Genomic DNA, 64452 nt, shown 5'->3' with positions numbered 1-64452 from the left:
CTTAATCTCTGTGAGCCTCAGTTTCCTCATCTGCAAAATGGGGGAATAATGGTGCCTCCCTCAAAGGGTTATAGAAATGATTAAGTGAGATAATGGATGTTCAGGATTTAGCAGTAGTGCCTGGCATACAGTATGTGTCTTAGCTCAATATGTGTTAGTTATTGTCCACTGCATGTCTGGTCCATAGGAGGCATGCAATAAATATTTGATCAATCGAGTAGGTGTTATTAACCCCCATTTTACTGATGCCCAAAGTTACATGCCCAGTGAGTGGCAGGGGCAGGTTTAGAATCCAGGCTTATTTGTGGTCAAAATCCCTGCTTCAGGGACTTCCCTGTGGGACAGTGGTTAAGAATCCGCCTGCCAATGCAGGGGACATGGGTTCGAGCCCTCGTCTGGGAAGATCCCACACGCCGTGGAGCAACTAAGCCCGTGCACCACAACTACTGAGCCTGCACTCTAGAGCTCACATGCCACAACTACTGAGCCCACGTGCCACAACTACTGAAGCCCGCGCTCTTAGAGCCTGTGCTCCGCAACAAGAGAAGACACCGCAATGAGAAGCCTACACACTGCAACGAAGCGTGGCCCCCGCTCGTCGCAACTAGAGAAAGCCTGCACGCAGCAACGAAGACCCAATGCAGCCAAATAAATAAAATAAAATATATAAATAAATTTATTTTTTTAAAAATCCCTGCTTCATCCACTGATCCATAATCTACCTTCTGGTGGTAGGTTCTAGGCTCACCTCCAGGGAGTGGAGAGCTCATGTTTCATGTCATGGATGAGATGAGCAGAGACCAGAAGAAGTGAAAATGAGGACTGCCAAGGGAAGTGGATACAAAGAGGGGCTCCACCTCCCCCTTAGGATCGAGCCCATGCTCCTTTGCGTGGCCACAAGCCCCTTCCCCACCTAGCCCCATCTGCCTCTCCAATCCTCTCTCAGGAGAAGAAAACCAACCTCAGTCCAGTTCCTGAGGCTACCTCTCTTCTCATGCACAGCCTGTTCCTTCTGCCTGCATTACTTTCCCAGCTTCTTTGCCTGCTGACCTCCTATTCATTCTCATAACTCAGATGTCACAGATGTCACTGCCTCAGAAAGCCTCCCCTGATGCCCTGAGATGGTTTGGTGCCCTTCCCTTTGGTACCCCTGTGCCTCCTCATCATGTCTCACTTTGTTTCCTTGCTTCCCCCTCACTCCCTGTGTATGAAGACCCACCCCTATCTACCCTTCGCTAGAATGAGAGCTATATGACCCTGTGGCCTCAAGTTGCACAAGATGTCTTCTACCCAAAGATCCCCCAGGAACTGGAAAGTACCCAAGAGCCAAAGGAAGCTACTCTTCAGGGCCAAATGGTCTTTGTTTGCATATCCTCAGTTCAAGCTCAGTTCAGAGACTAATCTCAGAATCTCAACTCTTACATTCCCTTGAGAGAGAGTTGGATGGCCCCAGCCTGCCTCAGAAGAAGCTCCCAAGCCTCCCCGCTGCACACTTGACTGTGAATTGCAGTCTACATCATGGCGCCCCCTAGAGAGGAGCAGTGCACCGCCTGCCCAGCTGGAAGGCTGGGCACAGTAACACTGAGTGTCCTCTAGGGTGGGCCAGGCTCCCTGGGAGCTGTGGGAGCTGCCTACACCATATAGACTACAGGGCACCTATAGGGGCAATTTGCAGAGAAAGGTGTGGACTGATCAGATATACAAAGATCTGTAGTTGTCATCAGAGTCCCAAAGGGTTCACAAACCCATAAGAGTTTTAAAATTCCTAAGGAGATATTTGGTGAACACATAAAAATATTCATATTAAAAGGGTATGTACGTGGGCTTCCCTGGTGGCGCAGTGGTCAAGAATCCGCCTGCCAATGCAGGGGACGCGGGTTCGAGCCCTGGTCTGGGAAGATCCCACATGCTGCGGAGGAACTAAGCCTGTGCGCCACGACTACTGAGACCACGTGCCACAACTACTGAAGCCCACACGCCTAGAGCCCGTGCTCCACAACAAGAGAAGCTACTGCAATGAGAAGCCTGTACACCACAACGAAGAGTAGCCCCTGCTCGCTGCAACTAGAGAAAGCCCGTGCGCAGCAACGAAGACCCAATGAAGCCAAAAATAAATAATTAAAATAAATAAATTTATATATTAAAAAAAAGGGTATGTAGTGAATCCATCTGCACAGCCCGCCACCACCATTGTTTCTGAGAAGGGTGCTTGAGATGAGGTGGGTTTCCCAGGATATGAAATAAAAATGAAAATAATGGGGCTTCCCTGGTGGCGCAGTGGTTGGGGGTCCGCCTGCCGATGCAGGGGACACGGGTTCGTGCCCCGGTCCTGGAGGATCCTACATGCCGCGGAGCGGCTGGGCCCGTGAGCCATGGCCGCTGAGCCTGCATGTCCGGAGCCTGTGCTCCGCAACGGGAGAGGCCATGACGGTGAGAGGCCCGCGTACCGCAAAAAAAAAAAAAAAAAAAAAAAAAAATGATATCAGTTATCAGATTTACTCAAGTGTAGGTACTTTTCTAAGCCCATTACATACAATAACTCATAGAATGATCTCATAGGTAGGTACTGTTATTATCCCCATTTTGTAGAATAGGAAACTAAGATAGGAGCAGTAAGGAACTTACCCAAGGTTATCAGTACTCAAATGATGGAACCAGGGGACAAACACAGGGAATGTGGCTATAAACCGGTGTCCAGTGCCTGCGCGTCTATCTCCCGGCCTAGATGAAAGCAGATTCAAGCCGGGGTGGATAACTAAGTCTAAGTTGTCTTCACCAACTTCCTCACTGGAGGGGGAGGATAGCCAGTCTTCCAACCCTCTGCCCCTGCTCCAGTCCGAAGGGCCCCCAGCACTTTTGGCTGAAGCCCATCCAGGCAACTTGGAGTAGAGACTATCATGTAAAGTCTTTTCTCAAGCCTAGTGGGGACAACCTTTGGAGACAGGCCTGCGTTTCCATCCTGGCTGTGCTCCTTATTAGCGTGGGCAAGGCTCCATTTCTCCAATGGAAAATGGAGAGAATAGTGCCTGTCTCATGGGGTTGTTGTGAGGATTAAAGGAGAGCATATGCTCATAAAGTACACAACGCTGTAAGCACTCAGAGAGCAGTCGCTGCTCTTTTCATTCACCTCCGGTTGAAGAAAAGAAAATGCCTTACAATTTTTTGGAGGTCTGTCTTACAGCTCTGGAGGTTGGAAGTCTGAAATGGATTACTGGGCTACAATCAAGATGTTGGACGGACTGTGTTCCTTCTGGAAGCTCTAGGGAAAAATCCATTTCCTTGCTTTTCCAGCTTCTAGAGGCTGTCTACATTCCTGGTCGTGGCCCCTTCCTCCATCTTCAAAGCCAGCAGTTTAGCACCTTGAAGCCTCTCACTGACTCTGACACTGACTCTCCTTCCTTTTTCACGTATAACGAATCTTGTGATTCCATTGGGCCCACCTAGATAATCCAGGATACTCTCTCCATCCCAAGGTCAGCTGATTAGCAACCTTAATTCCACCTGCGATTATAAATTCCCCTTGCTATGTAATATAACCTATTCATAGGCTCTGGATTAGAGCATGGACACCTTTGGAAGGCCATTATTCTGTCTACCACAGTGGTAAGTAAGAAAACAGTGTTGTTGGGCAATGACATACTGGGACTTTGAGCCATGAGCACACCTGTGCTCAAAAACCTACATGGCTCCCACTGCCTCCAGGAAAAGGGCCAGACTTCTCAGCCTGGCAGGCAAGGCCTTTCATGAACTGGCCTCCATCCCATCTATGAACAGGCACTTTCTGGTCTCCTTGCCTCTGCTCTACCTGAAAGGCCTTTTCTTCCAGTTATGATCATTCAAGTCCTTCCATTCATCATCGCCAAGTTCAAATCTCATCTTTTCCATGAAACCTCTTCAGAACCCCCAGAACGACTCTCCCTCCTCTGACACTATTACAGAATGTCTGGACTGGAGTTATTTGTGTATGTCCCGGTTTGGGTTGGTCCCCATCTGACTGTGGGCAGCTGAAGTACAGAGACTACTGTAGCGACGGCCTGTGGTTCTCACACTTGAGTGTGCATCAGAATCACCTGGAGGGCTTGTTAAAATACAGGCTTCAGGGCCCAACATCAAGAATTTCAGATTCAGCAGATCTTCAGTGGGACCTGGAACTCTGAGTTTCCAACAAGTGCCCAGGTGACCCTGATGCTGTTGGTCTGGGGAACACACTTCAAGGGCCACAAGCATGGAAGTTGAGGTGATGGCATGAGGCTAGACTTGGATCTCAGCTCTGCCTTTCATTGCATGACTTTGGATACATCCCTTGCTCTCTCTGAGCTTCTCGCTCATCTCTAAAAGGACTCCCTGCATTTGGATTCCCTCTCTACCCCAGTGGGTTGATGTAAGGAGTAACAGGCTTAGGACAGTGCTATGCACCTTTCTGGTACTGAGTAAATGGCATAGAGCTCTATGTCTATAATTGCCCTCTCCCTGTATTTTGGCTTCCTAGTGGGTGTTCAATAAAAACTTGTGAGTTGGTTTTAGGGAAGACTACTGACTTGGACCCTGATGAAAAATGTTGGCAAAACGAGAAGAGCTAAAATAGCCAAGTTGCATATGTCTGGGTCAAAGGAATCCTAATTACCTTCACACTGGGGAGCATTTTCCTTCCATGACTGGTGACCACACAGTACAATAACAATCATGTGTATCGTCACAACGGACTTCAGATCAACTGTGTTCTAAGTTCATGGGCGTTTATCCAACAAATGCTTCCCCAGCACCTCCAAGGAGCCAGCCTGGTGCCCACTGGCTTGGCTCAGGGGATGCACTGCCTGGAGAAGAAGACTCCTTGTGGCTGGGACATTGCCTTCGAGCTTCGCCGAGGACCTGTTCCCTTAGGATGCCAAACACACACACACACACACACACACACACACACACACACACACATGCTTCTTTTGCGGCTCCTGGAGCAGAGCATCTTCTCCCGACTTACATTTGTCGGACACAAATCTTGATCTTCATGGGCAAAGGACTGTGTCTGTTTCCCCAGCATCTAGCATTGTACACACAAAGGAAACGTCCAAGGTCAGAATGCAACCCCCACGATGCCAGTCAGGAGACTGGGCACATGATGGTTAAGACCATGAGTCTTGGAGTTCAGTTGACCAGATTCCAGTCCCATCCCATTTTCTCCCTTGCCTCACCCTAGTCACAATCCTGTCTACTACATCTAGCTGTGAGACCTCAGGCAAGTAACTTCATCTCCCTGAGCCTCACTGGGGATAATAATACGTATTCTTTAAGGTTTGGGGGAGATAAAACAAAACGGGTCCTGAATGGTCTCCATAGGGAGAGTTGTTTTCCCAATTTCGGCTTTTGGCAGAGTGGCCACCAGAGGGCAGTGGTCCCCATGCTGGGAAAATAACCTGCCTGGTGATCTGTGATTCCTTTGAAGGAACACACACACACACACACACACACACACACACACACACACCTGCACACGCGTACACAAGGAGGGTATGTGGCCTTGATTGGGTCAACACAGCCACTGGCCAACAGATGAGCATCCTTCTGGTCACTCTCCTCTGTGGTCACTTGAGGATTGGCATGAGCCTGAGACTAGTGAATTGGCATTTACTGGGACATTCTATTCTTTATACCCTAACCATGGGGACACCTGGCCTTTTCCAAAGTGGTTTCTTCTGCTTGCTGTGCAGCCTTTCCCCCCTCTTTGCTTTGGCAAATGTCCTATTCAGGTCCATCCCACCATGCCCTCTCTGAGTTCATTCTTCCATAGATGGGGTCCATCTAGGTTCCCAAAACACTCTATTGCCTCCTTAATGGTAGCATTTAGAACACCCATTAAATCACTTATATGCAGTTTAACTGGAGGTTAAGAGTAAGGACTCTTGGGGACCTGCAGCCTGGGTTCTGTCACTTCCTGTGTAACTGTGTGCACATTACTTAACCTCTCCTAGTCTCAGTTTCCTCATTTGTAAAATGGGGCTAATAACAATATTCAGCACATAGGGTTTTCCTGAAACCTACACAATATTATGAATGCAAAGCCCTGGTTTGATGAACAAATGAATAAGTGAGTGAGTGAATGCCTATTAAAACCCATGGAGTTGTGAAAACTATAAAACATTGATAAGGGATATTGAAGATGATTCAAAGAAATGGAAAGATATCCCATGCTCTTGTGTTGGAATAATTAATATTGATAAATATTAATACTACCCAGAGCAATCTACAGATTTAATGCAATCTCTATCAAAATACCTATGATAGGGCTTCCCTGGTGGCGCAGTGGTTGAGAGTCCGCCTGTCGATGCAGGGGACACGGGTTTGTGCCCCGGTCCGGGAGGATCCCACATGCCGCGGAGTGGCTGGGCCTGTGAGCCATGGCCGCTGAGCCTGCGCGTCCGGAGTCTGTGCTCCGCAACGGGAGAGGCTACAACAGTGAGAGGCCCGCGTACCGCAAAAAAACAAAAAAAACCTATGATATTTTTCACAGAACTAGAACAAATAATCCTAAAATTTATATGGAAACACAAAGGACCCAGAATTGCCAAAGCAACCCTGAGGAAAAAGAACAAAGCTGGAGGCATAACGCTTCCAGACTTCAGACTATACTACAAAGCTACAGTAATCAAAACAGCTTGGTATTATGGCCAAACGCTACATGAAAAGATGCTCAATATATATACATAACTGAATCACTTTTTTGTACACCTGAAACTAACACAACACTGAAAATCAGCTATACTTGAAAAGAAACAAACAAACAAAATAAACCAGCATGGTATTGGCACAAAAACAGACATATAGATCATTGGAACAGAATAGAGAGGCCATAAATAAACCCATACACTTATGATCAATTAATCTACAACAAAGGAGGCAAAAATATACAATGGAGAAAAGACAGTCTCTTCAGCAAGTGGTGTTGGGAAAGCTGGACAGCTACATGTAAATCAATGAAATTAGAACACTCCCTCACACGATATACAAAAATGATCTCAAAATGGTTTAAAGATAAATATGGGACTTCCTTGGTGGTCCAGTGGTAAAGAATCCACCTTCCAATGCAGGGGACACGGGTTCAATCTCTGGTCAGGGAACTAAGACCCCACATGCCATGGGGCAAATAAGCCTGCGCGCCACAACTACTGAGCTCACATGCCTCAACAAGAGAGCCCGCATGTTGCACCCTACAGAGCCCATACGCTCTGGACCCACGCACCACAACTAGAGAGAGAAAAAAACCCTCACACCACAACTAGAGAGAAGCCCACATACCGCACCGAAGAGCACACACTCTGCAACGACAGACCCTGCATGACTCAGCAAAGATCCCACATGCTGCAACTAAGACCCGACGCAGCCAAAAAAAAAAAAAAAAAAAAAAAAAAAAAAATATATATATATATATATATATATATAGAGAGAGAGAGAGAGAGAGAGAGAGAGAGAGACATGATACCATAAAACTCCTAGAAGAGAACATAGGCAAATATTCTTGGACATAAATCATAGCAATATTTTCTTACATCAGTCTCCCAAGGCAAAATAAATAAAAGCAAAAACAAACAAATGGAACCTAATCAAACTTAAAAACTTTTGCACAGCAAAGGAAACTATCAACAAAACAAAAAGACAACCTATGCAATGGGAGAAAATATTTGGAAAAGATGTGACTGACAAGAGGTTAATATCCAAAATATACAAACAGCTCATACAACTCAATATAAAAAAAACCCCCAAACAACCCAATTTAAAAAACAGGCAGAAGACCTAAATAGACTTTTCTCCAAAGAAGACATACAGATGGCCATCCATCAGGCGCATGAAAAGATGCTCAACATCACTAATTAGAGAAATGCAAATCAAAACCACAATGAGATATCACCTCACACTGGTCAGAATGGTCATCATCAAAAAGTCTACAAATAATAAATGCTGGAGAGGGTGTGGAGAAAAGGAAACCCTCCTACACTGTTGGTGGGAATGTGACTTGGTAAAGCCACGATGCAGAACAGTGTGGAGGTTCCTTAAAAAACTAAAAATAGAGCTACCTTATGATCCAGCAATCCCATTCCTCGGTATATATTTTGAAAAGATGAAAACTCTAATTCAAAAAGATACATGCACCCCAATGTTCATAGCAGCACTATTCACAATAGCCAAGACATGGAAACAACCCAAGTGCCCATCAAGAGATGATTGGTTTAAGAAGATGTGGTGTATATGCACAATGGAATATTACACGGCCATAAGAAAGAATGAAATATTGCCATTTGCAGCAACATGGATGGACCTAGAGAATATTATACTTAGTGAAGTAAGTCAGACAAAGACAAATATTATATGATATCACTTATATGTGGAATCTAAAAAATAGTACAAATGAATCTATATACAAAACAGAAACAGACTCACAGATAAAGAAGACAAACTTATGGTTACCAAAGGGGAAAGGGCAGTGGGGAGGGATAAATTAGAAGTAAACAAACAAACAAACCCCATGGAACTGTAACCTTCTCAGGGGTAGGAAGTTTTCTTTCTTTTTTATATCGTGTAATGCCTGAAACCCAGTGTGGGCACGTTACTAGTGCAATGGTTCTCAAAGTAGGGTCCCCCCTGACCAGCAGCCTCAGCATTACCTTGGAGCTTGTCAGAAATGCACATTTTTAGGTCCCACCCCTGACCTACTGACTCAGAAACTCTGGAGACGGGGCCCAGTAATTTGTGCTTTAATTAGCCCTCCAGGTGATTATGATGTGTGCTAAAGTTTGTGATCCACTGGCCTAGAACATAGAGGCTCAGAAGTGTTTCTGTAAATGGATGTACCAACCTGTAAAATATGTGATTTGAATTAGAATAGGCTGTAAGCTCCATGAAGGCAGCAGGGACCATGGTTTCCCTAGCACCTAGCAGATGCAGGTACATAGTAGGTGCTCAAAAAATGTTTGTAAAACAAATAAGTGAAAATCCCTTCCAGTTCTTTATGTGGTTCTAAGTATCTTAAACTTTCCAAATTTCAGTTTTATTACCTGTTCTCTCTCCCAGGATTGACGGAAGGATCAAGAGGCAAATGAAATATATGAATATACATAACAAAATAGTATTGTCATACTGCTAAGCCCCATCAGAAATTCTCCTTTACAACCTCCTGAGAGGTCTGGGCTTCTATCCATGCTCTAATCTAGAACTTCAGGCACCTTAAGAGTTCTGTGTGCAGACGCACACCTGCCAGGCCTTGTCCATTCATGGAAACAGGAAGCCAGCTCCTAAAGCAGGTCAACACTCTTGACAAGGAAGTAGCAGTAGTTATGACCCTACCTTGGCACCCCGGCAGAGTACACTGTAGTTAATTGCATGGGTTTTGAGCCGTCAGATCTGGGCTTTTTTCTTCCTCTTGTCCTATTGCTTTGTCCAGGATCACCAGGATGATGTTGAGTTGTAGGTGTCCTGGTCTTGTTTCTAAGGTTTTACTCTTAAGTATGATATTTGCTGTGGAATAGTAATTACTGTGTATTCTGATTTACCTATCGGGTTTCTAAAAACCATAAATGAGTGTTGAATTTTTCCAGTGTTTTTCCTGTATCTATGGAGATGATTACATGGGTTTTTCCTTTAGTTTGTTAACGTGGGGATTGCATAGATTGCTTTCTTCCCATTTTTGAGGGCAGGAGTTTGTGTTATGCGTGGTGTCAGAACAGCACCCAGCACTTAATAGGCACCTAAATATGTTTGCTGAATGAATAAACGAGGAACAGATTCCTAGGAAAACGTCCCAAAAAAGCATTTCTAGCTCATATTCTACACATAAGAAAAGCTTGGAGTTTTGCAGCAAATGTGCTGACATGTTTGCATGCCTAGGGTCAATCCAAGTTGGCTGTGATTTATTTTTATTTTGCAAGGCTATATTTAACAGGGTAATATGTATTTAGGATTTGTGTCTCTACGTTTGAGAGAATTCCTCTGGCATTTTCTTTTCTTGCATTGTCCTTGTCTGGCTTGGGGATCAAGGTTATCCTAGCCTCATGAAGCACATTAAATGACCTTTGTTTCTCATTCTCTGAAAAATGTGTAAGTTCAAGATTAAGGTTTAATAAAACTTGTAAACTCCATCTGGCTCTGGTATCATTTGGAGTCAGAAATTCCTGAGTGCCCATTCAAGCTAGTTAACGATTTGTATTTCTTCTTGAGCCAGTTTGGGTAAATTTATTATTTTCTAGAAAATTTTCCCTTTCACATACATTTTCAACTCTGCCTCTCATTGGCTGTGTTATCTGGGAACTCTTTTTTTTTTAAACAACTTTATTGAGGTATATATATATATATATACACATATATATATATATATATATATATATATATTTTTTTTTTTTGCGGTACGTGGGCCTCTCACTGTTGTGGCCTCTCCCGTTGCGGAGCACAGGCTCCGGACACGCAGGCTCAGCGGCCGTGGCTCACGGGCCCAGCCGCTCCGCGGCATGCAGGATCCTCCCGGACCGGGGCACGAACCCGCGTCCCCTGCATCGGCAGGCGGACTCTCAACCACTGCACCACCAGGAAAGCCCTATTGAGGTATATTTTACATAATCTAAATTTCACCTATTTCGGGTGTACAGTGCATTGATATCTAGAAATTGTATCAAGTAACTACAACTATTACCATAAATTTTCCTGTCCCTATGTCCACTTGTAAAACAATAACTTTGTTGAGATATAATTCATATACCATACGATTCAACTACTTAAAGTATACAATTCAGCGGCTTTTAGGGCATTCGTGGAGTTGTGCAATCATCACCACACCGATTTTCGAATATTTCCATTGCCCCCTCTCAGTAAATCCCTGTACATTAGCAGTCATTCCTCTTCCTCCTTCCTCCAAAGCCTTAAGCAACCACGAGTCTACTTTCAGTCTCTAGATAGGCCTACTCTGGACATTTCATATAAATGAAATAATATCCTGTGCTGTCATTTGTGTCTGGCTTCTTTCATTTAGCATGTTTTCAAGGTTCATGCATGTTGTAGCATATATCAGTAGTTCATGTCTTTTTATTTGCTAAATAATGTTCCATTACTATATGAATATACTATATTTTATTTATCCATTCATCAATTGATAGACATTTGAGTTGTTCCACTCTTGGATTATTATGAATAATGCTGCAATGAACATTTGTGCACAAGTTTTTGTGTGAATATGTTTTCAATTCTCTTGGGTATATATGGGGTGGAATAACTTCGGTTGCATCGTGGTTTTATGTTTAAACTTTTGAGGGACTGCCAAACTTTTTCCCAAAGTGGTTGTCGTATTTTACATTCCCACTAGTGGTGTATAAGAGTTCCAATTTCTCCACATCCTCACTGGAGCTTTGTTATTATCTGTCTTTTTGATTATTGCCATCCTAGTAGGTATGAGGTATCTCTTAGTTTTGATGTGCATCTCCCTGATGGGTGGCTAATGATGTTGTGAATATTTTCATGCACTTAATGGCCATTTGTATATCTTCTTTGGAGAATAGTCTATTCATATCCTTTGTACATTTTTTTTTTTAGTTTGGTGATATATATATTTATTATTAAGTTGTAAGAGTTCATTCTATATTCTGGATACAAGTCCCTAATTAGATACATGATTTACAAATATTTTCTCCCATCCTGTAGGTTGTCTTTTCACTTTCTTGATGATGTCCTTTTCAACAAAAAAAACTTCTAAGTTTGATAAAGTCACATTTGTCTATTTTTTTTATTTTGTTGCTTGTGCTTCTGGTGTCATATCTAAGAAATTATTGCCTAATCCAAGGCCATGAAGATTTATGCCTTTTTTCTAGGCATTTTATAGTTTTAGCCCTTATATTTAGGTCTTTGAGTTAAATTTTGTAGATGGTGTGTATTAAGGGTTCAACTTCATTCTTTTGCATATGGATATCCAGTTGTCCCAGAACCATTTGTTGAAAAAATTATTCTTTCCCCAATGAGTTGTCTTGGCATCCTTGGCAAAAACAATTGACTGTGAATGTGAGGGCTTATTTCTGGACACTAAATTCTATTCCATTCATCTATCTATCCTCGTGCTTGTATTGACTACTGTAGCTTTGTAATAAGCCTTGAAATGGGGAAGTATGAGTCCTCCAACACTGTGTTTTTTCTTTTTTGAGATTGTTTTGGCTGTTCTGGGTCCCTTGGATTTCCATGTTAATTTTAGGATCAGCTTATTGATTTCTGCCAAGAAACCAGCTAGAATTTTGATGGAGCCTGGGTTGAATTTATAAACCAATTTAGGGAACATTGCCATCTTAACAATATTAATTCTTCCAATCCATTAACATGAGATGTCTTTTTACTTATTTAGATATTCTTTAATTTCCGTCAACAATGCTTTGTAATTTTCAGAACATAAGTTTTGTACTGCTTTCGTTACATTGATTCCCAAGTATTTCATTATTCTTGATGCTATTCTAAATGAAATTGTTTTCTTAATTTTGGTTTTTGCATTGTACACTACTAGTGTATAGAAATATAACTTATTTTTGTACGCTGATTTTGTATCCTACAACCTTACTGAACTCATTTGTTAGTTTTATATTATTTAATGGATTCCTTAGGATTTTCTATACACAAGATCATGTTATCTGCAAATAAAGCTAGTTTTTCTTCTTTCCAATCTGGGTGCCTTTTATTTTCTTGCCTAATTGTCCTGGCTAGAACTTCCAGTACGATGTTGAATAGAAATGGAGGGAGTAGACATCCTTGCCTTGTTTCTGGTCTATGGGAAAATGCATTCAGTATTTCACAATGAAGTCTGGTGCTAGCTGTGAGTTTTTCATAGATGCTTTTTATCAGGCTGAGAAAGTTTCCTTCTATTCCTAGTGTGCTGAGTTTTGTTTTTTTAATCATGAAGGGGTGTGGAATTTAGTTAAATGCTTTTTTCTGCATCTATGGAGATGATCATTTTCGACCTTTATTCTATTGATATGGTGTATTCCATTACTGATTTTCAGATTTTTAACCAACCTTGCCTTCCCGGGATAAATCCCATGGTATATAATCCTTATTTATATGTTGATAAATTTGGTTTGCTAGTATTTTGTTGAGGATTTTTACATTTCTATTCAGAAGAGCCCTTGTGCCCATTTACCGTTCACCTCATTCCCACCTCCAGTCTCAGGTAACCACCAGTTTACTTTTTGTCTCTATAGATTCGCCTATTCTGGACATTTCATACAAATGGAATTAACAATAGGTGCTCTTTTGTGACTAGCTTCTTTCACTTAGCATATTGTTTTTGAAGACAATCTCATCCATATTGCATCAGTGCTTCATTCCTTTTTGTGGCTGAATACTATTCCTTTGTCTAGATCAAATAGTTTCTCTCTTCACTGGTTGATAGATATTTAGATATTTCCCATTTGGGCTATTATGAATTATGCTGCTATGAACATTCATGTGCAAGTCTTGTCTCTGCATGGACACGTTTTCATGTCTCTTGAGCAGACACCTAGGAGTGGAATTACTGGGTCCTACGGTAGTTTTCTATTTTTAAGAAACTGCCAAATTTCAAAACTAGCTTCTACCATGTTACATCCCTAGGAGCAAAGTACCTGGGAACTTATTCAAACTGAGTGTTTCCTCATCTATATAGTGGTGATAATAATAACACTGACTTCATAAAGTGAACATTAAATGAAATTATCATATGTGAAGGACTGAGCACACTGCTGTGTCCAGACACATGTGAAGGCTTAAAAAATGGCGTCTTTTTTGTTCCTTTGTCTATGCTAATGTCTCAAACCTCAGCCCTTGCTTTGCTTACATGGATGAGATTGTCTCCATGCCCTCCATGTAAACTGACATCTTGGTGTCAAGTTCAAGACCCTCCTCATTAATCAGTCCCCTGTGGTCTAACAGGACCCCCCAGACCTAGTTTCCCGATCCCACTGCCCTTAAGGTCTGTGTCAACCACTTTGGCTCAGCAGGTTTCCCCAGGGCAAGAGCTCCAAATTGGCAGAGTTGGGGCAGCAGGCAGTGCTCTGTGATGCCACCCTTGTCTGCTGGATGGCAGGACAGAAGGTATTGATTGCTCTGCTTGGAAGGAAGTCTCCCATCCCTCATTTACCGTTACTCCAGGCTAGTCTTATTTATCTGTTAAGACATAATTTGGGCATCACCTCCTCCAGGAAGCCTTGCCTAATGACTGCCCCTCCCAACTCTTATAATGTATATTATTGCAACTGACACATCATTTGTAATTTTTTTTGGCCATGCTGCACGGTATGCAGGATCTTTAGTTCCCCAACCAGGGACTGAACCCGAGCCCCCTGCAGTAGAAGTATGGAGTCTTAACCACTGGACCGCCAGGGAAGCCCTGTAATTATATTTTTACGTGTCTGTGTCTTGTGAGCATCCTGAGGATGGGGACTATTCTTATTTATCTCTATCTCCCCAGTTCCTAGCACACAGTAGGTATTCAATAACCCATAAATGGCCATATCCGTGTACAAAGTATTAACGGCTACATATTAGTGTCAAGGAAAAACTCTACAAAAAAACTGAACTGGGCCTTGAAGAATAAGCAGGAGGGCTTCCCTGGTGGTGCAGTGGTTAAGAATCCACCTGCCAATGCAGGGGAGATGGGTTTGAACCCTGGTCCAGGAAGATCCCACATGCCGCGGAGCAACCAAGCCTATGCGCCACAACTACTGAGCCTGCGCTCTAGAGCCCGCGAGCCACAACTACTGAAACCCGCATGCCTAGAGCCCGTGTTCTGCAACAAGAGAAGCCACTGCAATGAGAAGCCCACGCACCGCAACGAAGAGCAGCCCCTGCTCGCCGCCGCAACTAGAGAAAGCCCGTGTGCAGCAACAAAGACCCAACTCAGCCAAATAAATAAATAAATAAATTTATATTAAAAAAAGAGTAAGCAGGAGCCTGCCCAGGAGAATTGCAGAGAAGGGGGAAAACATGTTGTTTTCAGGAACTGACAAAGAAGTCCAGTGTGGCTATGGGTGGTGGGAAGGAGTGGCCAGTGAGGCTGGAAAGGTAGGGTAAGCCAGTTGCAAGGTTAGAAATGGACGTTCACACCAAGTGAAAGGGCACTTTATCCTGAGGGCAGAGAGAAGCCATCCATTAATAAGGGGAGTGACATGATGAGAGCTGTGTTTTAGAAGGATCTCTCTGGATTAGTGGGGTCATGGTTCTCAAACTTCACCTGCACTAGAATCACCTGGAGGGCTCATTAAGACACAGATTCTGGGTCCCACCCCCTGAGTTTCTTATTCAGAAGGTCTGGTGTGGGGCCTGAGAATATGCATTTCTCACAAGTTCCCAGGGAATGCCGGTTTGAGGGCCACACTTTGAGAACCACTGATACAGAGGATGGGGTGGTGAAGAATGGGTAGCGGTGAGAATATTAAGGAAGCTACTGAAATTGCTCAGGTGAGAGGCGATGGAGGCAGACGCAGGGCAGGGGCTCCCAGTTTAGATCTGGGTGCTGCTAACTTCAGGGTCTTATTGGTGAGATTTCAGGCATGGTACTAAGCCAACGTGGGGAAGGGAGGCTGTTTCTGGGCATAGATCAGCCAGTTGGTCAGAACAGGCTCCACCCCTGGCCTGGGAGGACCAGACCCACACTTGGTAATGACCTTCAGAAAGCACAACAGAGACAAGGGGCCCAGGTTTGTCATTTAATGCCCAATCGTCACAACACGTGGAGGCTTACACGGTGCTCGTCAAGGCAGGACACACGGCAAAACCAGAAACCCGGCCAGAGGTGAGTGACCCGCATGGAAGGGACCAGGGTCCCTCTAGACACATGTGCCACATGCAAGGCTTCAGCACTTACCCAGGAGCCAGCAGGCTGGCTGGGCTTCTGCTCACTGAGGGTCCCCATGGTAGGCTAGGGTCCTAGGATGAGGTGGGGACCTCAGGACACAGTGATGAGAACCAGAAAGCTGCTTGCAAACAACCCCAAAAGTCTTTCACTTCACATGCTTTAAGCCACACAATGCTTGGACGCAGGAGCACCCAAACTCTTTCACTAAAAACTAAACACGGCGCAGAGCTGAGGCTGAACACCTGGAAAGAGGAAATAAAGTCAAAACCACGCTCCAGCCAGTTTTAACACCCTCTGCCCTCCCCCTCGTCTTCCCTGTAGCCGCACTGCTCAGACCACAGCATGGCTGTGGAGGAGAGATGCTACTCTGGTTTTAAGAAATCTCTTTGAATCTCCAACTCTACTGCACAATTTCTTTTTTTTTTTCTTTTTGCGTTACGCAGGCCTCTCACTGTTGTGGCCTCTCCCGTTGCAGAGCACAGGCTCTGGACGCACAGGCTCAGCGGCCATGGCTCACGGGCCCAGCCGCTCCCTGGCATGTGGGATCTTCCCGGACCGGGGCACGAACCCATGTCCCCTGCATCGGCAGGCGGACTCTCAACCACTGCGCCACCAGGGAAGCCTGTCTACTGCACAATTTAATGCTACTGGGTTCCTGGGAGTCCCTGAGCCTTTGATGCCCCTGGGGACACGAGTGACGGGGGTGGAGTGGGGGCTGCCAGAGCGGCTGGGAAATTTCCTGGCAGGAATAGTTTACCTCAGAAAGAAACTTGCTTTTCTTCTACCCTGGTTTTAAAGTTTACCTGGGCCCTGAAGGGAATTCCACTCAAAATGCTTCTTAAAGTACTTGATGGAACTTGGGAGGTTTCAGGCATCATCGGGAAGAAAGAGGCACAAGCTTGTTTCCTACACCAAGCCTGAGGCTTGGCCTGGTGATCCCGCCACTGGGCCAGGACAGGTGTGGAGGGGACAGGACGGCGGGGGCACCAGCTGCTCTGGATATAGGCCATGGGCCCAAGGGACAGCCTCTCTGTCCAGCCCTTTGGCTGGGCTTTGGGGAATGAGCTTCAATTCTGGCTGGACTTCACCATTAAATTCATTTCCCTTTTCTATGATTTAATTCTAGGAGAAAGCTCTAGACAGAGCCCAAGGCATGGAAGTCAGACAGCTCTGTCCTCAGATATGGCGCATGGCTAGATGGCAGCCCAGCAGAGACCTCACAACAGCCATGCCATCTCCAGCCCCACCCGCCCCAAACCAGATCCCAGGCAGCATCCCTTTCCGCCACCCGAGGGCCAAGGTGGTCCCTCGGCCCTAGGCATGCTGGGCTTCAAAAATGCCTGCCGATGAGACCCCTGTGAGTGTTTAGAGACCAAAGTCACTTCCGTAAAGAATAAAAAACTAGCCCTGTTTATAGAGCAGGGTATCTGTGATCATTCCTGAGAGGGCACTAACTTGGGGACCCAGGAAGTTGAGCGAATGACAAGGCCTGACTGTCCCCGGCTGGGCATTAGCTCACATTGGACCCCACCCCCAAAAAAGCCCACCTTCCAAGCTTCAGAAGCCAGTAGGTCAGCTCAGGAGCAATCCCATGGAGCCAACTTCATATTTGAGACCAACTTAATGCTACAAACTTAAAAAAATAAAAGTGCTGCCCAGCTGAGCCCCTGAGGAAACCTAGCTCCCTGAGGTGGGTGGTGGGTCTCTCAGACCACCACCTCTGGCTGCCTCTCTCAGGAAGGCACAGCCTTGGTTCAGCCCAGAGCCCCCCACCCACCCCAAGTTGGGCGGGGGAGGAGAGCTGACTGCCCCATACCCAGCTGGGCTACGGGGACAATGTGGGATGGTCAAGCCTCTGGGGGATGGGGTGAGGCCAAAAGACCTTCTTAGGACCCCAAGCCTGAAGAGGTAACATGAGCCCGTCTCCCCATTAGCTGCCAACGTCTGGTCTGCCATGAAGACTCTTCCCTGTCACCCCTTCAGCATCCTGTGACAAAAGGAGCCAACATGCCATCAAGCCGTGGTCACTTCTGTCCCTGGGGGTCTGTGTGAGAGCTGAGGGGAAGGGGAGGTCATTAAAGAATCACCCCCTTCAACAGATGCGGCAAAAAACAATCCTTCCCGGGCAGGGGAGGGCGATACCAGCAGCTCCCAGCAGGGGCGCTTCCTGGCAGTTTCTTATTTTCTGCTCACCCTTGTCCTCAGCGGGCCTGTCCCTACCACCCAGGTCCGCAGTGTAAAACAGCCCCTGTCCCAGCAAGAGGCAACAATGGAGGAAAGGTGCCCACAGCAGCGGACAGCTGCTTCCATGTTCGTGCCCCAGTTTCCCCGGGAGCTCTTCTGGGCTGACTCCTTGGAACCAGCTCTGGGACAGAGGAGACCAGGAATCCTGCAGCCCCCGCTCGAGAGAATCAGGAGGCTGAAGTGCACCTGGCATTCCAGCAGACTGGGTGGCCCCTGAGGCCCAGTCCCCCACTGCTGGCGGGAGTCAGGGAGTTGGCCTGGGCCCCTGCAAGCCCCGGCCTGCCCTTGGACCTGTCTGAGGAGACGTCTTCCTAGGAACTAGAACAACCTCCCTGCTAAAACTCAGGGAAGGCAAACAAACAATACTCAACCTGAAATAAATACAAAGGCATTAAGTGCTTCTTGATAAACTGAGGGTCCTAATTGCCCCTCTAAAGGCAATTGCGGGAACTCTCCTTGGACCTGGTCACCTCCCCTGTGGCCCTTCACATGAGAGATCAGAGGTCAGAAGACTGGCTGGGTCTTCCCAGGCCCAGTTTCCATGAAGAAGGACAGGACCCAACCCCTGACAGGCTCCTTCCTCGTATCCTCCACATTCCCCCGACAGCACTGGCCGGCAGGTGGTAGGTAGGAAAGGAAAAGGGGGGACCCCCATACCCTGAGGGCAGCACCTCGTGTCACATCCTGTGCAGGCAGAGGGCCTGTCAGTCTGCCTGTGAGGAGGTAGAGACTGGAGGGGTTGCCGGGGCACAGGCAGGGGCCATTCAGTTAATCAGCAGGTCCCCAAGGTCATAGGTGTCGAAGAGGTCACTGATGCCCTCCCCGCAGTCCAGGCCCCACAGGTAGTCGTCCTGGTCCAAGGGTGGGGAGAAGCTGATCAGAGGGGAGCTGCATGGCAGTGTCGGGGACAGGAACTGGTCCTCCGTCTGCTGCAGGAGTGGGTGTGGCAGCTCCAGCATGCTGTCGGTGGCCTCCAGGGGGACAAGGGACGGCGGGAGTGGTGGCAGGACCTGCTGGGACGTCAGCGCTGGTGCTGGAGACAAATCGACAAGGGTTATGCCTGATGCTGGTGCCCGAAAGCCTCTGGTCAGACCTCCGAGAACAAAAACAGCCTCTGGTCTCTCCTACCCTGGCTCACGCCTGACAGCACAGGACGCCCTGCCCTTTCCCGCCCCAGCTCCAGCAGCCCCCCTCCTTCACCCACACTCTCTCCCCTCCCCTCTCCTGTCTCCACACCCAGCCCCAGCTTCTGCAGTCACCCTACCCCCTTTCACCATCAAGGTCCTGGCCCCTGAAGTCACTATGTCTTTTTCCTGCATCATCAATTCCTCTCACTCTCCTAGATCATTCCTGTCAACACACAGACATCCTCTAATAACTCTTATCTTTATTATGTTTTTTTGGCCTCACCATGCAGCATGTGGAATCTTAGTTCCCTGACCAGGGATCGAACCCACGTCCCTTGCATTGGAAGCGCGGAGCCTTAACCACTGGACCGCCAGGGAAGTCCCTAATAACTCTGATCTTTAAAGAGCATCCTCCCCTGACCTCATGACTCTCTCCAATTACCAGCCCATTGTACTGCTCCCTTTCACAGTGAAGTTTCTTAAGAGCTACCCGTGCTCACTCCCTACTTCCCCACCACTATTCACGCTTCAACCCACTCCAACCTGGGGTCTGTCTGAACCAGTGCCCTCCATGTTGCTAAATCCAGGGGTCAGTTCTCTGGCCTCATCCCATGTGACATTCCAGCAGAATCTGATGCAGTCGTTCACACCCTTCTTCTTGAAACATCTTCACTTGGCTTCGGAGGTACTAGATTCTCCTGGTTTTCTTCCTCTCTTCAACCTCTTTGGCTGCTTCTTCCTGGTCTCCTTTCCTGGATCCTCCTCGTCTTCTCAACTTCTAAACCCTGAAGCCCAGGGGCTCCATCCTCCGATTCTTCTCTCCTCTGGCTGCACTCCTCGCCAGGTGACCTCAGCGGGCCCCATGGCTTGAAATCCGTCTCCAGATCTACTGCCCCCAAGTGGATGCCACTGGCACAGACCCCCCCGCGCCCCCCCCCCCCCCCCCCCCCCGGCTCTGGGCTCCTGCTACATCTCTACTTGATGGCTACGCTAGGTCAGAACTCAGCACGTCAAAACCAAACTCCCGGGCTTCCCCCAAACCTGAGTCTTCCCCCATTGTATTTAATGAACCCCCGCCCACTCAGTTGCTTAGGCCAGAAGGCCCAAGAATCACCTGTAATCCTGCCATTTCCCCGCATCTGACCCAGCAGCAGGTTCGGTCACCTCCACAACCAAATCAACCCTCTAAGCTGCCCATCTCTCTTCAGTCCCGCTGCTGTGATCTGCGGCTCGCCCCTTCCTCTCACCCAGGCCCCTGCAGAAGCCTTCTCACCAGTCACCTTGCTTCGACTCTTGGCCCTTGCAGTCTGTGCTGTGACTTAAAAATGGCTTAGAGGGACTTCCCTGGCGGTCCAGTGGTTAAGACCCCAAGCTTCCAATGCAGGGGGCGCGGGTTCGATCCCTGGTCGGGGAACTTAGATCCCAAATGCCAAGTGGCGCGGCCAAAAAAAAAAAGTGGCTTAGAATAAAATCCAAGTTCCCACCATGACTGAGCAGGCCCGGCGCGACTTGGTCCCGGCCTTCCTTCCTGGTCCCTCTCCCGCCTCCCTCCCATAGCTCATGCTCACCTCTCCAGACACACCGGCCATCACCTACTCTTCAGCACACCAGCTCATTTCCATTTAGAGGTAAGGACGTGATTCCTTACGCAGGCATGTGGAGCAGGGTGCCAGAAATCCCCTGCCAAATACACCCTGATGCCCAGAATCTCACCATCTGGGTCGTTCCTTACCAGCCAAGCATTGCTTTGAAAATACAACCATGTCAGTGTGCCAGACCGCCTGATCAACCTCGAGCTAGCTGTGTAACTGTGGGCAAGTGACAACGTTCATAGGTCTCCGTTTCCTCACCCCTAAAACGGGGACGATTATACCAGCCTCCGGTTGTTGAGAGGCTTAAATGGTAAGTGCAGATAAAGAACAGCTGGTCTGCAGGCTGTCCTTAAAAACAAAAATAGTTCCCATTTCCCAGGGGCTTGCTCCGTCAGCTCTGATCTCAAGGAGAGGCCTGTTTCACCTCCTTGGACACTCCAGAAGCCCCAGGGGGAGGCACTGTTGTTATGTCTATTTACAGATGAGGAAACTGAAGCTCAAAGAAGCCAATTAAATGTAGTATTTGAATGAAAAAAAATCAAATGTTTGTTTAGCACATCGCAGAGGCCTGCGTGTGTTAGAGTACGAGGCCTGGCTTGGGAGTGAGGAAGAGGCTGGGGGCTCAGTCCCCAGCCCCTCACCAGCTACAGGACCCGGCACCTCAGTTTTCCCAGTAGGAAAAATAAGGACCCACCACCCTGAGTTGTGGAAGCAGTAACTGAGCTATCACATGTGAGAGCCTTTACCTCAGGTCCGACCCCTCCCATCCATCCCTCCATCCATCCATCCATCCATCCATCCTCTCTCTCTCCCTCTTTCTCTGTCTCACTGTTTATCACATCCAGAAGAGAACTGCTCTTTGTAACATCTGTGCCTCTACTGCACCCTGAATGGCTCATATTCACTTAAATATCTCCAAACCCACACATAATAGGTGTCCAGTTCACACAAACTTTTAAAAAGTCACATTCACGCTGTATCATCACCTGAAACGCACCCAATAATCACGAGGGCGTTTTATTTAGTGTCCCCCTTTTTGGAGACGTGGGAACAGAGGCTCGGAGGGGTTAAAGTGACTCCCCCACAGTCACCCCATCAAAGGAGGTGAGATGCAGACTCACACCCGAGTGTCCCAGCTTCAGCTCCTGTGCCCTCAGCCACATGTAGTTTTAAGTCAGAAAGTCACAGCCCGGAGAGATGTTCAATGACTCAGGTTCAGATTCGTCCCATTACAGATGAGGTAAACGAGGTCCCCAAACAAGAATGATTCCCCTGGTGGCGCCAGAACTAGGATGGGAACCTGGGTCCTAAGACTGTAGTGGCCTCCTCTTTGGACCAGGCCCTTGGTGTTTGTATCTCAGAATGACCCTGCTTAGGCCAGAACATGGAGCACGTGTGAGTGCATGTGTGTGTGTGTACACCTTCTGGAAAACTTCCTCCTGCTCCTTTCAGCAGGGACATCACTAAGAGACCATGTGGCAAGGGTGAAGAGAGGCAGCAAGGGCATGGGCCCTGGCACAGAGCTGACTTCTGGGCTGGCCCCTCCGCCTACTGTTCCGTAAGCCTCTATCTAGGCTTTTCGGGCCTCAGCCTCTTGACTTGTACAACTGAGGTAAAATCCTTGTCCTTGCTTATGAGGTAGGGTCCTCCACCTCTGCCCAAGGTCTCAGACGACAACTGAAGGTTCTAACTCTGGAGAGCCGTGCACTTGTTGACAGTGGAGCGAGAAAGCAGAGCGTGGGAGGAGGAGGGAGAATAGGGTGTGGCAAAGGTCTGGACTGGGAGATAGGCACTGGGAGGTTCCCGGAGGGACAGATGGTCGGTTCAGGGAGAGCCCTGGTCCTGGGACTGGGCTGGAACACAGGAGAGATGGCTAGAGAAGAACTAGGAGTCTGGGCTCTTGTCTGAGTTCTGCCACTAACTTGCTGTGTGACCTTAGGAAAGTCACTTGCCCTCTCTGGGCCTCAGTTTATTCATGTGTAAAATGAAGTGTTGAGTTAAATCAGGGGTCAACAAACTTCTGTAAAGGGCTAGATAGTATTTTAGGCTTTGCAGGACACATATGGTCTCTGTCACACCGTCACTTGCCCTACGCCGAACCCCCAACTCTTTAAAAATGTGAAAACCATTCTTAGGTCATGGGTCATATAAAAACAGGCCAGATTTGGCCTGCAGGCAATAGTTTTATTAACCCTTGAGTTAAAGAAATGGAATCCAATCTGGGTTCTGTGGACACCTGCCTCCACCACCACACACACAAAAAGCTTCTTCCACCAGACCAGTTCTAGCTCTGCATGTGTTTAAACACTAGGGTTCTATTTAGGGGAATTCTGCTGCTAAGAAAACAAAAGCGGAACACTGGCCTACGTGGCCTCGAAGGATCCTGCCGATCTAACCTGATCTCAGTAAAGGGCAAAAACCATTCTGGGGGAGGGGCCTTCATAGGCTCCCATTTCTACTCCTGTCCAACTCCCAGTCTCCCTGGGGAGACCTCGGGGACTCTCCCACCTCTTTGCTCCTTGGCAACGGCCTCATACTACTTCCTGCCCGGCATAGACAGCTTTTAGCTCTACCACCCACCTCCCAGGCACCGTCCTTCCTTGATCTGTTCTGTGCCTCGTGGAGAGAGCCCTGGGCTAGAGTGTGGAGACCAAGGTTCAAGACACAGCTCTGCTGCCTCCCAGCTAGGAGGCCTTGGGCAGGTCACATCACCTCTGTTTCAGTTTATCTATCTCTAAACTGGGAACAATAAAACCCACCTCAAGAACCGCTGTGAGGAGTAATGTGATAATGGATGTACCTGGTACACAGTCGTGTTTAAAACACCTTAGTTATTATCTCCTAAGAAAGTGCTGAGCCTTCCTCAGAAAATCTATAATTTCCATTTACTATGGGCTATTGAGTGTTAGGAGCTCTGCCATTAGGAGCTGTTACAGAAGTAGCAGTACTAGTGGCGGTGGCCGTAATAATGATAATAATAGCTAACAGTTATTGCCAGGCACCGTTCTAAATGCTTTACCTATATTAACTCATTTAATGTTCACAAACTATGAAGTAGATACTATTAATTACTATGCTCAAATTACAGATGCAGAAATTAAGGCAAAGAAAGGTAAAGTAATTTGTCCAAGATCATATAGCTGGTAAGTGGAAGGGGTGGGATTCAAACCCAGGCGCTCCTCTGCCCAGAGTAGCAACAGTCTCCCCACTGAGACAAGGAACGTGCATGTGCTTTATAAAGTGTAAAGGGCAATGCACACGTGTGTGGGAGAAGGACTGTATCCCCTGCTGCTGGGTAGAAGGTAGGTACCCAACAAATGTTGACAAGGAAGAGGGAAACTCTAAGGCTGGTCCCTCTCGGCATCCCTTGTCCCTCTGGACAGAGGGTCTCACCTGAGGATGCCGTGGATTCCGTGATTCCAGGGTTGATGCTGCTGCTGGGCTGGGTGGGGTCAGGGCTGGGACTGAGGGTGGAGGTGGAGGGGAGGGGCTCCTTGGCAGGACTGTTGGGCTCCTGCACCTCTTCTGGGCAAAGGTAGACTTCGATGGGCCCCTGCGTGCTCTTCAGATATATCTGCAGGTTCTCCTGGAGAAGGAAGAGAAGCCAGGTCATGGCTCTGGGCAGCTGGACTTACTCATGGCTCAGTGGGTATGGACGGACACATGAGGCTCCCACCGTCCATATGAGCATGCTCAGCTCCTGAGCTGGGTGCTGGGCCTGCCCCGTGTGGTCTGTGGTAGACATCTGTCTGGCCCCGAGACCCCCTTCTTTTAGGGAGAGTGCCTTGATTTTCCTTTGGGAACTCACTCCTCCCCCACTCTCAGGCCTGAGCTGGTATCATAAAAGCTATCTTTGCCACGGCAAGGGGAGAGCCCACCTGGGAATGGAGTTGGCACAGAAAATGGCAGAGTGAGATGGAGTGTGAGGCCACCTTTACGACACGGTTTGAGCCTCTGCATCCAGCCTTGCCTGCAATCCCCAAATCTCCCCCTGGACCTGTCACTTGGCTCCCCCCGGGTCCCCCTCACTTAAGCCAGTCAGACTTGGCTTTCTGTTATTTGTAACCAAGAGACTGACACTTGGCTTTCCTGCCCTTGCCTCCTGCCCACCTCGTACCCGCAGCTTGAGCCACAACCGGCAACGCACATGCTGCTGCCGATCACATTCAGGTGTCCACGCCTGCGCCCAGGCAGTCCCTTTGCCTGCCCCTACGGGCCTTATATAGCTTAATGCTTTTCCACTAAACAGATTATTTCTGGAGCCCTTATCAGACTCTGGGCTGGGGGTACCACATGGGTGGAACACGGCTTTGTGGAGGTTACACTGTAACAGATGAAGCAGAACATAATTATGTAATCACCAATATATCCCGGCAAATGGAGGTTAAGTGCGATGGAAAAGAACACGTGGTTATGAAGTCTGGAGGTAATCAGGGAAGGCTTCTTGAGGAGGTGATGTTCAAGTTGCGACCTGTAGGATGAATAGCCGTAAACCAGGCAGAGAGAGGGAAGAGCACTTCGGCTGGAGGGAATAGCGTGTCAGAAGGTCTTGTACTGACGTCGAGCTTAGTGTGGTGGGGAAACGGCAGGCAGTTCAGTGTGGCTGAAGTAGAGACAGAAGGGGGTCAGCATGCGAGAGGAGGTGGGTGAGGTCAGAGCACAGACAGCCTCATAGAGAGTGTAAGAATTTTGGTCTTTAAACTAGGTTAACATGGAAGGATTACTGTGAGTACTGACATTGCTGTGCGTGAGTGCACGTGTGCTTGCGCATGGGAACGCAGGGGCTGGTGGGATGTGGAGAGGAACCAGGAACAGAGATTTTCTCCGGCTGGTACCTAATGCCTGATGCCCTTTCCAGCTTCCGCCACTTCTGCCCCAGCTTGGAGACCATCAGTCTTGCCATGGCCACCAGCATGGATCAGGGAAGCTTGGGACTAGGCAGTGCCAGGAATGGAACCTGCAGAGCTGTCTGGAATGTTCCTAACCCTGCTCTCCACTAAATGCTCACCTCGCTCCTGTCAGGCACTTCCAGTCTCGTCTGCGGAGGGGCCTTGACAGCGATCACGGTCTGCTCCTTAAAGCTGCCCACAGCACGGATGTCCTGGTAAGTCACGTAGGCCAGTGTAGGGGCAGGAGAGTCAAGAGAAGTGACTGTCTGGTCAAAATTAAAACTCCCGGCCTACCCGGAAGGGATCTAACCCACCTCTCAAAGACTCTGAACACCCCAAAACTGTAACCTGTTCTTTTAATCTCAGAAGCTACCTTGGACCCCTTTAGAAATGGGGGTCTGAATCATTAAAAAAAATGCTGCCTTATATCAGCTTTTTACATAAAGGCTTCATCTACCAAGCTAGATTTTTAGCTCTGAGAGGGCAGGAAGACATGTCTTATTTCTTTATATTTCTCACAATGCCTACTGTCCTTCCAGAAATACAAGGTCAGATCCAAATACCAATTAGATGGTCCAACCATTTGGAAAAAGTATGTGTAAAGCCATTGCAAAGTCTATGCTCTTTGACCTCATTGTTTCAATCCTAGGAATCTAACCTAGGGAAATAAGTAAAAAACTTGGGAAAAGTTTCTATCTATAAAGGTATTTGGGACTTCCCTGTTGGCACAGTGGTTAAGAATCCTTCTGCCAGTGCAGGGGACACGGGTTCGAGCTCTGGTCCGGGAAGATCCCACATGCTGCAGAGCAACTAAGCCCGTGCGCCACAACTACTGGAGCCCGCACACCCTAGAGCCCGAGTGCCGCAACTACTGAGCCCACGCACTCTAGGGCCCACGTGCCTCAACTACTGAGCCCATGTGCTGCAACTACTGAAGCCCGCGTGCTTAGAGCCCGTGCTCCGCAACAAGAGAAGCCACTGCAATGAGAAGCCAGGGCACAGCAAAAATGACCCAGCGCAGCCAAAAAATAAAAATAAATAAAGATATTCATCACTATGTCGCTTTATAAAACAGAAATCTAGCATTGATCTAAATGCCCATTCTAGGCCTTATCAACAAACCATAGTGATCTGAGTAGGACATTCTCAAACCATTTAAATATTCCCTGGCGGTCCAGTGGTTAGGACTCTGCACTTCCACTGCAGGAGGCACAGGTTCGATCCCTGGTCGGGGAAGCAAGATCCTGCAAGCCGTGCGGTGTGGCAAAACAAAAACAAACAAACAAACAAAAATATATATGATGTTAAACCATACGAAACTGCAATATGAGCAATTTCATGTGGACCAACCAAATAGTTAGGAAGGACGTGTAACAACATAAAAACCACCTATGGCAGTACACTAAGTGGAGAAAAGCAGAATATAAAACGTTGTATACAGCAGGTACACACAGTATTTAAATAACACACACCCTGTGTATAGCTATGGAATGATGGCTGTGTTCGGGTGGCAGCTCTTTTTCCTTTTCTCCATTTTCCAGATTTACAGAAATGTACTTGTCTTATTTTTATAATGAGAAAGTAACTTCAAGAGACCCAAGAGGAAAAGCCACTGAGGAAGGAAGAAACAGATATGCCAGACCCCTAGGGTGGATCAGTCCTTGCAGGGAGGTACTGCATCAACTCTGGGTAGTTATGAGCATGCAACAGGCCCCCTGCTCCCAGACCCCTTCCTCCCAACCAAAGAGGATATCTCTTGTTGGCCTTGTCCTCCGTCAGGTGCTTGAAGTGCAGAGAGCAGCTCTGGATGAGCTGGTCCAAGGCCTGCTCCATGCTCATTAGCTCCTTCAGCTCCTGCCCCAGTTGCTGCTGCTTCCCGGGCCGGGTGGGGTCTTCAAACAGTCCTCTGCCTCTGGGGACAGAGCAGTCCCCCAGTGTCAGTCTCAGTCTACACCCAGGGACCCCAACCCCAGGGCTGCTGTGCAAAGCTGCACAGACGATGTGGGCAAAACTCCAGGAAGAGGCCATTCACATGGTCTATGATGGTGCCTCCTGGCTTGTACAAATCAGTGGTCCTGCCTAGCTCCCAAGGAGCTGCCAAGGATTGGAACTTGATGTTTGGGGGTTGGGCTAGGGAAAAGAAACAAGTCAGGGCCTGACACCACTTTTGGGGGGCTTTCAACTCTACCCACCCTATGCCCCAGGCTCCCCCAAATGGCAGGGAGCTGGAGTGACCTCACTCCTGACTTCTCTGCCTGCGTTCTCTTAGAGTTCACGCCAGGGGTTGCAGGTCTGTTCTTTAAGACTTTATAGAAGTGAGGAACGAAGTCTGTAGTACTTATATCTCAGCTGGAAGGAGTCTGCGTTACTACTGCGCAGATCCCAGAGGACTTCCCTAAGTTAGAAGAGGGCAATATTGGGACCCCTGACTGAAGAGGATCTGGGGTCCTCTTAGCCTTTACACGTCCTATAAATCATTCTCTGACCCTGCCATGCTTTCCTAATACTACTTCAGCATATACACCTGCTCTTCCGTCCCCCTCTTAAATACATTGGCTCCACCCGCAGCGTGTAAGCTTATTGGATGTTGCCCTTCATTTCACCCGCCAGCACTTGTGCCCATTGGATGTTGCTCTCAGGCCCGCCCCCTACATTCACAACCTCAGGATATTGCCCCTGGCTCCACCCACAGCACGCGCACTCATTGGTGCCATCGGCCCCAGCCCAGGCACTCACACCCACTGGATGTTGTTCTTGGCCTTCTTGCGGATGAGCTGGATGCCCTCCAGCACATTGGTTATGTCGTAGATGCGCCGCTTCTGCACGTCCAGCACCTCAGCAGCCCAGTTAAGGTCCAGGACCCCATCCTCAGACTCGCTCAGGAGGTAAATGAATTTCTTGGTGAGCAGCCCCAGCGACGTGTCATAGCGAGTCTTCTCCCCAGGCGACTTGGGGGCTGACGAGGAAAGGCGCTCAGCCATTGCTCAGAGAGGGGCCCCTGGGGAACTTCCTCCATTGACCTGGACCCACTTTCCAGTTTACACCCTCCATGTAAGCACCCACTTTCCAGTTTGCAGAGCACTGGGAGGGAGGGGGTCATTCACCACCATTGTTCAAACAGGGAATCTGATAACTAGAGAGGCAAAGTGACTTGCTTAAGGTTTCACAATCGGGGGCAGCGTCGAGGCTGGAAACCAAATATTCTAACTCTTGGTTCGCACCTTTCCACCAAAGCTCAGGGCAGCCATACCGCCACCACCACTAACAACAACAAATGCTTACTGTGTGTAGCTCACTGTTCTAGGCACTTTCCATGTACAACAGATTTAATCCTTACAGCACCCTATAAGTTTGGTGTATAACCGTCCCCATTTTACAGGTGAGAATACTGAGGCACAGACAGGTTAAGTAACTTGCTCAACTCACTCAGCTAGAAAGTGGCAAAGCTGGGACTTAAATCCAGGCAGTCTGGCTCCAGAGTCTCCCTTCCTAACCATTACCCTATCCTGCCAGTTATGTGAGGAATTTGGAATTAGGGTAGGGAAGGAATGACAAGAACATGTTTATAGACATGTTTTTTTCTTCCCTTCCAGTTTTATTGAGATATAATTGACATACAGCACTGACATAGAGACTTGCTCTTTCTTTCTATGTGTCATGCAATGATTATCTGAGAGGAATCAGTCCTATTATGTCACATGTGGCAGGTTCATGAAAAAGGTCCCTTTCTTAATGAGGTCGATGTCACAAGACCACATCTCAGCTGCAGCATCTTAAACCACAAGAAGACTTTTGCAATCTAGTGACTTGCAAGTCATATAGCAAGTTAATGGCTAAACTAGTTCTGGAAACTGAATTTTAGAGAGTCTCAGATTCCTCTAGAAGGGGACTTTAGAATCCCTTAAGAGATAGACAGCAAGTATTTGGCACACAGACAGCGTTGTCAATTTTTGCATTCATGGCAGACATTACTAACCGATTAGTGCACTTGGGATCCTTCAATAAAGAGCTCTGGGCAGCCTCTACTAATCATTTGGAGAGGAAACTTTCTTGCTATTCCCGATCTAGCTGCGCCTTGCTTTGCAGATGAGACAGCTAAGATTCACAGAAGAGGAGTGACCAGTCAGGTCAGAACAGAGTCCCGACCAGACCCTCAAGCTTACCACCCAATAACATACCTTCTTTATTAGGTCTCTGTCCCCCCAAATTAGAATTCCTCCCTAACGCAGTTGCTTAAACTCCCTCCCAAACCAGAATATTGACTGAAAATATCAAGAGGCAGAAACTGGGCTCTGGTCCTGACTCCGCTGACTAGCAGTGTGACCTTGGGTAAGTCACTGAAACTCTGAGTCTCCAGCGGCCTCATCAGTGAAAGGGGGACAATCCACCTGCCTGGCAGGATCCAGTGAGAAGGCACAGGAAACTGCTGTGTAAACCAGAAAGTGCGCTACAAATATTAGCCCTGGTGATTTGGGCAGGGCTGCTGCCCTCTTGCCCCTCCCCACCCCACCTCAGTCTCCTGAGCCTGCCCTTAGATAACCCAGCGGCGTGGCTTACTTTTGGGGCTGGGGAGGCCATCCACTCTAATGCACTTCCGCTTGGGAGTCCGGAATTCAGGGACCACAGGCTTCCCGATCCCCTCCAGGTCCAGCTTCCTTTTGGCCTTGGGGAGAGAGAGGGGAGAGAGGCAGAGTTTGAGAATCATTCGTCCTTTAGCTTCTCCCCGACTTGGGGCCAAAGCACTGAGGCCACCAGCAGCCACCGCCTGCCTCAATTTGCCACCAGTCCTGGGTGAAAAAAATCACTGTACCTGGTAAGGAAATATCAGTGACCTGAAAAATGAGATTTCAGGGGAAGGAAGTCCTATTTCTGAGGGGCACACAACACTCCCATCTTCCGAGGCCCAGGCACTTGAGACTACCAAAGCCAGTCTGGGTTTTAATACAGGCTTCCTTAATAACTGGACCTGACACCCGCCCCTCTACCCCCCTCCCCCAGGATGATACAGGGAAGAAGGAGAGGGGAGGGCCTAAAGCACATCAGGCTGGGGAGAGCGTCCGCACCTCCACTGCAGAAGCAGCTGGCTCAGCCAGACTGGGTGTCCATCACAGGCTCACAGCTGGCCCTTATCAGGGTGGGGCTGGGCATCCGCCCAGGCCCAGGGGACTTCCTGGCTCAGTGCCACACCCCAGGGAGGTGTCCACATCGGGAAGCAGTGCAAACATCCCCCACCCCCCGTTTGGGCTCCAGCTCAAGGGCCCCAGGGCCTGAATAGACTCTATTTGCCATTCTTTCTTTGCTGAGAGGGGCAGACAATGAATCCTTCCCCTGTGTCTTAAGGACAAGCAGCTGAGGTCCCCCTGCTCCCCCTCCCTGTTCCCGCCAAGCTTGGGAAACACCTGCTGGGGAAATCAAACCACAGACCCATCTGCTCCTCTCCACCCCACTGCCACCCGGCCTCAATTACGCCCAGAAGCTGGGCTGGCCCGGAAGGGGCCTCTCTCCTTGTTAGGGCTGGGCAGAGGCAGGGCTGGGGCACTGGGGCACAGGTCAGAGACCCAGGCGTGAATCTCCCTGCTCCTTCACGGGCTCGCTGTGTGACTTGAGGAAATGCTCCACATCTAGGAGCCTCAGTTTCCTCCTCTGTAAAATGGGGTGGAAAATACCCACTGCCAGGGGCTGTTGTAAGGATTCAAGGAGATAACTTTTGTAAAGCACTCAACCTGTGGCTCAGCATTCAGTAGGTGTTCAGGAAATGCGGAGTCCCTTCCCTAAAATTCAAACTCGGCCTCTTCCTAGACAAACTATTCTGGGGGTCACTGAGCTCATTTCCTTCTTCCCTTCCCCCAGTCACCCAGACACCCCTACCTTAGTTGGGACAGAGAGGTCTATTTTAACTTTTGATGGTGAGGTCACGCTCAGCAGGGCTGAGGCTTCTAACCACTGCTGAGCACAGGTGGGCTGACACGTGTGGGAGGTAGTGATGGCTCTTCCTGCTGTCAGCTCCCTTCCCCCTTCTCATGCCTCCTTCAGGAAGTCTTCCTGGACTGATTTGAGGAGCCCTGCTCCTTGGTTGGAGGAGCCTGGATAAGAGGATCCTCCCCTCCACCTCCACCCAGACCCGGACATGATCCAAACACCACGTCTCCCTGCTCATTCCTCTTTAAGTCCTTCTGGAAAATATTCCTTTTCTAACTTCCCAGCCTGTGAGATGCTAGATTCTAGGGAAAGTGACCTGCTCTAGTCCCATCTTGTTTAGAGGAAAAGTCCTAATCATTCACTGAGACCTTCCACCTGCCCTAGACCAAGCCCCAATGTTCATCACCTCACTGAATCTTCCCAACGCCACGAATCCCAATTTTACAGCTGAAGCAACTGAGACCTGGTGAGCCCAGGACAAGGAGAGGAAGGGAAGTCAGGCTGAGTTCTACCTGAGGCAGAGGTGGCAGCCCAGAGTCTCCCCAGCCCCACTCACATTCACCTGATGGAAGCCAGCCCCTACTGAGTTCACAGAACACACCAGGAGGAACCTCACTACCTGCAGAGCAGGGAGGAGGGGAGGGCCTTGAACGGAGTACCTGCGCAGGGCCTATCACGTGCTCATCAGTCCTAACTCAGTACTGCACTCTCTCTTGGTGGATGAGAAACGGAGACTCATAGAGGTTAAGCCACGTGCCCAGGGCCACACAGACAAAGAGCAAAGCCAGAGTTTGAACCCAGCTCTGTCTGACTCCAAAACCAGGTATTAGGCTGTTCAGCTCCATCCCATACACGTTGCCCCAGAACTTGCTGACATTTGAGCCGAGGCCTGGTTATGTCCACCGGCCCCCATCACTTTACTTCACACAGACACACACACTGGCCCCCTCCCTTTTCTTCCTCTCCTTCACCCTTATTCTGCACTGTCAGGGTCCCTAAGCAGCAAACTGTCCCCCAGCTGAGGACATCTCTCTGACACCTCTGAGCACTGCCCAGAGAAAAGTCAGCTCATCATGGATGGGTCTGAGCCTGCAGAACGGAAGTGGCAGAGGACAAGCCCAGGAGGACAAGGACCAACGAGAGGCTGAGCACAGGCCTTGGAGTCAGAGCTGCCTGGGTTCCCATCCAGGCTGGGTGAGCTGGGCAAGTCCGCTGACCTCTTGAGCTGCACCTGTAAAAGGGGGGTGCTCTGCTCCTCCCTCCTGGAGGATTCAGTGAGGGGGCAGCAAAGCGCTTGCTCACGCGGGGGAGCTGCGATCACTAATCCACCAGGGCCACCAGCGAGGGGGAGGTTCAGGGCTGAGCTGAAAAGCGTCAGGGACGTGCTGAGGGCAAAGGCCAGCTCGGCTCCAACCTGGCCCTCTTAGGCAGACCCTTTGGCTGTTTCTTAAAGGCCTGGTTAAGATTCAAGCCCACCGTGCCAACCCCGAGGGAGAAGAACGGAGCTCCTTCCTCAGGCAGCCCTAGAAGTGAGAGGGCCAGAGGCCCCAGGCACCACCCCCTTGCAGGCAGCCAGGTGAGGTAACCGGGGCTCAGAGGGGAAGTGACTTGCCGGAAATCACACAGGGAGTGGAGCCAGGTCTCTCCTAAGCCCTAAGTTAGATGGTGGGGGTAGGAGCCAGTGGAAGGAGTTGAGAACCTTGCTTCCAGATCCCCGCTCTGCCTCGTGGTGGCCTGGGAGGGACTCTCTGCCTTGCCTCCCTAAGCCTACATTTCCTCCTCTGACCCACCTTGTACGGTCGTTCATTAAAATGTTCATTTTCTTCCCTGGTTCTCAGAGGAAATTTGGAAAAGACAGACAAATGAAAAGAAAGGAGAACTCTGCAGGATCCCACCCTCTTCACAGGGTCCTGCGGGAATGACACAGAGCGATGCCATGTGCCCGGCTGGGGCAGGAACATCCCACGCCTCCTCCAGAGGTGCCGGAAAGAGCTCTAGTCAGGGAGTGAGGAGACCTGGGTTCCCGCCTTCATTCTGCCGTTGATCTTGGTCACCGTCCCTGGGCACTGCCTAAGGTCCCTTTAAACAGCAGCTCCCCAACAAATCCTGCTCACCCTGCACTTTGCAGCCTGGGCACAAAACAAGTGGCCACACCCAGGGTTGGGTTTGGAGCTGCTCCAGGTCACACCCTGTTAAAATGAGTAAGCAGGGGGCCAAGGCCTGCCCACCGGGTTTTGTGGCACAGGGAAGCCGGGGACTGACAGGAAAGGGGGCCCTGGGCCCCAGAGGCCTGTAGGGTGGTCTGATGCAAAGAGATGCTCTCGCGTCTTGGCGTAGGACTTGGACAAGTGACTTCATGTCTCTGCTCAGGTTCCTCATCTGTAAGATACCTCATCCCGGGCATCTTGGCACCTTGACCAAGATAAGGAATGTGAAGAGTGCCGAGGAGTGCCTGGCACACGAGAGGCATTCAGTAAAAGAGCCATTCTTGCTGTGATCACTGAGCCCCTCCGGGAGGGAGGTACAGACAGATGCACTCAGCTCCTCTGGGAGGAAAGCAGTTCAAAACCACAGCTGTTACTGAAACTCTGCCGGGTCTCCTGAAAGCAGCTGGCCAGAGGAGAGACTGGGCCCACCACTGAGTGCCCTCCCTGGGGGCACCCAGCTCCTAAATCAGGTGGTACTGGGGAAAGTCAAGGCTACAGAGAAGAGACTAATGATAACCTGCCTTGTGGGTCATATATTTCCCTATATGATCTTGGACAGGTCACATCCCCTCTCTGAGCCTCAGTTTCCCCCTGCAACATGGAGTTACTAAAACCATCTACTTCATAGGGTAGAAAACTATTTTAGACTGTAAAATGCTGAACTAAAGATAAGTAAAAACTCCCGGTTATCCTTGGCTGCTTGACTTGTAAAATAGGAATAGCACTCCTGCCGCCTTCCTCCTAGTTGGAAATAATGTACAGGAAGGGGTTCTGAAAGTTTAAAGCCTTGAGCATTGGCAAAGCAGGATTCCAGGAGCAGGGAGTGGGGCTCTCTGCCTGCAGCCAGCGGTGGCTGGAGGCCAAGCCTGCTGATTGACACAGGTCAGATCAGTGCCTCTAGGGCAGAGGGGGTGGTCTTCTCCCTGTACTTGAACTTAACTCACCACTCACAACAAAGCCAACCTACAACATCCCCATCTCCCCTTCCTGGATCCTGCTTCCAAAACCCAGGACCTGGAAGAGACTTGAGATGAGTTAGTCCCACAGCTACTCCGTGCACGCACACATTTTCAAGACAAGGAAACTGACGCCCAGACCAGGGCCAAGACTTGTCCAAGGACACACGGTGAATTAGCGGCAATCAGGACCAGAAATCAGGCTCCCTAACTATCACCCCCATCTCCCAGGGCTCTTCCAACTCCACCCCACCCTATGGTTGTTTCGATTCTCACGGGCTCCAGGAATTCCACTCCCAAAAAACACACCCTGTGCCTGGTGCCACCACACTTTGGGCCCTCCCTGGCAACGGTCCTGCCGCTTTGAGAAAAGAACAGTCAATCTGAACAGGAACCTCAGAGGGCTGCCCCCACCTTGCACCTGCTACTGGCTGTCTGGGACAGAAGACTGGGCCTGGGGGAGGACCTAGGGCAGATAATTGGGAAAGAGTTGGCCGGATGGAAAATTAGGCGTCTCAGCCAAACTGGACCTGAGAGACCTCCCCCTATTTTAAAGCCCCCATGGTATCCCCAGGCTCAGTTCTGTGCTTGGACAATAGCAGGTGCCCAGTACTGGTTTCTGGGCCAAACAATGAATGAAAGAATGAATGAATGACAGCAAATTGACTCCGTAGACTTCCCCAAGGTCACAGGGTGCACTGGGCGTAGGGCGTTGGGTCTCCACACTCCTGATCCAGTGCTCATTCCATTCCACCCCAATGGATGAGGTTATTTCATCCCAAGTCTGAAAATGAAAGGCTCTTCTACTTAGATATTGGGGCAATGGGTTGTTCTGGAAGCTGAAAGCTCCCCTTCTCCCTCCCCAGACTCGACCTGCCTCACTCAGACAGCTCCCAGGCGTCCCTCCCGCCTGTCCCACCCCCGTAAAAGCAGAGAGGGAAGCGGTGCGGGGGCGGGGGGGGGGTGGTCCCCAGCATTACCGGCAGCCGGCCAGCAGGCACGCATCGCACAGCTTGGCCCTCCGGTCCGTGGGGGGTGGCGTCGAGGCAGGTGCCCGGCGCCGCAGCGGGAGGCACAGTCTGCGGGTACAGCTGGGTGTAGTAGGTGGTGGTGGCCGGGCAGAGCTGAGGGCTGCTGAGGCCGGGCGGCCACAGCTCCGTGGGGCTCATCGCGGGCAGCCCCTTGGGGGGTGGCCCCGCGGCCGGAGCCAGGGCCCGCGGCCCTCGCAGCATGGCGAGCGCAGCGCCCCCTCCCCAGCCGGGCCTGGCGCGCCCGCCGGCACCTGCGGGCTTCGGAGCCCGCGGCGGCTCACACGGCCCGCGGCATGGCGCGGAGGCCGGGCAAGGCCGGACCCTCCCCTCCTGGCCCGCCGCCGAGCCGGGCAGTGCTTGGAGATCGCCGCTTGGAGATCGCCCCGCGCCGGCGGCGGCGGCGGCGGCGGCGGCACGGCCAGGGGATGCCCCGCCGCGAGGGCTGCTGCGACCAGCAAGGGCCCTGCGCCCCCTAATGCTTCGGCACCTGGGGTCTGGCCCGCTTCGGGAGTGGTCTCTGGGATGCCCACGGGCTCAGCAGAAACGCGTTGCGCTCGGACGGGGGAGGGGGACCGATTGCACCGACTCCCTCTCGCCTCGCTCTCGAGTCCTTGAGCTTTTCTCTGCTTTTTTTTTTCTGCCTTTTTTTTTTTTTTTTTTTAGCGCGAAACTGCGTGCCGCGAAATTCGGATCTCCCGCGGAAAATGCCGCGCTTCGGTTGGTCGCTGCAACAGGCACAGGCTCCACCCCCCGGAAGGACCCGTCCCCGAGGCGGTGATTGCAACACGAGCTGGATGCTTAAAGGGGACACCACAGCTGCTGTCGCCCGGCGCCCGCCCGCGCTGACAGCCAGAGGAACAGACTGGGAGGGTGGTTCCCTCACAGAGCTGAGGACTGGGCCCGAATTCCCTGGGGGTGGGGGCAACATTTTGGCGCGGAGTCTTGACCTGAGCCCAGACCCAGCACTACACTGCCCAGGCCACAGACCTTTTGCTAGTTTGCATTATAGCTCAGCCAACGATAACATATAGGTATTTATATCGTTTTTCCCCCCGCTAAAATGAAAGCCAGGAAACTGTTCTCTTTCTTGGCAAGGGGGCTGAGGACGGAGCCTAACGTTTATACCTCTTCATAGGGGGATACTAACGTCAACTGAGTGCCCACAGTATGCCTAGCACTCTGGAGGTGATTACATCTTATTTAATTTGAGCCAACAGTCGTCAGAAGAGCAATGATGATCTTCGTGGTAAAGATGGACAGTCTGAGAGGCTAGGTAACTTGCCCAGGGTCACACAGAGAGATTCGCCGATTTGAGTTCAGTCTGGGACAGGCCCGGTCCTGAGCCCTTGCTTGTTCCAATAAGAGGCTCTTCCCCTGCTCTCCCAAGCTGTGCCCCTTGCAGGCTTGGGTGGGGGTCCAGGGTGCACAGTTCTGATTTGTTCACAGTTGTATTCCCAGAGCCCAACACTCAGTAAATATTTGAACATCTCCAGGCTTCTCCTCAACAATCCTTTTGTCACAGGTCTTCCCTCCCTCATTGCCGATAATCCATTTACATTCCTCATCTCTCCAGTTTAGAGACGTCAAGGCTCAGAGAAGTGACCTTGGCTGGTGAGTGGCAGAGCTGCTAAAAGCTGCTTCTTAATTCCAGGTCTGCTGATTCCTGCCTGTTGCTGTGTGATTTTTATGCAAGGCTGAGCCTGGCATTCAGAGCACTTCCAGAGTCAGTCCCCAGCTTAATACCTGATCCTCAGATCTGGAGGATGAGGTGGCAATAATGCATAGTGGTGAAGAGCCCAGACCTTGAAGTAGACAGCCCTGGGTTCAAATCCAGGCCTGGCCACTTTGCTAACTGTGTGACCCCAGGGAAGTTTTGTAAACTCTCTGAGCTTGGTTTTCTTATCCCTTACCACTCACTTCATAAGGTTGTGGGGAAATCTCATGAGATAATGCATGTAAAGCACTCAGCACAGAGTGTGGTTCATAAGGAACCCCAAGAAATGGCAGCTGTGGTTACATCTCTGGCCTTATCTCCAGTACACAGACCCCTTTACTCCTGTCTACACATTTCACTGGTCTTTCATGGCCCAGTTTATTTATTATTATTATTTTATTTGAAAGAAAATAGACTTTATTGCCCAACAATTAAAACCATTTGAACATGTATTTTTCTACATAACTTATTGAGGTGATCAGTGTTCACTAAAATATTAATTTTCATCATTTGCTTCAATTCATGTCTTCGTGACCAATTCTTCATTTTTCTTTCCAAAATACTGTATGCCACACCTTTCAGGCAATGAATTTTTAAACACCACAGCCAAGGACTTGAACATTCATCTGCAAGTCCCTATACGCTTATTACATGCAGTTGTGCTCCCAGTGGTTTTCTCACAGCCATCCTCTACAACAAGTTTTTGGAAAACACTTATCATGACAACCTTCATTCACCTTCAACTCATAGGCTCTGTTGCACCTTGAAGAGCCTGGTGACAGGCCTCCAGGCGCTGCTGCCCTGCCCACACAGCTGATGGTGTCTCTGATGCCTTCTTTCCTCAGTGGCCACACGGGGAAAAAGCTTCATAGCCTAGCTTAAACATCACCTCCTCCAGGAAGCCTTCCCTGCCTGCCTCCCCTCTCCCAGTCAGAGTGCCTCTCGCCCTCTTAGGACCCTTCGTGTGTTCTGCCTCAAAAAACAAGGCTTTGTTTTCATGCCTGGTTTATCTGTTGGGTTCTAAGCTCTCTCAAGGGACCAGGTGGTATCTCTCTCTGAATGCCCCTCAGCATCTACGGCCTGGCGTGGCATGCAGAAGATGGGAAATAAATATTGATTAAATGATTCATTCATCTTCCCAGCAAAGAGTGGCAGAAGTTAATGAAATCTGAAGTCAGAGGCTCAGCAGGCCCAGATTCAAGTCCCACTCCCCACCTGCCGTCTGAGCGCCGCTGGACAGGCTGCTGCTCTACCTCTCAACATCAATTTCCTCAACCATCAAATACCGATAATGCTTCCACTTAGCCAATGTCACAGGACATCAGGGCTATCATTAAGAGGATGATGGTGATGACGATCGTTAATATTTACAGAACCTACTGTGTGCTGGGCTCCAAGCACTTGGGCATCTCCTCTGATCCTCACGTCACCCCTCTGGGACAGGCACTATTATTAACCCCATTTTACAGATGAGGGAACCTGGAAGGAATTGTGGCAGAATAGGTTTGGGGAAGGAGCAGGGCCCCAGGACCAGGAAGGGAAATGGAGGTAGCAGGGTGGGGCTGGGACGAAAGAAGGGAGCCAGCAAGGGGGCCGTGAGCCAGCTTTCCATGGTTGAGAACCGGGCAGCTGGGGCTGGCTTTAGAGTTTCACTGCCTGGGAACTAATTCCTGCCAGAGGTGTGAGATGCAGATCTGCACTGGGTCACCCTGAACGTGAATTCCTGCCACATCCATTCCTAGCGTAGGGCTCTTAGTCAGGTTGCTGGATCTCTCTGAGCCTCAAATTACTCATCTTTGAAATGGGAATGGCAAAGTGACCTTTCCATTTACCATGAAGATTCAATAAGGGATTGGATATAAAGTCCTCAGAGGGGTGCATAGCAGGTATTTAATATATTTTCACTGAGATTTGTGTGAGATGGACTGGAGAGGCCCTCACATGGAACTGAATTAAAATACTTGCAGTTTTCCCTTCACGCCCTACACTCTCCCATTTCCCAGGCTTGGCATCCATGGCTCCATATCCACAAGGCCTCTTCTCCCTCCCAACCCCATGTGACAAATCTGACCCGCCCTTCAAGGCCCAACTCAAATGGTGGAGTGACAGGAACAAAGAGTCTGAAGTCAGACATCTTCAAAGTCCTTGGGAACACGACCCATGCTGTGTTTTCACCTTCATGCCCTCCTCCCTGAGAGTGCCGGGCACACAGTAGGTCTGCAGTAAGTGATGATGGTGTTAAGAGCTCACGTTTCCTGAACACTTCCTCAGTGTAAAGCACCAGACAGGCACTTTACATGCGTTACTATATTGAAACCTCCCAACTAACCTATAACGTAGGTACAAGAAGGAAACTGAGGCTCAAACATGTAGGGGATTTGAGCAAGGGTTGGTTAAAGAGGAAACCAGGATCTGACCAGGATCTGAACTCAGATCTCTATCTCCCAAGGCACTGAGCCACTCTTTTTTTTTTTTTTTTGCGGTACGCAGGCCTCTCACTATTGAGGCCTCTCCCATTGCGGAGCACAGGCTCCGGACGCACAGGCTCAGCGGCCATGGCTCATGGGCCCAGCCGCTCCACGGCACGTGGGATCCTCCCAGACCGGGGCACAAACCCGTGTCCCCTGCGTCGGCAGGCGGACTCTCAACCACTGCACCACCAGGGAATCCCACTGAGCCATTCTGAACAAAGAACTCAGCCCCAGAACCAACCCCATTGAAGGAGGGTATGTTCTGCCAGTGAACCCAGAGTTCCAGTGCTGCAGGCATCGTTAGGGGTGGGAGGAGTGTGCCCACAACTAGATAAGTTAGGGATGCTTAGTCCCATTTTCCAGATGAGGAAGCTGAGGCACGGGGGACATTAAATGAGACGGTACAGCTGGTAAGGGAGAAAGCCCTGTTCCAGCCAGACCCAAAAGCCCTAGAAAAGCCCCCAAACCAAAGCAAGCTTCCATCGCAGCTGGTGTACCTCATCCCTGGTATATCTTCTCCTGAAAAATGCCTCTGATACCTTCTATTCAAAGCCCTACTTTTCAAAACACAAAATGCTTGATAGAAACTTCCTGAAGGCACAGACCTCCTGTTCTGGGGCTCCCCACTGTGTTACCTGTTCACATAAATCCAAAATCAGACAGAAGCCAAATCAGAGCTGTGGGAAGGAAGAAGGAAAAAAATCTCTGCTCCGTCATATTTGTGCTTCTCTGTAAAGTCTTTTCCAACTATTCTAAAATGTGTTACTTTGGTAATTGGAGAGAAAAAGTTTTTTTTTTTTTAAAAAAAAGAAATAAGTTGCTGCTTCAGAGAAGTTCTGCTATTGATAATGATCCTTTCACTGGAAAACTGTTGGAATGTGAGGTTCACAGGTGCTCTGGACTGGCACATAGTAAATACTATATGAATGTTGGTTAAGTAAGTAAAACTCTGGGCCCTGACACTCCGTAAGCTGTGGGCTTTTGGGCATATCATTGCATTACTCTGAGCCTCAGTTTCTTCACCTGAAAAGTGGCACAAATCATGGCTTCCTCATAGAGCTGTTGTGATAGTTGAAGTAAATCTGGGATGGTACGAGAATGTGCTCTGTGTGTATGTCTGTGTGTGTGCGTGTGTGCACACGTTTGGCATAATATTACCAAAATGTATTGAGAAGATAAAGTATTTGAATGGACAATTCTCCAAAGAAGATATACAGAGGCCAATAAGCACACAGAAAGGTGCCCAATATCATTAGACATTAAGAAGTGAAAATCAAAGCCACAACAAGAGGGACTTCCTTGGTGGTCCAGTGGTTAGGACTCCGCACTTCCACGGCTGGGGGCATGGGTTTGATCCCTGATCAGGGAACTAAGATTCTGCATGCCGCGTGGAGAGGCCAAAAAAAAACCCCACAAGATTCACACATACTAGAATGGCTATAATCAAAAAGAATGACAGGGCTTCCCTGGTGGCGCAGTGGTTGAGAGTCCGCCTGCCCATGCAGGGGACACGGGTTTGTGCCCCGGTCCGGGAAGATCCCACATGCCATGGAGCGGCTAGGCCCGTGAGCCATGGCCGCTGAGCCTGCGCGTCCGGAGCCTGTGCTCCGCAACGGGAGAGGCCACAACAGTGAGAGGCCCGAGTGCCGCAAAAAAAAAAAAAAAGAATGACAAAAACAAGTATTGGCCAGGACATGTAGAAATTGGAGCCCTCATATATTGCTGGTGGGAATGTAAATTGGTGTAGCAACGTTGGAAAACAGTTTGGCAGTTCCTCAAAAAGTTATACACAGAGTTACCATATGACCTAGGAATTCCACTCCTAGATATATTCCCAAGAGAACTGATGACAAATGTTTTCATAGCAGCATTATTCATAATAAGCAAAACTTGGAAACAACCCAAATGTCCATCAGCTTATAACTGCTTAAATAAATGTGGTATATCCATACAGAGGGATATTATTCAGTCATAAAAAGAAATGAAGGGGACTTCCCTGGTGGTCCAGCGGTTAAGAATCTGCCTTCCAATGCAGGGGATGTGGGTTTGATCCCTGCTTGGGGAACTAAGACTCCTACATGCCATTGGGCAACTAAGCCCACACGCACAACTAAAGATCCTGCATGCCGCAACAAAGATTCTGCATGCTGTGACTAAGACCCGAGGCAGCCAAATAAATAAATTAATTAATTAAAACAAAACAAAGCAAAAAAGAAATGAAGTACTGATACCTGCTACAATGTGGTTGAGTCTTGAAAACATTATGCTAAGTGAAAGAAACCAGACACAAAAGGCTACATATTATATTATTACATTTATGTGAGGTGTCTAGAATAGGCAAACCTATAGAGACAGAAAGTTGATTAGTGTTGCCCGTGTGGGTCGGTTTCATTTTACAGATGAGGAAACTGAAGATTAGAGAGGCTAAGTTCCACTATGCCCACCTATCTGTGTGACTTTGGACTGGTGGCTTCACCTCCTAGAGGCTTAGTTTTCTCATCTATAAAATGGAGGTGATGACGAGCACCTGAAAGGGTGGTTGCACATCCTTCATATTTCTTAGTTCATTTCCCCTTCTCTCTGGCCTTTGGGTGGAAGCTGGTGGGGTTGAAGGGTTAAGGCTGCCATCTAGCGGTGAACTCCAGTACCTGCCCAAAGCCTGCGAGGCTATCTATTAACAAGTTAACCCCCTATGGACTTAGGGAGGAGAAAAAGAATGTGAAAGATGCAGCCCCGCTGCGAAGGCCAGGGCTACCAGATTGGCCAAATTCTTTCCAGATGTTTCCAGACCCTGTAGATGTTTTTCACAGATGCTGAGTCTTGTGGGTCTCATTGGAGGAGGACAATCGGATTTAGGTCCCTGTAGAGGTGCCCAGAGGAGCTTGGGGAAGCACAACTTACAATTCATGGGATTATCAATTTATTCCCTCCTTTTCCCGAAGGAACTCTTTAGGGTTTTTAAAAAAGATTTATCTATTATTTATTTATTTAATTTATTTAATTTTGGCTGCGTCGAGTCTTAGTTGCTTGCAGCACGCGGGATCTCCGTTGATGCATGCGGGATATTTCGATGCTGCACGTGGGCTTCTCTCTAGTTGTGGCGGCGGGTTTTCTCTTCTCCAGTTGTGGTACGCAGGTTCCAGAGCGTGTGGGCTCTGTAGTTTGAGGCATGGGGGCTCTCTAGCTGAGGTGAGTGAGCTCAGTAGTTGTTGCACGCGGACTTAGTTGCCCCGGTGCAAGTGGGATCTTAGTTCCCTGACCAGGGATCGAACCCACGTCCCCTGCATTGTAAGGCGGATTCTTTACCACTGGACCACCAGGGAAGTCCCCCCCCCCCCAAGGAACTCTTTAAAACACACATTTGCTTATGGTCTTGCAAATAGCTCCCAGCATGGCCTGACCACCCCACCCACTGCCAGCCCCTCTGATCTTCACCCTCCTTCACACAGGGACCTTAGGCTCTCATAAAACACACTTTTTCCGACAACCCCTCTGACCTCCCTGCTCTCCCTGTAAGCTCACGGTATTCTCTCTGCTTGGGATGCTTCTCTCCACCTCTTCTACCATAAAAAAAAAAGTCTGCTCTCAGACACAAGTTTCTCAGATACACAGCTCATTGAGAATGCTGTATACCCCATATGCACATGTGATCTCAAACAATGCTTAGTAAAAATGGGTGTATTTTCCATTGACAGATGAATGGATAAAGAGGATGTGGTACATATATACAACTGAATATTACTCCTCCATTAAAAAGAATGAAATAATGCCATTTGCAGCAACATGGGTGGACCTGGAGATTATCATACTAAGTGAAGTAAGTCAGACAAAGACAAATATAATATGATATTGCTTACATGTGGAATCTAAAAAAAAGATACACATGAACTTATTTACGAGACAGAAACAGACTCACAGACTTACAGAATGAACTTATGGTTACCAGGAAGGAAGGTGGTAACCAGGGGGTGGGATAGATTGGGAGTCTGGGACTGACATGTACACAGTGATATATTTAAAACAGATAACCAACAAGGACCTACTGTATAGCACAGGGAACGCTGCTCAATATTCTGTAATAACCTAAATGGGAAAAGAACTTGAAAAAGAATAGATACATGTATATGTAAAACTGAACCACTTTGCTATACACCTGAAACTAACACAACATTTTTAATTAACTATGCTCCAATATAAAATAAAAATTTCTTTTAAATGGGTGTATTTTAACTCTTTAGTTGAACAGAATTGAAGCCTGGGACAGCAACATCAAGAATCCAGATCAATTATTAACATAAAAAAATAAGACTCAGAAGTATTTTGAAATAAGCAAGACATTCAGTCTTTGGAGTCCAAGTGGTATTGGCCACAGTATGAGTATGGGTGGTGATAGCTTACGGCACCCATTTCTCAGAAGCTGACTCTGATCCCTGCTCCCCACCTCCTGTTAGGAATCTCAATCTGTCATCATTTCATATTGTAATTGTTTTTCTGTTCTGTCTTTCCCCACCAGATTTAAGTCACTCCTCGTCTTCTTTATCTTCACACCCCAGTATCCAGCCCAGTGCCCATCGTGGAATAGAAGCCCAAGAATTGCTTATTGAACTGAACTCAGTGAAAGATTTTTGGAATAGTTGAGAGGCCACTTGGCCACTGTCAGAGGCTCTGTGACTCTGCAAGCCAAAGAGGTCGCCAGGGTCAGAATTCTCAGGTATCTCCTATTCTTGGTTTATGGAGAGAGGAGAAGTATCCCTCTGCCCACCCCTCTGCCCCCATGATCATTCCTCCCCCAAAATGCAGATAAAAATGATGCGAATAGTGGTAAAGCAAGTATGTTCATACCCCAAATCCACTTCAGTTACAATGAAGTGGTACCACAGCCCTAAGAAGAAGCCACAATTAGCCCCATTTTACAGGTGAAAGAACTGAGGCCAGGAGTAGTTCAAGATATGCCTGAAGGCACACAGCTTAAGAAGTATCAGGGCACAGAGTTTTATTTACTATGTGCCAGTCACTGTTCTTAAGGCTTATGAATAATCCTCATAACATCCCTATGAAGTATGTATTGTTATCACTCCCACTTTACATATGAAGAAACTGAGACTCAGAGAGTTTAGGTACTTTTCCCAAGATCATAGGGCTGGTGATGGTGGAGCAGGTTCTGAGCCAGGGCAGTCTGGGTTCACCCTCTCAACCACTCTGCTACCTTTCCTTCCTTCTGGATATCGTCTGAAAGCCTTGGCTTCAGCATGTATAAGTAAGATAAGAACACCCACATCTCAGAGTGGCTGTGAGGAATAGATCTGCGTGTGGGCGTCTGGAACACACTAAATACCAAGGAAAAAGAGGTAATAATTTTTGTTCCTCTTGAGAGCCGAAGCTGACAATTGCAGCAACTGGCCACCAGGGGGAAAGCATGCGCTGAAGACCTAATACCTTCCCAGGCCCTGGTTCCATGGTTAAGAATTCCGCTGAGACCTTACTTTCCCTGTGCCCAACCCTGTAATCAATGACATCTCACCAGTGCAGAACCTCACAGAACTAACCTTCTTGCAAAAGAAATAAGATTTAGGCCTTAAACGCATCCAAGGCCCCTTTGCCAACACCAGTTCTGGGAGGATGTATGTTGTGGGGAGCCCAGCTGTGTCCCATTTGGTGGTGGCAGTGGTGGGGGGCGGTGATTATCAGTAGTGCCCTTTCTGCTGGAGGCCGGGCTCCTGGAGCCACAGCTGCAGGGTGAAGGGTGGCAGGGAGGGCTTTGAAATTGTCTCCCTAGGGATTTCCATGGTTACAGATTGATGCCGGCAGACCACTAGGCTGGGTCCTTTATCTGTATTGTCTCGTGGGGAGACAATGGGCTTTAGGGATGGGGGGGCCCTCCATGCAGATCACTGCTGCAGCAGGGCCCTCGTGTGCCCTGCTCTGTGAATCTCCTGACCCCGGCTGCTGGGGCTGAGAGACTGGGGCGTGGGGGTCAGCCTTGGCAATCACTCCTTGCTTTAGGGTACAACACTACTGCTGCAGAGACTTGGGAGAGGCCATCTTTCAGGCTCCAAGACAGCAAAGCTGCAGAGGCCACAGGGTGTTCAATAAAAAGCACACACTTTGGAGTCAGCCCTGATTATTTCATGATTCTGACTTGGACAAGTTATTTTACTGGCCTGAGTCTCAGTTTCCTCATCTGGAAAGTGGGGGCAGCACCTGCTTTATAAAATTACTGTGAGGAAGCATTAAGCACAAAGCCTGGTGTCAAGATGCTCAGAGAGGACCTGAGCTCAGACGGGCTCATAGCATATCCGGGTCATAGGACCAGCTCTGTCACTCACTCTGTGGCCTTAACCAAGGCCCTTCTCCTCTCTGGGCCCTAGCTGCCCCATGTGTGACTTGGGGACTTTGAAAGGTTTATCAAGGATGAGATGAAATGATGATAAGAAAATGCTTGGAAAGATAGAAATCAAACCCTGAACACACAACTCTGCCTCCCAGGACTTAAAGGTACTTGTAATATACAGCACATGATCATAGGGGGCATGTGGCATTTGGGTGAGTTGAATCTTTGGAGCTACGGCAGAAAAGGGAGATTATTTAGGAGGCGGGACATGCAGGGTCTCAGAATCAGGGAGTTATTCCAGAAAGATCTGCCACCCTGATTAACAAAAGAAACAAAAGCACAGAGAGGGAATTCCCTGGCGGTCCAGTGGTTAGGACTCCCTGCTTTTCACTACTGAGGACGCAGGTTTGATCCCCAGTGGGGGAACTAAGATCCCACAAGCCTCAGGGAACAGCCAAAAAAAAAAAAAGAAAAAAAGCATAGAGAACTGAAGGGACTCAGCTCTCTGCCACCCAGTTTAATCACCTTGTCCTGTCACCAGCTTCTTCCTCAAGGAAAGGGTGCGTCTAGGTGGAGAGGAAAAGAAGGAGTAAGGGAAAGTTATTGTCACTTATGGGACACATTTAAATGAGGTTAAGTTGATCATTAGCCCCATTTTATAGATAAAGAAACTAAAGATTGCTATTATGGTTATTCAACTGGATTGGCCAACCAATGTATAAGACCCCAAAATAAAAATAATTTGCCTGCAGAATGGAAGACAGAACTTGCTGAAGGGAAAAGTGAAACAATCTCTTCACCTTTAAATAATCAGCAGAGGGACTTCCCTGGTGGCGCAGTGGATGGGACTCTGCGCTCCCAATGCAAGGAGCCCGAATTCGATCCCTGGTCAGGGAACTAGATCCTACCTGCATGATGCAACTAAGAGTTCGCATGCTGCAACTAAGGAGCCCACGTGCCGCAACTAAAGAGCCTGCCTGCCACAACTAAGACCTGGTGCAACCAAATAAATAAATAAATAAATATTTTTAAAATAAATAAATAATCAGCAGAGGGAATCAAAAACTTTTAAATGTCTATCACTCATCCTTCCATTAAGATGCACTTAGCCCAGAGTCTTGCACACAGTAAGTATTCAGGAAATGAAAGTTCTTATCACCACTACTGTTTTTATTAAATTTACTGCTACACATTCAATGCAGGGGATACAAAGGTAAATAAAACTCCCTCCTGTCTTTGAGGAATTCAGCCTAGTGAGAGGGAAAGGGGGGGTGCAATAATCTCTTACACCTGCTGGACTTTACAATGTACAAACCACTTTTACATGCACCATCTCACTGAATTCTCAAAACAATCTCATGAGGAAGGCATTTTTCCCATTTTAGAGATAAGGAAACTGAGGCTCAGTGGGCTCCAATGACTTGCCCAGACATTGTAAAATATGAATAAAAGAGGAAAGAAGATAGTTTTAGGAGAAAAACCACCTTTATTGGATTAACAGATGTGTTTAAAAAGCAATAAAGAAAAACAAAGCAATAAAGTATATTAATTATATAAGGTACAAAGACCATAATCCTGTTTTATTAAAGAACATAAAAAAGATACCTCTTACTGAGTTAAAAAACCAGCCAGGCTTTGAAGGACTCTCACTTATGGAGCAATGACTACGTGCCAGGCACTTTTTGTGCATTTCTCTAATCCTCACAGCAGCCCTGAAAGGTAGAAACGGTTAGCCCCCCTTCACGGATGAGAAGCCAAAGCTCAGAGAGGTGAAGCTAGTGCACAGCAAGGAGGGGAGAGAACGAGGACTGAGACCTGGGCTCTGATATTCAGGTTACCAGCTAGAGCCAGGGCTTCCTCCCAGGTCAGTTTGGCCAAGGAAGTCTCCTGCTGAGGGGTAAGCACAGCTTCTTGTCTCCCTCCACAGAGCACAGCGAGCGGGAGGGAGGCGCAGGCAGCTCTCCAAGGTAAGAGGAAGCAGTACAGCACAGCATGGCCTTCTTCACAGCGTGTGTGCGTGTGTCTTCATGTATGTGTGTGTGCACGCACATGTGTGGCTGTGTGTGAAATTGGCTGGGCTCTGGGTCTCTCAACATATTGTTTATCTGTACTTCTTCCTGAAATGTCAATTTTATTTTTTAAAAATTGAGACATTACGATTCTATATAAAAGCACAGATGGCTATAGAATGTATGAGAACACACTTCACATGGTATGCCAAGATAAGGAATGACAGCTAGCATTTGGGGGGTTCCTATTATGTGTCAAGCATTAGACTGAGAGTGCTATGTGTTAACTAATTTAATCCTCACAAAGTAGGGACTTTTATTATCCCCATTTTATAGGTGCAGACACTGAGGATGAAGGAAGCTAAGGCATTTGTCCAAGTTCACACTGCTAGTGGGGGACTGCAGGCACTCATAGGCATTTCAGTAGCCAAATATTTTATGTTCAATTGAAAGTTTACTAAAAGATTCACAGGGACTTCCCTGGCGGTCCGGTGGTTAAAACTCCACGCTTCCAAGGCAGGGGGGTGCGGGTTAGATCCCTGGTCAGGGAACTAAGATCCCACATGCTGCGTGGCAGGGCCAAAAAAAATTTAAAAATCCAAAAAGATTCACAGATGAGGATGATGACAAAGAAGCAGATGGGTCCTGCCCCACTAGATCTTGACAAAATTATAAGGGCTGCCAAGTTCAAGCATCTCGTCTGTGCCAGGTACTCTGTCTCTGCTGTCTTATTTAATTCCTACAACAACCCTATGAAAGAGGTACTATTGGGAGTTGCAGATGAAAAAACTGAGGCTCAGAGAGGTGATCACACAGCTAAGACGTGGCAGAGACAGGTCTGTCTGATCACAAATCTCCTGCCACGTTCGGCCTCCAGGTGCTCTGGCCTCTGGGTCATGTTCTTCCTACCCCAAACCCCAACCCCCATTCTCTTCTAAAAAGGGGTGCTTTCATGAGTAAGCTGGCTCTGGCTCTGGCTGAGCCTGGGTCTAAAGCTCTGTCCTTCCACCAGCTGAAAACACATTTGTCATGAAATAATTACAAATCCCAATAATGAGAAAGTAGTAGCTGGGCACGGACTGGGAGTGTGAAGATCTGGTTCTTAATCTCTAGGTCTGTGAGGGGATCTTTCCCTATGACATTGGATGAGTTGCTTACCCTCTCTGGGACTCCAGTTTCTCCATCTGTGAAACGGGACTATTCCTAACTCCATCTGTGACTTACTGAGTGCCTCCGTGTGCTGGCAGGCTTCGCAGTGCTTTACCTTTAGTTCCTCACTAAATACTCAGCAGGACTCTGTGGTGGCTCTGTGCTGGTTCTCTGAGGTTCAGAGAAGTAAAGCAGCTTGTCCAAGGTGGCAGAGCCTGGGTGTGGAGATGCCGGACTGCAGCCCTGCTTTTTAAGCCCCTGCACTATTCCTCAAGGCACCAAGCTGTCCTGCTGATCAGATACTCCTGTGTATGTGTGAAAGGCCTCTGAAGAACACGCATGCTAGACAGGCAGTGCTGAGATGCTGGGATTGGATTATGCCAACAATACTGCCACCCGGATAGATGAAGAATCTGACAACCATACCCAGCAAGCTCTGCGGATGGCATCACCCAGGGCCTACCAAGTGCCAGGCGCTTTACATATGTTGTCTGCTTTAAACATCACAGCAGCCATCTAAGGCTCTGAGAGGATAAATAACTTACCTGTGATGGCATACCTAATACATGACAAAGCTAGGATTTCAGCCAGCATCTGTCGGATTCCCAAACTCACAGAAAGTACGGGGTCTGGCTGAGGCCAATTCTGTGTGACCATTGGTTTGTACAAAGTTAAAAGAACTGCAGGGAATTCCCTGGCGGTCCAGTGGCTAGGACTCGGCGCTTTCACTGCTGTGGCTCGGGTTCAGTCCCTGGCTAGGGAACTAAGATCCTGCAAGCCGTGCGGCATGACCAAAAAATATATAAAATTAAATAAAATTAAAAACTGCAGACATCAACAGGACTGGATGTGGAAGCTATGTTGGAGACCTGGGCTCTGACACTTACTCCAGGGACCTTTGGCAGATCCCTTAATATCTGTGAGCCTCACGGGTGAAATGGAGGCAGTGCCCCGGTCTCACATTACCACATAGACTAAAATGCTGTGTACTAGTGAATGGCCTCTTTTGAACACTTTCTTGATGCTGTCTTTGAATGTGGAGTCAAACTTTTCGAGGGAAATGTGATGGACAGGAGTCAGGACCAACATTTAGGTCCCTCAGGGCCCACCTGGATGAACCCTGGATGGAAGCTGGGATCAACCCTTCATGCATCTGGACCCAATGCAAGAACTGCCAGGGGCCCTGGTGGGGAAGAGACGTGTGTGAGCGGTGGTGGAGGGGACTGTCTTGACGGTCCCTAAGTACTTGTCTCCTCCCCCCAGAACCTATAGTGGCCAAGTACCCAGTGTCTTGAAACCTTTTTTTTTTTTTTTTTTAAATGCTAAAAATGGCATAGGCTGGAAACAAAACCAGGTTCAGGAAGAACCTGGATCGGTGAGCGGGCAGGTTATTCTGGGGAGTCTGCCTTGGGTACCCTCATTGCCACACAACACACACTTTTAGCCCCAAACTGACCAACGGCCAGCTGGCCAGCGACCACCTCGACTTAGGGTAATGAGTTCCATATGCTTCCATAAGAACCCAGCTGAGCTCTTCCCCAGCAGTTCTTAAAAAGTGTTCTCTCTCCTCCCTGGCTTCACTTGGCCACCCTTGTTTCATTTGCTCCTAATGAGGGCGCGAGGGAGGGGGCTGGGTGGCAATGACAAGGAGACAATGCTTTAGGGAGTCACCATTCCCTGACTTCACATTTCCACATCCTCAGGTGGGGGTCTGCGCAGTGCACCAGCCCCTGGCAGTCCCTCTGTGAGAGCTGTGTGATTCCTGAAGCCTGTCCGGGCCTCAGCTGCCCCACCTCTAAAGTGGGAATAACGATCCTTGCTCTGGGGAGGCAGAGTATCACACGAAGTTTCCTAGATACAAAGTTAGGAGGCATGGGTTCGAGTCCTGTCTTTTTTTTTTTTGGCCAAGCTTGCGGGATATTAGTTCCCCCACCAGGGATTGAACCTGGGTCACGGTAGTGAAAGTGCTGAGTCCTAACCACTGGACCGCCAGGGAATTCCCTCAAGTTCTGTCTTGACCACGAATTTGCTGTGTGTCCCTGAGCAGGCTCCTTCCCCTCTTGGGCCACATGTGTGACCTCTAAGGGTCCTTCCATCCCTGACAGCCTTTAGGTTTATGAACAAATGACAGAAAGGTACAGGGAAGAGCATCAACTTACCTGTTAAACATGGGTGGCTCCAAGGCCGGATCCCTTGGAAGCCCAAGGCCTCCCTGCCACGGCCAGTGTTACTGCCAGTCTGACCACGGTCTGGCCCAAGGAGGGTTTTGCCTCCAGGCTCTGGGACAAGGTAGGAGCAGGGTGGCATTGAGGACAGGGAGTGTCCCAGTTGGAAGGGCAGCTCCACAGCCTGGGTGATGCAGGGAGAGGCTATGGTCAGCCCCCAGCCATAGAGGGATATGTATCCGAGTTCAGAGAGCTACAGCGCCCCCTTCCCCTTATCTGGCTTACCAAAGGCAACCCCTAAATCCTGGTCTCTGGGTGACCTACTACCCTGATCCAGACTGTCCACTGACTCTACCCAAAGACTGACTCACTAGCCTTGGGCGATGATGCTATTCAGACTAACCCTCACACCCTGCCTATTAAGCCCAGCCACAGACTGACGGCTGCCAACTTCTACCCACACTATCTCCAAACCTTGCCAGTCTGGCTGAACCCCAATTCTGGCCACACTCTGACCCCTCACTCTACTTTCAGACTGACCCCTGATTTCGGTCACAAAGTGACCCCCTGACCTTGCCACTGACTGACCCTTAACAGCAGAAATAATCAGAGAACAATTAAATGCTAAACTCCAAGTGAAATAGGACAGGGAGGAGAGTCGGGCGGGGTGGGGAGGGAGACTGGGCGGAGGGCAGAGGCTTGGCGGAGGGCACAGGCTTCCCGGAGGACCCCGGTGGGCCTGGGGCCACACTCGGAAGGTCGGAGAGGCCTTGTGCGGGGCACGTCGCAGGCGCTCGAGGAATGCGAGTTGCCTGAAAGAATGAAGGAAGGAAGGAACGGGGTGCGATCCAGGGCGGCAGCCCGGCCCGGGCAAAGCTGCCGAGGCAGGAAGCGGGGTGGGGGCGCGCCGAGGCTGCAGCGGCCCGAGCGCAGCTGGGGGCAGCGGGAGAGCAGTCGGGTCAGCAACTCCGCTGGGTGGGGGGCCCCCCAGGCCGGGAGGCTGGGAACCGGGAGGCCGCGCTGCTGGCAGAATGGCTGGGGCGCCGCGAGGCTCCGGATGGGCTGGGAGCCCCGCCCGCAAGCTGCGGAGGGAGCCGGAGCCAGAGCGGAGCCAGCGCTCAGACATCCGGGCGCCAGCGAACACCTGCGAGCGGCCCCCAGGGCCCGCGGGGGGAGCGCGGGTCGTCGGGCTGGGGGTGGGGCCAGCTAGGCTCCGCCCAGCCGGGCTCTGGGCCACGTGGGCCGAGGCTCCGCCCCTGCCCCGGCGCAGAGAAGAGGCTGCGGGGAACGCCTCTCCCAGTGGAGCAGGGAGCGGGCAGAGCGGACCCGGAGGCGCAGTTCTGCGAGAAAGAGAGAGCGAAAGGAGGATTTAGGATGTAGCCTGGGGAATGGAGAAGAGTGGTAGCCGTGAGAGGTGATGAGACCGGGAAGACAGATAATTAACGGTTGTCCGGCACATCCACAGCTAAGGAGAGCTGTAACTGGCCTTCTCGGAAAGGGCACCATCTCCGGTGTCACAGGCATGAATTTGAATCCCTGCTTTGTTACTTAGGAGCCGTGTGGCCACGGGCAAGTTACTTCGCCTGTTCTGAACCTGTTTTTTTATTTACACAGTAAGAATCTCTTCCAAAAGTCCGTTTGTCAGAGCTGATGCAATAGTGAACTGTAAGACTCAGTTAATAGTGAATCTTGTATTTTCAGGGAGCCTGGTAGACGCTTTACGCATGTTATTTTTAATCCGAACCACACACCTGCAAAGGGAGTACCATCATCCCATTTCACAAATAAGAGGGAGACCTGGGGCGGGCTTATGTCTTTCATTCAGCAAGCACTTACTGGGGACCAAATATGTGCCAGGTAAAGGGAATGGTGAGGGGAAAAAATTGGCCTGAAGTAGAAGTAAGAACATGGACTTCGAAGCTAGATGGTGCTGGATGGTGGCTTGCTGTGGCACTTCCTTGCTTTGTGACCTGGATCAAGTTAATCAGCCTCTCTGAATCTGTTTCCTCTGTAAAATGGGAATAATGATACCCACTTTGCTAGGTTGTGGTGAGGATTAGAAAAAATTAAGATAAAATAGAGCCTGGCACCTGTTAGGCATTTGATAGGTGTTTATGACAGAAGACAACTATCCTCTGAGTTTTCTCACCTAGGGCCAAATTGCTTTCACTCCCTAATGACTAATGAATTGGTGTGCTGGTTTCAGCTTTTGTCCCAGCCACCTGACCAGCTCAGTCTTGGAGGACCTTACAGGCAGTTTCCTTGGAATTAGCTTAATAATACCTTGTAGGTGTGTGATGCATTTCAAAGAACACCATTATCTCTGTCCAGGGAGGCAGCAGTACAAGAACCACCAGCTGCTGAGCAAGGGAGGAGAGAGGCTTTGAGAGGTGAGGTGTCTTGCTCAAGCTCACATGGCAGATGAGCGATTCAGCTTTTCCTAGCCTTCCACAGTCCCACAACTTCCAAGCAGGAAGCAGCATACTGTGGCAGAAAGGGCACAGGACGTTGCGTTCAGTGCCTGGCTTTACTGCAATTAATGGTGTAATGTGGGGCCGGGTGCCTCAGAACTGTTTTCTCAATATCAGCAGTCTCATACAGATGTGGAAACTGAGGCTGAAGAGACGCAGTTGCTAGCTTGCAGTCCAACTGCTAGTATGTGGCAGACAAGGATTTGCACCCTTGTGTGGCTGACTCCAGAGCCAGCAGAGGACACCGAACAAATGATCCAAGGTAGACCCAGCCTGGGTCTTGTACTTACTTGGTTTGAAGCAAGAGTTCCTCACATGGGGTGTGAGGGCTTCCCAGGGCATTGGAGGTATGGTATTGCTCGGCAAAGTTTGTGTGTGTGTGTGTGTGTATCTTCTGAAGAGAGCATTCATACCTTACATCAGATCATCGGAGAAGACCAGGAAACAGGTTAAGAACACTGGTCAACTAGGAGGGTGGTTTGCGGAGACAAAGGTTGCCTCCTCTCCACATGCCCCTGTTCGCCCCTGAAAGCTCACCAGGGTTAAGGCATGAAGGTGGGTGATGACGTGACCTGTTTGTTATGAAATATTGAAGTAACTCATGCCAGTGGCCAACACACATGTGAGATCATATCATAAACAGGAGTCTAGAGAGGCCAGGTGCCTGGTGGAACCCACCTGGGGAAGTGCCAGGTGGAGGCAAAGGTGGCATGGTTTGGGAGTCTTGCCCTCTGCCTCTCAGGCCTGGCTCCATGGAATAGCCAGTCTCAGACCCTGCTCCTGTCCACTACTGTCATAGTCACTGTAGTTAAGGTTAAAATCCCATCTCTGCCTCTCAAGGGGTTGTGTGAACCTGGCTCCAACCCATTATCCATGAGTCTCAATTTTCCATTTCTGAAATAGGGCTAAAGATGCTTACAGAATAGGCTCCCAATGGAGATGTTATGAGAAGGATATACCAGAAATAAGGGCTGTAGGGCCTCTTCCTCAAATTCCCAGTCTAGGCTCAGAGTCTTCAACTACCTGCTGGTAGAGGGATTTGTTCCCATATTTCCCAACCAGCACCAAAATCCTTCTGATCAGAGTGGCTGAGGATTTGAGGGAAGAGACCCCTCTCCTATTTTCTCCAACTTTGAAAGCCCAAGAGAAAATTAAAACAGAGAACATGAAGAGGGAAATGAAACCAAGCCCAATGATCCATTTATTCAATTCTGAAATGGGTCTATCAACCACCAACCCTTCCTGGGCACCAGGTGAGGCTTCTCTTCCACATCCCCTGCTAGAAAGACATCATGAATAATTAATGACATTGAAGAAGACAGCCATCTGCTAGTTAGCAAAACAGCTCTCAAAGTACCTAAGAACTGAGACTCAGGAGACCCGATTTCTATCCTGAGCCCCCAACTTGCTGGGTGAGCTTGTGCCAGTCACTTCCCTTCTCCAGTCTTCCCTCACTTGTTAAATGAGACAGGACAAGGCTCTTCTTTGCACCCAATGGATGTGGGGCTCCCCCCCTTCCCCAGCCTTAGCTGGGTATTCTCCCGTCTCCCTTTTAAGGGAATAAGCAAATTTGCTTTCCCCAAGCTCCAAGACATTAATTTAGTCCCCTTAAATTCAGTCTTGTGCAAAAGTGTTAGCATTAAGGAATCAAATTACATACACAAGTGTTTAAAAACCGTTTATTATGCAAAATGTTAACTTTTATAAAAAGTTTAATATACATCGCATGGTTACAGAAAGTCACCTTCCTGCAAAAAAGGTACAAAAGCTAAATACTCTATTATAGAGTTCATAATCAGGGCAACAGAGCCTTTCTCCAAGGAGACCAGAAGACCAGCTCTACCGCTGCCTTGCCAGAGTTTGGAGAGCAGCCAGCCCCGCCCCCCATACACCTCCACACACTGAAAGACAGTCTTTAAACTTGGGGGTGGGGTGAGGGCTGGGGGAGGTTGCCCAGCTGGTGCCCAGAGCTAGCTCTGGCTCTTTAGGCCACCCAAGTTCACAGTCCTTCGCTCCCGGGCGCAGGTCCAGCCTCGAGGCAGGGGTTTGGGGAAGTCAAGTGGGCAGGGCGAGGTTGGGGCCCATCCATGCCCTCGGGCTTCCGGCCGTAGAGGGTCCCGGGTCCCAGGCGGAACGGGCGCCAGCACCTGCGTTCTGGGCGGGGGAGGAAAGAAGACCAGGGAGCCGTCAGTTTCCGCCGAGCGCGCCGAGGCGGGGGCCGGCCGCAGACTGGCCGGCGCCAAGAAGGAAACTTGGTCTCTACCTCCAGCTGATAACTCCGCGCCCCACGCTGCCCCCACCCAGTTGGCGCCAAAGGACCACAGGCGGAGTTTGCACCATCCCTCCCTCTTGGAATTAACACTAGCTGGGAGGGGGCTGAGGAACACACGGATCCTTTAAGGACTCCAAGCTACAAACAAACTGGCTATTTTATTTAGTCGGACCCGCGCCTACTTTCTCGCGTCTTTGGCCACTAGGGAAGGCAGGGACACCGTGTGTTTAAGGTTGAAACGAACACTGGATGGGAACTGGTTCCGTCATTCATTTGATGTGACCACGGGCAAGTCACTTGCACCTCTCTGGACTCGGTTTCCCTAAACCGAGGGGGCGCGGTAATCCCTTAAAAGGCCTACCAACTCCAGGATTTGCCATTTAAGCACCAGCTGCCCTCCCTTCCCCGCCCCCGGGAGAAGGCGTGGATACTCACTTGGAGGCGCCAGGACGTCCAGGTCAGTGGCAGAAGCTCCTTTGGTCGTTGGAGATCACAAGTTCCGGAGCAAGCTCGGCTGTCTGAGAGAAGGAAAACGGGAGAGTTATGCACGGCGCTAGGAAGTTCTAGGGGTCCCGCAGCATCCCTGCCCTGGAGCTCAGCCCCGCCCCTGCTCCAAGCACGCCCACGCGCACCTGGATGGGAAGATGCGGGCCGTCTGGGGGTCCAGGAGCGGGCTCGGCCAGGACCACCTGAAGGTCGAGGATGTAGTCGATGACGCGCTGCAGGATTTCCACCTGGCTAAGCTGAGTGCCTCGCGGGACTCCGGGTACCAGTTCCCGCAGACGCGAGTAGCAGTGGTTCATGTCGTCAAGCAGGCTCAGCGGCTCCTCAGCTGCCGGGCTCTTGCCGCGGCCCCGCGCGATGGCCAGGCTGCGTTCCGACAGGCAGCACACCGCCTCGTAGCAGCCACGCACCGGGCTCAGCGCCTTCATATTGAGGAATGAGGTTGGAAGTGCCGAAAGAAGAAAAAAAGCCAAAGAACCCCTTGAGCAGCTAGCAACGCGCGCACTCTCACGGAGATCCGCAGTTATAGAGCCCGCCTGGAAGGCACGCCCCTTTATGCAAAACAGCCCTCCTTGGCCCCGCCTCCGTCGACCCTGGGCGTTCACAGCCCGGGTAAATTGCAAACAGGCGTCCTCTGGCGGGTCTGACGCCGAATACCGCGGAGCCGCGGATTCAAAGAATGAGGAAGCGCTGATGCAGAGGAGAGGCGGGCCTCTTTGCCAGAAAGGATTTAAAAAATCACTTAAAACCATTAACTTTAAGAATTTGCCTTTTCCTGGCAGCGCCCCAGATCTTAGAGCTCCCGTGCCCCCTGCCAGTCCACCCACAGCCCAACACTGGTTCGAACTCACAGTCCTCCAAGGTCGTAAATCCCCGAACAGCAAAGAAGCTTTTTTTTTTTTTTTTTGGTAAGCAAAAGATTTTTCAAGGGAAACTTGTAAGGAATTAGTGCCGCCTTGTTCCCCAATTTGCTGTTCGTCTGACCTCCAGACTCACTGGCGTCAGGAATTATCTTGTGACCAGAGGGGAAAAAATTAATTGCGGTGAAGCTGAGGTTACAATGAAGAAAACAGATTTGGGCTAGGCGCTGAGATTGCAGAAGGAGGAGGGGAAGGGGGTTTGAGCAAAGAACACTATTTATTTGAGCAACAGGGGGAAAGAAAAAAAAAAAGAAGAAAGCAGCCTGAATCGTGCTTTTTGCATGGGGAAGGAAGAGAGCTCCCATTCTCTGGCCCCATGCACTCCATAAGGAGCCAAATATATGCCCAGTTATATTTTGGAAGTGAGTCTGATTAGAAGTTTGGACAGGGTTTTGAATGGGGGTGCAGAAGGGATGATTTCTAAATAACCTTTTTAGGAGCTCCCATTAGGTCAGCAAATCTCTTTTAACTCTCACTTCTCCCTTCCCCCATTCTCCACACACCTCTATGCGGAAAACAATAGTTTGGTAATTTCATCACTCTATTGTCTATCCCTGTCTGCTATGGAAGGGCAGGCCACCTGGACTGGATTATTCTTACCCTTGCTGAAATGGCTCCAGCTCTATCTGAGAGTCCAGGAAAGGGACCACGGGACAGGCAAGTAAGCCCCGTATCGCAACGGGACATTGCATTCAGTATTCTTTGCTTGTCATCTTGTCATTTCCAAGGACTTTTGGGAATCTGCAGCCTCAGAATGCTGGTTTCCATCATGGAACTGGCCAGGTGGGATCTCCCAATGGTTGCTTCTTTAATCAGTCAGTTGGTAAATATTTATGGAGTCGCTTCACATAAAACAGTGGCTCCTGCTCTCAAGAATCTCACAATTTGGGGAGACAAGATTAACACAGGAAACAATTAAGAGTTCTATAGTATGTGGCACTGATTAACAGGACAATGGGAGCTCAGAGCTAGGAGAGTCTCAAAATAGTCATAGTAAAAAGGACACTGGACTGGGAATTAGGAGTCCTAGATTCAACATACCAGCCTTGCCAATAATTTGTCATGTGATCTTGAACAAGCCCAGGTACCCTGGCCTTAGTCGCCTTGTGAACAAAATGGGGAAATGGTGCTAAGTGATTATTTAAAATCCTTTCCAGCTCTAGAAGTCTAATGCTTTATGAAATTTGGACAGGCAGGTGTGGGATGGTAAAGGGTACAGAAAGGAGTTATAAAATATTTCCAAGGTCACACGACAAGTAATGGTAGAGCCAGCCCTGAATCCTTGTTCTTTGCTGTCATACCACAGGACTCTGTGTCCCAAGAAAGAGTTGAAAGACTTCTTCCTGAAAGATAAATGTTTTCCAGGACAGGCTCTTTGGTATAAGAAAATATCCCATGAATGGACAGATCAGTCTATGTAGGCTACAGATGTCAAGCGAAGAGCATGCCAGCTATTTGGTCTTGGGAAGGGAATATGGTGGCTATGCGGACTCCTGAATGACCAAATAAAAGACACTTTTCTGTCATGCAGACTTCCGTGGTTTGTGCAAAATAGTCAAGCCCATGTTCTGGAAAATATCATGGCCTTCAGAGCTAGGCAGATTTATGTTCAAATTCCCATTCTTTTTTACTAATAATGTGAACTTTGGGTAAGTCACCTCTGTGCCTCAATTTTCCAATTTATAAAATGGAGCTAACTAGACCTACCTCATTCCTTCAACAAATAATTACTAAACGCCTCTTCTCTGCAAGGCGCTTGACATACTCTCTCCCTCACATCCATTAGTCTCCTGGGTGCCCGAGGACCCAGCAAGTGGCCGGTTGAGTGGTCGGTGCTCAGTCCATAGGACCACACAGATTCCTCTCTCTCCTTTTCCCTCCCCCATTACTACCCACTGCTGCCTCAGGCTTGTGCAGCCATTTGCAAAGCACCTTCACATTATCTCCCAAGATGCTTTCAGGGTGAAATGCCCATGAGCTGGGTGACATAGGCAGGAGAGGGATGCCGGGATCAGCAAGCAGAATTCTGTCCTGGTCATGTCAGTAACTTGCAATGTGGCCTTGGAAGAATTTCTTTCCTTCCTGGGCTTCGTTTTCTGTAAAATTGAGGGAGGGGGAAACAAATGACCTCTAAGGGTACTCTCCAATGTAAGATTCTAATTCTGAAAGAAATGGGTTACGGTTGAGAACACTGAATAAAGTTTGAGCCCAAAAGACTTCTTTTTCCCAACAGCGGACTGGAGGGCTAGCTCAGGCCTTCTGCAACTTGTTTAGCGATGGTGGGGCCTCAGTCTCTTATTCCAAATGCCTCTGAACTTTCTGTTCCCAGTTCTGCTCCTTTTACCAGCTTTTTCCCCCCTCTTGCATTTTTTATTTTTATGAAAGGATGTCATTAAGGCTTTTGTCTGCGCTGTTTTTGTTTCAGAACTTTTCTCACAATCCTATTTTTTGTTGAGGAATCCGCTCCTTTGCCCAGCTGTGGGTCCCGGTCCCACAGCTGTGTTGATCTAAGACTCAGCCCCAGACAGCCTGGCGCCAGGGTGGGACGTCATGCGTTCACACAGGGATGCGTGTCCCAGGCAACCTTTCCTCGGGCAGTCACCGGCCGGCGACTGCCGTCCCCACCAATGAGCGTCCGACACCCGAGAAAGGGGAGGGGTCTGCGCCGCCCCGACCCGCAAGCGGCTTGTGAATTGCAGACGCTGAGAACTTGATAACGTTCTTGAATTGGGGCCCTTTAAAGTCTTTTTTCCTTCTATCTCTTTTAGTTCTTTCTTTTCTTTCTTTTGTTTATTCTCTTTCTTGCCACCTTCTGCCTTTATTTGTATATGTTTATAAGTTTTCGTCTTCTTCCTTTTTTAACTATCTCCTCCCAGTGTCAGGAATCATTTTGTAAGCATTTCCAGGAACTGAATCTTTCTTTGCCAAAATTTAAAAAAAAAAAAAAAAAAGAAGAAAAGGAAAAAAAGTCAGTGTTGTGCTCTCTGATTTTTTTAAGAGTTGGCAGAACTATTAAGTTATACTGCTTTGTCTTTAAAATTTTGAAAAGTGGTCGGGGGTCTCTGAGCTGTCGATTTCAAAGCCAAAGTAATGATGATGAGAATTGCAGATGTCTTTTTGCCTAAACTGAGCTTCTATCTATTTGTCTACCTTTCTATTTTTTGCCATTAATGTTGAAAGTGGGGATCAAGGGAAGTCCCAAATCTTGCCCAAGGTTACTCTGGATGTCAGTTGCTGACCTGTAGCCAGGACCCAGACCTCCCCCTCATTTGGCTTCCTGTCCATTCTGCCCTCTAACTCTCCTTAGCATTAGGGTGGTCTGCTGTAGTCTCAGGACATCCCCAGATGCTGCATTTTTAAATATGTAACTGTTGGCTCACAAAGTACATGTAAAGGTGTGCGGAGGACTTCCCAGCCATACACTTAGAACATACCCCTTCTCCTCCCCCAAGCAAGGCTAGACCTCAAACTACTGCTTGAGACTCATGTGATACAAGAAGAGCACGGGGAATTCAGAATCAAGGCTGAAACCCTTGGATGGACTACTTATTCTTCCCTCTGCCTCAGTTGTCTCCTTGTAAAGTGGGGTGAAAAATAATATCCACCGACCTTATTTACAGCTGGGAGGATCAAGAGGACAAGGGATGGAAAGTGTCGTAGGAACCAATTAGTTATTTTCATGTGCTATGATGTGATGTAGCCCCTGGTGAGTGAGATAGGTGGTACCGAGTGAGCTTAATGGTTCCTGCTGAGTCTGGTCTCAGGAACATGTGAAATACTGCGAAGGGGACTATGGTGAGCATCTGGATCTAAGGCATGAGTCCTTATAGGAATGGGGATTTCAGGGGCCTCCAAGATGGGCTACTCTACAGTTCAAAGGTCTTGGTGCCGCCACTGCCGCTGCCACCACCACCACCATCATCATCATCCTTCATTGAATCTGAACTATTTGCCAAGTCCCACCTGCCTTCTCATACATTATCTCATTGACCCATTTTATGCACCAGGAGACTGAGGCTCAGAGAGGTTAACGTGTTTGCCCACAGTCACATGCTAATAAGTTGCAGATCTAAGATTTGCACCCAGGTCTGCCTGTCTCAAAACTTTTATCCTTCTGTGTTTATGCTTTTCCTTCTGCCCTTTCAAGGGACCTCCTAGGAAGGTAGTTTGGACCTGAGAGGGTTTTATTCCACTGGATAGAGAAAAGCAAGGGGGGGGGCATGCATTAGGTTGGAAGACAGACACCAAGGTATTAGGAAATGTCTTCTAAGTAGGGAGACTCAGAAAGCATTGGAAATTTCTTGGAAATTTTTCCCCCCCTTAAAAGCCTTCCTGTCCATGCTTTCAGGGATGTTTATTCTTAAACAAAGTGCAGGCTGACTACTCCTGTTTTTAGGAGTCAACTTGGGAGTTGAGTTTCCTCCCTCTCTCCTTCTTTCAACCCAAAGCCAGACTAGCTTGGTCCAGCCATCCCACCCTGAAGTTAACTAACCCCTTATGTCAGCAGGTAGGCAGTGACCATGGGATGTCCAGGGGCTGGCTTGGCATCTGGGGTGTGTGTGGGTGGACAACCACAGGAAAGTAGGAAGAGAGTTTGTTTTCTGAGAACCTATCTTGTGCTGCTGCTTTATAAATTCTATCTCATATAATCTTCTCTATAGTCTTTTGGGGGTAGATATCATGACAAAGGTCAAAGAGATTTGTCCACAGAGCTAGCAGGCACAAAACTCCAATAATCAAAATTTGAACTCAAGCCTGTGGCTCAAACATTGATGCATACAAGGATGGAGACAAACATCCAAACTGCACACAGCGTCCAGACACACAAGGGCTAGTTTCCTCACCCTAGCATTTCTAGGCTAATGAGGACAGACAGGGACAACCTCATTTCCCTGTTAAGAAAAGTTTGGAACTTCTAGACTTTGGAGAGCATCAGTAAGTTATGTAGGAGTTTAACTCTGATTTAACAAATAGCAAAAGGCAACGAATATGTTGCAGAGATTTTGCTGTTTCCAAAGCACTTTCATTCATGGTTTCTTTGAACACTTCCAACCACCATATGGGGCTTATAGCTCACCTGCTTTGTAATCATGTCATATCTGTCTTCCTGGTCTCAGTATCCCTCACAGTGCCTGGCACAGAGTGGGCAATTAGTAAAGATGTACTGAATTAAGTTCCACCCCAGTAATCACTTTTGGGAGACCACTTAGGGGATGTTCTTTGTCGCAGACAGAGGCTGACAGTTGGATTTGGGCTCCCACTAATGGGGTTCAGGAAAGGCTTTAGAAAGATGATGGAATCCAAGGCAAGAAAAGATGAAGGCAAAAAAAAAAAGGCCTTGAAAAGCAACATTCACCCTGCTCAGATATTGTCTTGTGTTGGCCTAGATCCCAGCAGCAGTTCAAAAGCTGCGAGGGTAGGTATGGGAGGGATCCGGCCTGGGGACAGAGCTGACCCTGTCAGAGAGGAAAAGTCTCCCCCACGCCCAATGGGGCACTGAGGTGGAAATGCAGGGGTGCCAGAAAGCAGAGGCAGAGGCTGCAGCTCAGAGACAGCCTCCTGCCGGCCAAAGCCGCCCTTGAGTGTCATCATTACAGCAGCCCACGCATCAGCAGGCTCATAAGGGATAACTTTTGCCAAGTGCCAACAACGAGTCAGGCATCTTATTTATATTATCTCTCTCAACCCTCGTATCCATTGAAGCTCAGAGTGGTGAGGTGACTTGCCCAAGGTCACACAGCTGTCGGGAGGCAGAGTAGGGCTGAGTCCAGAGCTTTTGCTTTGAAGCATGAGCCAGGCTACCAACTGGAGGGAGAAAGGAAGCAAATGCTGGAGAATGGGGGCCTGTCTTAAGGAGAAATTGGGGCTGGAAGGAGAAGGAAATTCATATCGGAAATCCATTTTGTTCAACAGAGCTTTATGGCGTTAGGCTGTGTGTGTGTGTGTGTGTGTGTGTGTGTCTGAGTAAGTGGGTTGTTCTCTGAATGTGTGTTTCTCCCTGAGTGTGTGTTGTTGGCCTCTCTCTGGCTGTGGGACCCTTCCTCAGGGTTGTGTGTCTGTGTCCCTGATGAGAGTGAGAGAGAGAGTGTGCGTGTGTGTGTGTTTGTCTCCCTGATTGTTGCTTAAATGTGTGGTGTGTCTCCCAGAGTTCTCATGGCCCCCTGCCTGAGTATACGACCTCCTCCGGGTGTGCAGCCTTCTCCCCATCTGCCCTTTCAACGAGTGTCCATCTTCCCCCAATCTCCGGCCCTGGTGCAGAACAGGGCCAAGAGGACAATGGGCTTGCGCGCCCGGGTGGCCTTTTTCTCCACCCCCTCAGCCCCTGCGACCCTCCCGCCCGCACCCCGCGCCCCGGCTGCCCCCACTCCGGCCCGTCGACCTGCCCAGGCCGTCCGCCCCGCGCCCCTGCGCCCCACCCCTACCCGGCTCGACCTCCGGGCCCTCCGCGCCCGCGCTCCGGCCCCGCGCCCCGGCGGCCCCACCCCGGCGGCCCCAGGCGCGCAGCTGCGGGACACACAATCGCCGGCGCCCCCGCCCCGCCCTCCGCACAGCCCCTTGCCCAACAAAAGCCGCTTTCTTTCCCCACAACAGATTAAAGACCAGGAGGGGGTGAAAAATAGTTTCTCCGGCCCTGGCGGGG

General features: G+C 49.1%; 2 protein-coding genes across 3 annotated transcripts; both read right to left on the bottom strand.

Moving 5' to 3' along the window:
* Nucleotides 1-15679: 15679 nt before the first annotated feature.
* On the bottom strand, nt 15680-36429 carry E2F2 (E2F transcription factor 2). 2 transcript variants are annotated; one of them, XM_022552004.3, is made up of 7 exons: nt 35756-36429; nt 30251-30356; nt 28436-28649; nt 27447-27605; nt 25813-25927; nt 24198-24390; nt 15680-19118 (listed from the first exon to the last, which is right to left on the bottom strand). In XM_022552004.3, the coding sequence occupies exons 1-7, from the start codon at nt 36005-36007 to the stop codon at nt 18850-18852; spliced, it is 1308 nt and encodes a 435-aa protein (XP_022407712.2). In that variant the 5' UTR covers nt 36008-36429; the 3' UTR covers nt 15680-18849. The 2 variants fall into 2 exon arrangements, with proteins under 2 accessions (XP_022407712.2, XP_022407711.2); XM_022552003.3 differs by having other exon boundaries at nt 28430-28649; nt 35756-36423.
* An 18228-nt stretch (nt 36430-54657) lies between these two features.
* Nucleotides 54658-57346, bottom strand: ID3 (inhibitor of DNA binding 3). The gene is made up of 3 exons (XM_022551871.2): nt 57021-57346; nt 56824-56906; nt 54658-56270 (listed from the first exon to the last, which is right to left on the bottom strand). The coding sequence occupies exons 1-2, from the start codon at nt 57318-57320 to the stop codon at nt 56847-56849; spliced, it is 360 nt and encodes a 119-aa protein (XP_022407579.2). The 5' UTR covers nt 57321-57346; the 3' UTR covers nt 54658-56270; nt 56824-56846.
* Nucleotides 57347-64452: the final 7106 nt, after the last annotated feature.

Source organism: Delphinapterus leucas, chromosome 1 (genome assembly GCF_059928025.1).
Source record: "Delphinapterus leucas isolate spDelLeu-1000000601 "Yukka" chromosome 1, BTC_Dleu_Yukka2, whole genome shotgun sequence".
Taxonomy (NCBI): domain Eukaryota; kingdom Metazoa; phylum Chordata; class Mammalia; order Artiodactyla; family Monodontidae; genus Delphinapterus; species Delphinapterus leucas.
Note: the sequence above shows the minus strand (reverse complement) of the source record. Positions and strands in the feature narration are given on the sequence as shown.

Coding starts and splice junctions, on each gene's coding strand:
- E2F2 (XM_022552003.3), bottom strand. CDS start 36,007: ATGCTGCGAGGGCCGCGGGCCCTGGCTCCGGCCGCGGGGCCACCCCCC. Junction 27,606..28,429: donor AAGAACAACATCCAGTGGGT/GTGAGTGCCTGG, acceptor CTCTGTCCCCAG/AGGCAGAGGACTGTTTGAAG. Junction 19,119..24,197: donor GGAATCCACGGCATCCTCAG/GTGAGACCCTCT, acceptor ATTTGTCTCCAG/CACCAGCGCTGACGTCCCAG.
- ID3 (XM_022551871.2), bottom strand. CDS start 57,320: ATGAAGGCGCTGAGCCCGGTGCGTGGCTGCTACGAGGCGGTGTGCTGC. Junction 56,907..57,020: donor GCCCGCATCTTCCCATCCAG/GTGCGCGTGGGC, acceptor TCCTTCTCTCAG/ACAGCCGAGCTTGCTCCGGA.